Raw genomic sequence first — 72,089 nt, 5'->3', positions numbered from 1 at the left:
GCACACATCGGTGGGATGCTAACTCTGCTTGTGACGGCTGTACTGCTTGTGTTTGATGGATTGCTCTTGGAACATCACCCCAAGGACAGCTGAGAAGCCCCGAGCTTTCTGTAGCCCACGTGGGTCTTCCCCACCTGCTGCCATCTGTGAGGCTGGTTGTTACATTTCAAGTCCTCAACAGGCCCAGGAAAACATTGGAGGAGTTTTAAACTGAGTCTGGAGCAAGCTGTTTCTGCTAACAAGATAAGAGAGAAAAGGAGGCAGAGGAAACTACCAGGAATAAAGATACCATGTTGCTCTTTGGGTTTGTTTATTTTTTTAAGGACTGTAGAAACCTGCCACCAGGACACACACTCAAGGGAAGCACCTCACACAGTGCTAGGTATAAATGCCTGCATCTAGCCACTCTACCCCACTCCACTCTCACCACGTCTTCCTAGTCCCCAAATACTGAGCCTGCTGAGAGCATCTGAATGCTAAACGTGAGCTACTTGAGCTATTTATTTCATTTACTGATATGCCTTAGCTGTTGCAAAGCTGAAGAGGGGAAGCCTTGAGTAAAACTTTTGCTTTTAAAAGGCACGATCACAGCTGCTGCAGACAGATGCTTCCGAAGAGAAGTGAGAGTTACGCTGGCAAAGGCAGTACGGGCACTTCTTTAGGAAGTGGGTGCTGGTACCAGAACTCAGTGATGCAACCAAGATGTCTCTCAACATGATGCATTCAGCTGATGAAATTGCTGACTGATTTTTAAGCAAGCATTTCCTATGATGATTTAAAAAATTTTAAAATACAAATAAAAAAATCAGCACTAGATGACACACTGTCCTTCAAGTCTATTCTGTGGGGTGTTTTTTTTTTTGGTCAAAGAACTGACCAACTCAGTCCCAGATGTTTAGGGTGGTTTCATTTAATCTGAACAACCCAGAAAACGTATTTTCTTGCGGGAGCATTTATTCAAAATGGGGATTTCTAGTGAAGAGTGGAAGCTCAGAGAGAAAATCAACTCTGCATCAATCAGCTATGTAAAGAAAGCCATGCTAATCCAATCAGGCACAAGCAGCACAGCAAGTGCTGTCTTACACATCCAACTGCCAAGTTATTCAGTCACTCTCAGCTGCTTCCACTGCTAAACGGTTAAAACTCCCATGTTACTAGGAAGCAACCAAAGGAGGAAATGCACAGACTGGAGACGAAATGAAATTTCCTGGCTGTTGTTATTTTTACAAGCCACAGCCTTTGCCTCTGCTGTCTCCTGGCCAACCAGCATGGGATAGCTTTACTTTTAAAATTACCTGTGAGCGTGCAATGGGCACTGAAACACTGTGCTCTGCCTTGGTGAATGCAGCACATCAGCAATAGAGAAGGGAGCTGGACTTGCAAGGCACTGACTGATAAAACAGAGAAGGTGAAAAGAAGCAGGAATAAAGCTCATTTGGCCCACAAGCAGCCCCCAGCCCCAGCTCAGGCAGATCTGGCCTGCAGACATCTCCAAAACACAGCCACCAGAGCATTCAAGGGAATGCAGGGTTCAGATAACAGTCCAGATGCAGGAGGCTCAGGACAGAATTTCTTCTGCTCAATGGGAGAGAGCAGCTCCTTGCTCGGCACCTTCCCCTCCCTGGTCTGCAGCAGAGTCTCTGCAGTGACAAGGGGCACAGCCCTATGCCCCAGCCAGCACACAACAAATACTTTGCTCAAATACTTTGCTCAGACTTGCTCTGCTGTCTGGGCTGTGCATGCCTTCCTGCAGAGTGAGGGGCCATCAGGGCAGGGCAGTCTCAGGGGAAGGGGTGACAAGGGTGGATCTCTCGCTCTGCAAGAGCAGAGATACTCAGCCAAGCTCGTTTTAGGGTTTTGGGGAACTCCCAGGAACTAGATAAGTTTGGCACATCCAGAACTGGGTAGCATTTGAATTATGGGTTTTCAGAACTGCCATGGGGGCAACAGTTCTTTCATTGATAGTAACGGTTAAAACCAGAAAAAGAACTGGAGAAAACTATGGGAAGAGTCCCATTGAGATTTGCCATTACTGGAAATAAGCCCTAGAAGGTCTCTGATGTTCTGCCAGCCTCTTAAACAGGTTAAACATCTTCTAAACACATGAGTGCACTGTGAACCTACCCCAGGGAAAAGAGAGGCCGGGAGCTAGAGCCCACCTGTGACATCTGATGTGGTCTTAACCCACTTCACTCTGCAGGAATGCTGCCCATTGGGGTGGGCCAAATGATGCAGCACCCCTGACCTGATGGATGGGTTTAAGCTGGGTTAAAGTTTCTACCCTAATTTTGTCAAAAAAAAAAAAAAAAGAGGTAAGAAGGGAATAAGATTGAAGAGAATGGGTGCAGGTAAGAGGTGGTAAAGGAAGAGCTGTTGTACTTCCACAGCTAGAACTCACCCCAAAAAAGATCAGAGTTATTTTAGTAACCGCAAAATATAAAAGTTAGGCTGAAGCCTGCCTAGAAACCTGCCTAGTAACAGAATGATAAATTAAGTACATCTCCTTATGATATCTGAGTGCTGCAGCTTTACCGGAGTGTTTAGATAAGGAAAGCTGGGCTTGGTCCTGGCACAGGGATCCCCACTCCCCAAACTCACCCCCAGCAGAGGGTCCTTACTGCAGAAGGAGCAAGATGCACACACAAACACACCCACACACCCGCCTGCTTTTTCACAGTATCACATCTGTAGCATGTGCAAAATTTAATCCTAATAGGTGGCCAGCTGCTTGCCCTTCCTAACGTCCTGAACCCTGCTAGAACTCCAGTAGTAGGCTTTTTTTTCCCTTGGAATTACAGTAATTACATATTTCTTTCACATGGTATTTGCATTACAGTGGTTTAATTCATTTGCTGTAGTCCATAATTAATATTTTCAGTAAAGTGCTTTCAAAATCCCTCCTTTGGCAAACGCTGCTTTTATTGTTCCCAGCTCATGCCTGGGTTGCCCGGTGGTTTTACCATCTCAGCCCCACACGTCTGGTGAGGAATGTTTTCTGCCAAGCATATGAAGAGAACTCCTTCGCATGCTCTTGAGTTCAGGATCATTTTTTTTTTCTGTCTTTGACTGATAAAGTCTTAGAGCCATTTGTTGAAGAATAAAAACCAAATTTGCCTACAGTTTTTCTTCCCTAGAGAGTGTCAATACTTGTCAAACGTATGAAAGCACGAGCCTGTGCATGCTGCAGGATAATGCAAAATCAATTTGCGTCTGTCACATCCTAACTGGTTTTGGGAAGTAAAAAACAGGGAAGGCAAATGCCAAGGTCACCAGTCTCTGCACTCACAAAATCGCCTTCCTTCTCTCACTGAAGTCTGGTTTCAAGCTGCCAACAAGACAATTGATAACCCAGTTTACCTTCCTTTTCCTCATTGTGCATCCTCCTAGGTTTTCATTTTTCTGACAAGACTTTGCAATGGTTCAACCACTATAGCCTGCCAGTGGCTGACAGACACAAAGCAAGGCTGGCAGCCCTCAGGAGCTCTTCACTCCTCTTGCACTTGAGGAAACGGAAAGGTAGAGAAGTTTTGTCTCACCGGCCGAGGCGTCAGTGCTGAAGTTTCACACCATCTCGTACAGGTGCCACAAACTCCGTGGCCACTGGGTGTCAGCATCTGTGCTCCGACGCAGAGGATGGAGAAGGCAGGTGCCGCACGCTTCTGCCAGACCTCGGCACGTTGTGCGTGGAAATTAAATAGCGGGGACAATGGCTCTCTCACTGTAACACGGATGAGGGTTGTTCTTTTTGTACCACTAAATGGAGAAGAATCACACCTTTGCTCCATCATTCAGCACAGGGCTGACTGACAGGTAACATCACCCCTTGTGGCGTTGCGACTGAGGCCCAGTGCTGCTGCTCCGACCGGAGTGATGCATCCCATGGCATGAGCCAGCCAAAACCAGGCCCTGCCCCTGCAGTCTCTCCCATGCTTGTATGATTGAGCACCCACAGAAATACCCCAGCTGGCTCAAACTGCAGGCTCGGCTGAGCAGGGACTGTGCCTCACTCTATGTCCCTGCTTCACTCTGGTATCAGCTCTTGCATCCCAGAGCCACCATGGGGCTCAGAACCCACCCCAGAGCCACCATGGGGCTCAGAACCCATCCCTGAGCCATTGCAGCTCTGAGGAGTACCTAGATCTTTGAAGGACATAGATGGCACAGACCTCGCATCAGCTCCCAGAGCTTTTAGTTGAGTCTTTGGAAGTACAGTAACTAATGATGTAATCTAAAATTAATAGCTTCATGGGCCATGGCAGGTATGCAGCTCACTGCCTTGTGTGGCAGCGTACACTTGAGAGCACTGTCAAGCTCTTCATGTCTATGTAGAAGCTGAATTTTCTCAGGAGGGTCTGTGGTTCCCATAGCTTCAAGGCAAACAAGTACAGCTGATGCATGTGCTTAACAAAACAATTTGAGGCAACATATTGTGGCTGAGCTGCCTGAACAGCTGAAACGGCTCTGCAAACCGTCTGCATCGAGATCCTCTTCCCAGAATACAGAGAGATAAAACAACCAGCTGAGAAACGATGGCTACCACAAGATCCCCACCAAAACTGAGTATTTGCCTCCCTGCCATCCTGGGCTGCTTGCCTCCCGTGCCAGATCGCTGCCCAGATGTACCACGGGACTGCTCTGCTCAGGAAACAAAGCTCTATTTTGTTGTGTTATGCCACCAGACACATTTAAAATAAAGAAGAAAAGGAAAAAAAACCCTAATTTAAAAATCCTAACAGTGGCCTTGACATTTCCTTTTCTGATGGTTCTGGCCAGGAAACAATCTCAGTGTGTAAGCAGGTCTCACTCCATGCAGAGTTGAGAGCAGGTGCAACCTTAAGCAGAGGGGCTTGATAGGCACAGTATCAGCCCTGGTGTGGTCCCCAACAATGCATGTATTCATCTCCAACAGCAAGGAGAGTCCGTGCAGCACCTCTGCCTTCCCTGAGGTACCCAATTAGGCTGCATTGCCCTACCTTTGCTGGAAGGTGTGAGAGGTCATCCCACTATCTTGCAGCTGCAGTGGGAGATTTGAACCATGGTCATCAGTGATCACTGACAAATGATGTTTTTTTTTCTCTTTCCTTGGCTTGGAAACTGAATGGAGGTGGTAAAGACATGGCACACCTTTGGTGTGCTTGGATGCCCTACCTCACCAAAGCACCAGGAACGTGTAGGTATCATTTTCATATTATTTTCATAATAACCGACATTTTTTTTACGAAACACCTTCCTTTAATAGAATTCACTTATCTCAATATCTTTATGGTTTAAGAACAAGTAAAGGGTGCAGGATGTTCTTCACTGGAATTCAGGCAGTGGTGGAGAAAACATGCATACCAAGCAGAAACATGATGTTCTTGGGACAGGAAGTTCTATATTTCAAGGCTAAAATCTGCAAACCCATTAGTCCCTCACCACCCAGGCACAGGGTCAGGCTCAGAGCACTGAAGAGCTATTTATCTGCCCACATCTGGAAAGAAAGGTTGCACTGGAATGTATATCAGCTAAATCAAAGATGCCAAACACCCTGAGTGAACGTACGGCATTTTAAGCATTCAACCATCCCCAGCTCTGTGCTGCTTCGGATCTGCTGTCAATCCATCTGTGTGCTGACTGCTGTGCCAGTCTGCAGCAAGCCTTCTCTGCTACTCTGCTTGTGCTAAACCTGGCCTTCACAAGGACTAGCAGCCTCCTGGCTGCCCTTGGACATGTTGACCGTCCCTCCCAAGTGCCCCTCCCTGTGTGTCCGTCACACACAAGTGCAACTTCAGGAACAGCAAACAGACACAAAGAGTGTGTTAAACCATCCTGTTGTTTATGAAGCATACAGCTTTCTCCATGGAATAGCTACAGGAAGTTTGCACAGGCAAAGAAAGCAGAGACAACTGATGCAGGTTGCCATCCTGCCTCCAGGTACTCAAACATCCTTTGCACCCTCACAGGGTCTGACTGCAGAGCTGCGGCTGCCCAGGGAGCTTGGGAGAGCCGCTGTGCCAGCCAGAGGTCCCCTTTTATCTGATGGTGTTCCAGCTCCTAATTGTTGAACTGGAAATACATCCCAGCCTTTGGGACTCTCAAATTGGTTTTGGCTGGTTGCTGCCCAGAAGTTTGTACCCATGCTGTCAATTTATTTAGAAACCCTCACACTGAGAAAACACTAGCCTTGCTGTCTGCCAGGTTCAGCCGAGTCCACTTTTAGCAACAGAGAGCTCAAGAAGCAAACAACCCAATTTCTTTTACTGAAGTAAAAGTATGAAGGTCCTGGCTGCATAGTTGGAAATGCGGTGATGAAAAAAAAGTGTTAAAAAAGTTAGGCAGTGCAAGCACAACGCAGGCTCTCAGCCCTTAGAGCTGCTCACCAACATCTCCTCAACTATCTCAGCTAATGGCAGCCCAACAGGACATTACCTCAATGCTGTGGCTCTCCAGAGCAGACTGAGACTGACTCCAATAATACGCAACGTCCACGAAACTGCTGCTGTGGGTAAATAACTTACGTGACTGTGTGCAGTCAGGCTTGGGCTAGTCAAGCTTGTTCATTCTGAATGTTCCTGAGAATGCAAATTAAATACTGCTTCATATAATTTGGGGCTGGCTCAAAGCTGGGAACACACAGTCTTCACGATCCCTTGACTTCATATAGTCCTACTTGAGATGCGTTGGCTTGGCATGGCCTTGCCTGCCTTTCTCCGAAATTGTGGTATTTTTCAGGGCTTTGCTAGGACTTGGAAGGACTGTAGCACAAAAATAGTGTTCTTGCTTCAAGATGTTTGTTCCTCCCACGCTTTGGGACACATTGCTGGGGGGAGGTCAGAGGTGCTGCCGTGCAGATGGCTGGCTTGGCGCCTGAGCTCTGCCAGCCGGGAGGCTGAGGACATGAGGGCTGAGCTGGGCCCTCCCACTGCACCCCTATAGCATAAATTCCTGTGCGAATGCAAGAGCTCAGTGAGTAAAGATCTGGCTAAGGAAAAACACCAGTTGTTCCCTGTGGTTTGCTGCATCATCTGTTTGTCACCCCGAGCCAGTAACGCATCCTATCAGTGTGCTAGATGCCACCGCAGGACAGCCTGGCAGAGGATGCTGGCAGTTTTCTCTTCAGCAACCCTTAGGAAAGGTGCAGGATACACCAAATGTTCACTTGAGGGTTAGCCTACCTGGGTGCTAGGCTTGAGCTACACTGCAAAAAGAAGGGGGAGTACTTAGCTGTGGGGGCTAAGAACTGCCAGGGCTTCACAGATGAGTCACACTGACTCTCTCTCTGAAGGCATCTTGGGACCTGAACTGCTGGTGTCTGTAGGGGAGAAACCCCCACACAGACAAACTTTCTGCACTTACCTGTTGCTTTCAGTAGCATGATGATCCTTGGGAAGTGTGGGCTCTGCAGGAGGGGCACTGAAAGTCTTCCTCCCCAAAAGTCACAGAAGAGCTGTTCTAGCCTTCAGTCAGGAGAAAGGATCCTGATTAAATGTCTTCAGTGGCTTTGATGAACATCCGTCACTGGCACCCACCTGTTCTTCTGCAGGAGAAGACATCAGCAGCACACATAAATGTGAAACTGGTCTAAATTTTAACAAATGCAACCAGGCAGTGGTCTAACAGGCACCAGCCCACAGATAATTTTGAGTGTATCAGCAGTTTAAATAACTCAAAATGCCACAATTAGATCCTATTAAAAACACACGTTGGATAATTAGGCTGTATTTTAATTAAACATTCATTTATCCAATTTGTTGAACTAATTATGATTCAAGCACAGGAAGGTTCAGAGCAGTAGATTGAACATGGCCCTGTGTGACAATGCATGATTCATTTTTCAAGTCACCTAACAACTAAGCGAGTGTCACTGGAGTGACAAAGCAGCAGCCGTTGTCCCTTGTCCCAGGAAACTGCTGGGGAAATTGTATTTACATGCTAAGAGATCCTTTGGGGTTTTTTTTTGGGGGGGGGGAAGCAGAACATAAGGCAACACTCATGAGAGATGTAATACGTATCAAGGATTGCTTCACAGGCTCGATTTTCCACAGTGATTTTTCGCCCGTTGGCTGTTGTGAGCAGCCTGTATAATCCCCTTGCTTTCACCACTCCAGAGCAATCAGATTTATTGGAGTTGTGTCATCGCTCAACACTCACTGACTCGCTAGGCCCCTCCCCAAATCTCTGGAGTTGTGGCCTAGGAGGCCAAGCTTTTTTAACCTTCTCTGCTCTTCCATTGCTCAGCACTGAGTAAATGCTGCTGGGCCGTGTGCCAGGCCGCAGAGTGCCAGGTCATAAAAGCAGCACCCTCCCGGAGGGAGCGTGCAGGAGGGCTGCCTGGAGTGGTGCAGCTCCAGGAGCCCTGTGGTGCCAGGCTCCCTCCCCGTGTATCAACACACCCTCCTGCTGTCAGCAGAGCCTGTGATTTAGGACAGCTTTAAGCAAAAATTTCCAGCGTGCGGTTCATGCACTTGACTGTTCGTTAAAGATTTTCTGGAGTGGTTCTTTAATCAGCAAGTAGGCCTTGCTGCATTGTCTCTCTCACGTATATCTGAAAGCACTCACCTGAAGACTCTCCATCTCCAGGTTGTTATGGGATTACAGCAGCCCTGCACAGCCAAGAGAATGACACATCACACGGATATCTTGTCGATTCCTGACAACTTCAGAGCACAAGTTTCAGTGTGGGTAAAAGCAAGCGAGCAGAAGACCTGAGACTTAAAGAAAAATGAGAAAAAGGCAGACCTGTCAATAACAATTTCATAGTTAAAAATGAAAAAATAAAAGCATTCTTTTTGGTCCAGGCAACTCTCTGCACTACGTCATCCCTAGAGCAGCCCACATTTCGTGGTGACACCTGCAGCCATGTTTCATCTCACCATCGCAGGTTTCTGCCTCAGCTGTTCAGCTGTTCCCATTTTTTCAAGGGAAAACATGATGGTATCTCCTGTTGCTCTCTGGTGGCTCTGGGATGTGTGTGTTCATGAATACAGATGTGTGCATATGTCTGTCCATCTGTGTTTCTGCTGCACCTGCCCAAGTCTTGGTGCTCTTTGTATGCTTTTTTCCTAGGAAAAACTACTGATGCTTTCTCCTCTCCAGTCTGAAATGGAGCCAAAGTCAAGTGCAGTTCTTGACTTGGCATGCAGCTATCCTAATGATACTTGTGACCCAGGAGGAAACCCATCCAAAAGACATCTGCATCTTTATCACAGGACAGACTCTGCTTTTGGAATGTCAGATTAGCATAATTTGTCTGCAAGAGTATCGGATACACTTTGTGAGCTCGAAGCCAAACAATATTTCTGAAGGCCTGCTTGTAGTTTGCATTTTTTTCTTCATAATTTGTTTTTTGAATCTGGGTGTCCATATCCAGGGTTCTCTTGGCTCTGGCACATGAGATGATTGCAGTCAGCCTGCTGACTTGCAAGGGAGGGGTGCTGCCTGCACTCCACGCCAGTGATGAACCTCTCTATAGGGCTGTCCAGAAGAAAGGCACTAATGGTTGACAGGAGTGTCTCTACATGGAAAAGGCACTAACCACACTGTTCACACTGACTTCTTATCACCTAACATTAGCTTCTTCAAAACATCACTCAGATAAAAACATTGCTGACTCACAAAGCAAGGAGAGCCATGCTAATGTGGGATGCCTTGAGGCTCCTCAGCATTGACCCTAAAACCATATGGCCTCCCAAATGCTGCAGCCTCTGGGTAGCTGTTCTTCTCTTCAGTGAGCACAGAACTAAAGGAGCAGGCCCTCATCCTCAAAATAAATTCCTTTATGTTTGTATATAAAAAGCACCTATCACCATATTGATGAACATTCTTTGGAACTCCTCTGATGGCAGAGGTAAGAGCAAGAGTCAGCCTCTGAGGCCCTCAGAGGTCACCAAAGCCACCCCGGCTGGCTCCATGGATGCTACACCCCAGACTCAGCTGTGTGGGGCAACAGATGTAGAGGAGACAGCTCAGGCCTGGGACCCAGGTTGCTAAGCCACAAGCCGAGGTTGTGCCTCAGCAAAGGTGGCCAGCCCTGCTTCTGGCCTCTGGTAGGGAAGGCTGACAGCCCTCGCAGCTCAGGAAGGTGCTAGTTCAGGGGCTGGCCCCACGGATAGACTTCCCGCTGCAAGTCACTGTTCGCTGGGTTGAAGCCTCTACATACACACTCAGGCTTGCTCGCAGGCAGCCTGGCCGCACACCTCCCAGCTGGTTTGGGAAACAAAGAAACCTTTCAGCCTACAGCACCATTTCCAAGGAACAGTTTTTGCTTCTTCAGCCCAAACTCCAAACAAAACACCACCACCACACACTGGTTGTAAGACAAAACCATACCTGAGCTGAGATTTGAGGACTCACACAAACCTTCAGCGGGAACTCCCAGCCCAGGGCAGGGCTTCTTGAGGCACCACCGTGGTGAATGACTGCACCTCAGGAGAAGCAAAGCTGCTGTGGGGACAGCCTGACTCTGGTTAGTTGCACAGAACTAAATCCATTCTTCAAAGTGAGGTAATTTAAAATAAGTCATTTTTAACAGTTATTCCTAGAAAGAGCAAGGAGAAGAGGGGGAATAATTTATTGTTGTTTTCCTACTTAAAAGGTTTTGGGGTTGGAAATGTTGGGATATCCGCTGAGACTTTGTGTGATTAAGCAGCTGTGGGAGGAGAAATGGAAGTTATCTTTATCCTCATCATTTGTTGCTGTACTGCTTTTTGGTCAGGACATATTTTTCATTCAGGAAGGATTTAAACTGGGGACAGATAAAAGAAAGAGAGGGCACATTCATTTGTTTATTTTATGATAGACCACGAAAAAAAATTAAGAGTGATTAAACCAACAAACCTTCTTTAATAAATTAATAGCAGCATCACAAAACCCTGATGTGAATGACCCAAAGGAAGTTGGGTAAGTGACAGTATTCAACCATTCACAAAAAATGTTATCACCCGCTGGCTGGGAGAGAACTTGGTAAGGCAGTCCCCTGATCTGTTTATCTAAACAAGTGACATACATTGGTATGGGTCCAGCTGAGTCGCAGAGCTTGACATATTTACAGTTCCGGTGCTGAATTTTTTAAAAACATTTATAAAAATTCTGTAAATTCTCTGTTCATTTCCCATTATTTACATCCAAATATAGTAGGTTCCCTTTTTGCCCATACAACAGAACTGGCAAGGGTAAGACATGAAGGCTCTTAAGCAAAGACAATGCCTGTGTGTGGGCTTACACTAAGTTCAAGGATGCTGTGGAAAATGAGCTATTCACACATGACCTATTCACACATGTGCTAGAAGCTACTGTAATTCAACTTATTGCTAAATGCTTTCAAAGTCTGTAGTTGGCTTTTCAATATATATATGTGTATATATATTTATGTACACATTCACACATATGTACATACACACACACATATATATGTTTGGAAAAGATGTGCTACGAATCCACCCAAGGGAAAATAAAAAAAAAAGAACTTGAAAAGCAATGTGACCTTTCTGATTTATCTGTACTGTTTGAGATAGTCAAATCTGACTCAGAGCAAAGGGCAGTCACTGAAGGCACAAGGTTGTGTCTCTGGCCAGTCCTTTTCCTACAGGTTACCAGACCTTTCTGCAGAGGCAAGTGGATTCTGAAGCATTCAGGCCCATGGTGGTACCAGCGAGCCAGCACGTGGTGCATCTCTGCTGCTTTCTGCAAGCAGTGAGCCTCACTCTGCACTGGGGCACATGCCTGCAAGGAAGTATTATGGATTTTTTCCAGGTGGGGATACAAGGGAAGAGATGAGCATCAACTTCGATGCATCGAACTGGGAACAACTCAGCAGCAGATGCAACCTGTATGTTGCATTTCAGAGCTTCACGGAATTGTAGGGGTCAGAAGGGACCTCCAGACATCATCAAGTCCAACCCCCCTGCCAGAACAGTGTCCCTAGGACAGGTTGCACAGATGGGCGTCCAGATGGGTCTTGAATATCTCCAGAAAAGGAGACTCCACAACGCCCCTGGGCAGCCTGTCCCAGGGCTCCATCCAGTCTCGGCAGTGGCCTCAGTGAGGTTGTTGCTGTGCACAGCAATGCAGGAGCACAACGTTATGCTAAAGTACTAGCAGAATTTTCCATTTCTTCTACGAGTAAATTTTTGTGGGATGAATGCAGTAAGCCTGAAGTACAAGCAGTTTATGTCAGCAAAATGCAATTTATCCACGCCTAGTGTGAAGCTTTTGTGTTCTGAGGATTTTCATAGCCAGAGGCCGTCAGTAATACTAAATGCATCCATGTTAGATGGATTTCTGTACTAGTTAATGAAGATGTAAAAACCTTATGGGCGATAACTGGCATTAGACAACACACTACACAAGGAAAATTGTATAAGAAGCATCACCCCATAGGCACAGTGCCAGAAAGACACAATGCCTCAGAGGGTTTGTCTACACACGAACACAGAGGAAAATTAATTCAAATTATACATGGTGTAAATTAAAAGCAGATTACTTAAACTGCATTAAATCCCAATGTGGATGTTTTCGTTAAGATGTAAGTGGCATTAATATGATATACTGTAATTTACTTTGGGAGTGAAACAGAACAAATCAAATTTAAAAGTTAATCCAGATTAATCTTCCATGTAGACTGGCTCCAGGTCTGCTTCCTTCCTGTCCCTGGTCATCATTTGCTTCTGAACAATGCCACCAAAAACTTATTCCAATTACATACTCTGTAGCTCAGCCCACCCCCTCCTGAGACCGGAGAAACCATCAGGAACCCTCATGTATGCCCCTCTCCTGAGCATCCCCCAGGAAGGTGGTAACCTGCACCTCACAGCCTGACTCCCAACCAGCACCACACACACACAGCAGTTTCTGCTCTCCACCCAAAGCGGTGTTTCATCACCAGCACTGCAACTCCTGGGATGCTGAAAACCAAAAGCAAATGCTAAATAAGCTATGGAATAAATAGATGTGAAGACAGAGAAGACAAGAGCCTGTACAAAGTCAGAGCACTACTCTTCTCCAAGTCAACCAAAGCCCCTGATCATCCAAGCAATCTGTGAAGACAGTGCCATCCACACTGAGCACAGATTGCTCCATGCCAGAGCTGATGATTATCTGTAAGACCAAAGGAGAGCTTTTTACATGTCTGAGGCACTCCATTTATAAAATGGTTGAAGCAGATAACTAAGGTTCACTCTCATGCTTCTTCTCCAAGTGTGCAAGTGATCCCAGCCAAGATTGCAAAACCACACCAGAACTGCATTCCCCACCTCCCTTGGGGAAGCTGGAGCCTCCTGGGGAATGGAAAGAAAACAGCAGGATTGGAGAGGGAGTCAAAATTTAACAGAGGTCCTTTGAAGTGCAAGATTGCCCCAGTACAGCAGCAGACCACTACCTGTAACAGGAATCGTCTGGCCAGGCGCCTGCAGAGCCGCTACGCTTTCATGACATCACTCTGCCAGGTTTCTGTACAGTCTTTACACGGCACAAATAGGGGTGAGGATTTAAAGTATATATTTACTGTCAACTTGAAAAAGAAAGTTATACTGACCAAGTCTAATAGCATGTAGTTGATATATAACTATTAACGTGCCATTCTGGACTCCAGCAAATGCCACCTGAGATAAATATTCAGCATTTTTTGTTCATGCACTGAAAAAAGAATTCAAACATTTTTGTCCATGACATATGCAAAGTAACTAATAGTTCTGATCTAGTATTAACAGTAAATATAGAACCTTAAACTTCACTGTAATATATTAATAGATATGATTTTAAGTACTGAACTGGAAAGACAACTTTTTTTTTTTTTTCCTTTAAAAAAACCCCAACAACTTTGTTCAGAATGCAATATTTACATTGTCCTTTGACCAACACTTACATTTTTTTACACAATATATTTTGGCTACAGAGAGACAGTAGCAAAAGGCTGTGTGAGCCACCTTTACACACAGCTCACTCTTTCGCTTACAACATTACAGCTGTTTATGGAGAGCTCTGAAGTCCCTGGCTGCATTGCAAGGCCCTCCTCAGCTTCATCTAGTTCCATGCTATTGAGTTCATTGCCATTTCGATAACTAGTTAAAGTCAGATCTTTCCCGTATAAAGCTGTTGAAGCCACGTTCAGACACTGGTTCTGCCGCAGTGCTGATTTTTTACTGGTCTTGTATTGGCAACGGATGTAATTGGAAAAAGCCCTGCGGTACGTCTTATTGAAGAGTGTGTATACGAGGGGATTAATCCCAGAGCAAACATACCCCACCCAAACAAACACGTCAAGGAGCTCACTCAAGAGGTCTTTATCGCAGGCTTCCTTGCAAAGGACAGACATGACATTAGTGATGAAAAATGGGCACCACATGATGAGGAACAAAAAGAAGACTATGCCTAGGACCTTGGAGGCTCTTCGCTCGTTGTTGATGGACTGCATAGTTCCTTTCCGAAAAAGCACTGCCTCCTTATTTACAGGAGAGTTCAAGTGAGATGCTCCCTCGTGATTGTGAAGCATTGAAATGTTCTCTGTGTTGTTTTCCTTCTTGAGGCAGTTTACGCTGCTCCTTCTCTGCTTGGGCACCTCTCCACACATGAACACCGTTGCCTGTCTCTGCAAAACCTGGACAGTCAGGCAATACGTGATCACCATGATGATGAGAGGGATGAAGAACGCCATGAAGGATCCAATGAGGACAAAGTTCTCATCGTTGAGGACACAGGTCCCATTTACGAACACTCTGGAGTCATCCTGCAAACCAATGACCGGAATGGGCATAGATATTCCTAGAAGAATGAGACCAAAAGAGAGACAGTTACCTCAACCCTCAGGACTCCAAAGAGGCAGCAGAAATGATGCAGGTCCTGCATGCATTCAGCCTGCTGCCTAAAGCTGTTCAAAAGAGAAGTCACTACTCCCAGATGGAAGGGAAAACCTCATGTACCGACACCCTGGGGAGCACAGCTCCTGGGCATACACACCCTGCCCCAGGAGCAAGGGCTGTGCTCCACAGCTGATGCAGTGAATGCAGCATAACTCTCATATCAAGTTCTTTTTCTATCGTCAATTATGATTTGTAGGTGTAGAAAAGGCAGTCATTACCCTGCTCTGTTCCAGCTGGCCACTCCATGCCTGCCAGCTTTGTGGGGGGTGGGTGGTGTGTTGAAATCACTGCCATAGAGTAGATAGTAGCAAACTTTAAAGGGGAAAAAAATACCAAAATGCAAAAGAATTACAGCTATGAAGATTTAGAAGTAAGTTTTAAAAAGAGATTAAAATAACCCTGGTAGAAAAATGGCTGCTGTTGAGATGATATCACAGACACATGGAAGAAAAACTCTGGGTCCTTATTGACTGTCTTGGCGTGAGCTCTCCAAGCTCTGTCTGCTCAGGCATTTCATCTACAAGCAGCATGAAACCGAGAAGCTCCACAGAGACAGTCTTGCTTGAATTCTTAAAGGTGGCAATTACACAGTCAAATGGAAGGGCTGCCTGATTCCTACCCTGCTATCTTGAATACAGGGCTAAAAGCTGGAATGACAGACAACGTGAGAGTAGAAAAGGTGTAGCTAAAATCGTCATCAGATCGACATGACGGTCTGCAACCAGAACCTCAGCTCCAAACCCTCTGGCTGAAAGGAAGAAAACTTTAAATTATACAATTATAATAGTAACTAGAGCACAGCTTCCAGCTACTCCTAAGCATTAAGCAGACTAATAAGCCTCAGGACTGCCAAGGCAGTTTTTCTTGTATCTTGGTGACATAACAGTTTTTACAGTTGTGGACTTAATGGCAGGCAAGTGAGATTTTGGATCCCTTTCCCTCTTCAGCATCAACCAGCACAGCTTTTATTTGTCCAGGGATTTCAGGACATGAGACCTTTCTGAAGCAGGAGTCCTGCATGGAGGGTCTCTGCAGACAGCTGCGTGTCTATGCAGCTTCATGCATGGGCAGAGCCCACAGCATGTCAAGCCCAGAGCATGACTGTCCAAGCCTGCACACAGTAGTCCTCACTCATGGCTACCTGCTGGCTTGTCTCTCACAGAGTGAAGGGATGGAAGGATGAAAGTATTTACAAAAGTTCTAATTCAGATGGATTTACATGTTTTTCAACACTGTTTTCCTCTAAGGAATGAATACACTGCTGCACGCATGCTCTATTCTACCTTGTGAAAGTCATCAGCAATTTACTGTGGGGATCGAAAGAAGAGGTAACAGAGGGCTCATGCCAGAGTACTGGATGTCATGCATACTGCATACTTGTCCTTTGACCTGTGGAGCTCACCAGGACAAACCCAAAGCCTTCCAAAGAAATCTGTCTAGAGGCAGCCCAAACCAAGAAAAGCAACAACGTATTTTGGAATAACACAACCTATGTGTACATGAGCACATGGAAATGACATGGTGGGCCAGACCTAATAAGACCATAACGGGCTTATCTAGCACAGTTTCTTGTCTCTGTCAGGTACCAGAAGTTTAGGACCATGGTACAAAATGGGGCAACTGTCAACATCATAGCTTAGAAAAATCCACAGCAGGAAGTTGCATCCACACCTCATTTTTAAAATAACCTTTGAGAGACCTGTCTTCAGTAAATCCTTGATCTCATTTATAACTCCACAGTACTCACTGGCCATCAGTACCACAACCTACCTGTTTGCCATGTGGACTAAGTATTTCTTGCTCATTTTAAATTTACTGCCAATAATTTCCTTTAACTCTGCTCCGTTCCTCTACTGTGAGAAAGTGAATAATCATTCTTTGGCCACCTTTTCTGTCTTCTCAGTGATTTTATAGACCTTTATCATCCCTGGTCTCTGACATTTCTTGTAGAACTGAAGGAATCTATTCTACTTAACTCTCTCCTCATGCCAAACTCATTTTACACCTTTGATTATATTTCTCTGTTTCTTTTCAAATTCCTCTCTGTCCTTTTAAAGAAAGGAAAAGAACTGCACATCCCAGCAGTTAGAGCAACAAAATGTCTTTTGTTCTGTCCTTCCCATCCTTCTCAGCTGTCCATGAGCACTCACTCTGCAGCCACATCTGTGGCCCTGGCCACATCCTTCCTTAGCTCCTTCACCTGAGAAATAACCAATGCTGAGCACACTGTTGTGTCTGGATTCCTTTTTTAGGGTTTCTGTGAACAGCACAGGTCCCAGAATTATTTCTGTGGGACTCTGAATTTCTTAACAAAAAGAGTAACATGCTAAAGAGATTAACTAGGACATTTTTCCCATTCCAACTAAGTGTTTTCCAGGATTCTAGAGAATACATCTGCCATTTGTCCTTACCATAAACCTATCATTTTCCAGTAATCTACTGAAGGAATTTCTTCTGAAAAGTAATGATTATAAATACCTTCTGTGGTTATAATATGCGTTTCCTTATCCCAAGTGATAGTTCCAAGATTCGGTCTTCTTTCTCTCTACATGCTGATGTTTATCGCCTTACCCTTGCCAAGGCAGTTGCCTCCTTTCTGAAATGTTAACCCCTGTACCTTGCCTGTTCCAAATCACTGTGACTGCAATAACCTTCATCCCATCAACCTCTATCGTCAGAGGTACCTTTCTAATGCCTTGGCTGCATCAAACCATAGACATTCAAGGGGTGGTGGGAGATGGACAGAGCAGTCTATACAAAGAAGAAATCTGAATTAAATCAATGACATTCCACTGGGATTACATCTGCATGGATAATTTTATGCTTTAGAGCCTTCTCTAACACATACTCCAAAATGGATAAAGGTTCATGAAGCAGTCATCATTGAATTTACTGTTACTGCTTTAGCCAAAGGAAATGAGATGAAGTTTAAAGCTACCTTCATGGTCACACACATAAAGTACATTTGGGAAGAATAACCTAGTTCTGGGATATGATGAATTGATTATACAAATCAAGAGCACTGATGGCAGCCTGTGTGAGCAAGAGATACTTCAGTTCTGGTGATGGGGGTAGCTGCTGAAAAATGTCCCTCATATCTCTCATAACAACGTGGGATTTCAAACTGAGAAAGCACAGAAGAGTGAGAGCTCTTTGCTCTCACTTTGCTCTTTCCTCCAATCCAGTAAAAATCCCATCATTAACAACAGTAGGAAGAAATGCCCTCAGAACTGCCAACATATTAGTTCAGCTGCCAGGTAGCCTACAGCACTGCTGAATGGGCAGCATCACCCTCATCTCAAATGTTTTCTTCTGCCTCATGCTTCTCCTTTATAACTCATTCTTTAATATCAGATTTAGTACTGATCCACCCCATAATCCAGTCCTAAAGGGAACTAAATCTGTTACACACCTTGGGCAACAGAGACTAACTCTACATCACCCCAGTAATGAGAAGTGAAATGTGGAAGGTCTCAGACACCCCAGAGAGACTTCCTTCATAGGGGATTACTGCATAACTGGTACTGCCATAATCCTAAAGGCACAAATACCTGCTTGCAGATGCACCTCACACTGGCCCTGATTTCAACAGGCTTACCCTGGTCAGTACGTGCTGTGCATCACACTAAGCATTCCTGTGGCACCTGAATGCCTACCCTACTTGAGTTCAGCTGTTTGAACAAGAGTGGAGAAGGCATTCAACTCCACTTGACTCAAGCAACCCACAGTACTAACACTGTGGTTGTAACTGTTCATAACTCAAGCACTAAGGTCAGTTGGTTAGCAAAAGACAAACTCACTACACCAGCACAAGGCTGGTGACTGCCAAATCAGGCAAGAGGCTCCAAAGCCTTCTGCTGTCCCACCTTACTGCTGTTCAATTCTCTGAGCCTCAGTGCAGAGCGTTTTGTGAGCTTTTGCCTTGCACTTGAGCTGACACTTCATCAGCAAGCGCCAGGCTGATTTAATGAGCTGCGGTCTCCAGCCCTGAAGGCATTTTCCAGTTGTGTCAAATAAGCCCTTCCAAGGCAGCAGTGAATTCCCAAAGAGAGGCAGTGTTGTTCCACAAACTCGCAAGGTAAAGCTTTATAAGCTTATTTCATATCACACTTTGCTCTTCAGAGCAAACTCAGTCCTCTTGCTTGTTGTTTGAACAGTGCCTAGGGAAACTGGTTTTGTCCCAGTAAGAAGAGCCAGCACCAGCCAGCAAGCCATGAACCAGTTTTCTGCTAGACTCAATACTGGGTGCACCCTTCTACCAGGCAACAGCTTGAGCAGGACATCGCTCTTCATGACAGCAGTTCACAAGAGAGATTAACGTGATTTTTTATTCTACTCCTCTCCTTTAGCTTCTCTCTGACAAAGCAGTGGGAAAGCAAGACAGAGAGATCGTCTGGATTACAAATCCAATTACAGTTGTTGTCCTAATTGCTTCTTGTTAGCTTTAAAGATGTTCTTAAGCCAGCAGAACAGTTCACCAAATGGGCTGAGATTGTGCTGTGGACACAGTAACAGATGCTCTTCACAGATTCTCAATTAATAAAACAAAACCCAAATGACTACAAATAAGGCTTTGTAAAACATTTACTAGCTTGCTCCAGAGAAAAAGACAGCTAAAAAGTCCAAATTGACATTCACAGAATTTAGACAAATTAAAAACAATGATGTTTTTGTGTTTAATATCTTGTTTTCTTCTGTGAAACCCATGAGACTGATAGATTACTGGAAAGATGCAGTCTTTGATGGTTATTTCTACTAAGAAAGGAAGTAATTTCCATTCTTTCTCACAACATTCTTGTCCAAGAAGATATTTAATTTCCTCAGGGACAACAACCTCACTAAAAGAAAATAGAGACATGTTTTACTCTTGGTTAACTTTGTCTTTCTATGCATGGGATTCTCAGAGCTGAATGCAGGAGGGGTCACATTTTGCTGCAGGTATGTTGGCTTGAGAATTCCAGGGATCATCTCTCCTGGTGTCAGCACTGGATTCAAAGTCTGCTGTGGTCCATGGCAAGGGCTCTGCTGATGCAGGTGGGCTTTGGACCTCACTACCATCCTGCTGGCACTTACACACAATTTAAAGAAAGAAAAAAAAAAAAAAGCACCAAAAAAAGCAGAGAGAGAGAACTATGTGCCAAACAAGTCTATCACTGCCACAAAAGCAGTCAACACTGCAAAACCAAGAACACTGCTGTCCATGCTGAATGTTTAAATATATATATTTAACCTCATATGTTTTATTATTATTACAAAATAACTGTGGGTTACAACATTAGAAGACATTCACCTGAATGTTGGCAGCTGCTGTAACTATGCATTAGCATTAAAGTCTGTTAGAGGAAATAAGAACTGACTCCCTTAATCCCCTCAGAAAAGGGAAAGGTAAACTAAGATGAATCTGTTTGGTTTCTTAACAGAAGCATCACACCAAGTGCCTGCACATTTCTCTAATAATAACTAACAGACAGCAAGAGGTAAACCCCAACAGACAGTAGCCTCCTGACTTGCATTGTGAAAGAAAAGGCACTGCTTTTGGGAAGCAAAGCTCCTCAGAGGCAAAGTGAAGAATGTGGGCTTTTGAATTGTTCAAAACCACAAAAATTCCATATATTCCCCATATGTCAGCAGACTACTTGCAGCTTGTTTCATGTGCTAAAACAGCAACAATGCACCTTCAGGGCTGGATTAAGTCTAGTTTTTGTCTAATAAAACAGCAGTGCCAGCCTTGTATTCGTTTAAAGTCACAGATAAAAGGGGGCTGAACTCTGAAGGATGTGCCTGTCCCCCAGTGAGCTCAACTGCAAACAGAGGAATGCAATTACTGACTGCACCTGAACAAGTTGCTGACCTTTACTTAAACCTCACGAGTGCCTCGAACAACCTGAGCCCAGATGGAAAACCAGCAAACGTCAGGAAAAGACCAAAGAAATAAATTATTTTCCCACCTGCCCTTTTATTTTTCTAAATTGCTTCTCTTGGTTTGCTCAGCCATGTGTTTCCAACAGTGCATTTGAACAAAGGGGGATGGTGCTCCTGTTCCTGCTCACAGCAGGGCTGAGCTTCCCCAAGAAATAGAACATGGATGCCTCAGTTCAGTAGCAGTAACCTCAAACAGGAGGCACTGGCATCTTCCTTATCCCTGGGACTGGATGTGATGGGAAGGTCAATCCATCTCTGTGCAAAACACTTCACAGACTGCCACCATCTTGCTGTCCCAGGTAAAACTTTTCACCGACATCTGCTGATAAAATCAAACCACTCCAGGCCCCCATGCCAGAAATCCCAAGGTAGCCCACTTCCTAGGAACTCAGCTTCTTATAACCTGATGACTCTTGCTGTTGTGAGATCAATGCCCCTTTGGGTAACCACCATACAAACACTCAGACAAAAGAAGGGCTTTGGAGAATGGGAAGCAGAGGCAGACAAAGCCTTTGTGCAATGCTTTTCTTCATAAAGCAAGTGCTTCTGTCTCACCCACCACCAGAAGACAGGCCTGAAAAGGTTTTAGGAGGCCCAACCTGCTCTACTACTCCACCAGAAGCAAGTAGCTTGGCTTAGAACCCTAACAACACCTCTCACTTGAGGCTAACAAAAACTATCAGGACCATCACCACTGCAGCACCTCTTCTAGCAGAAAGCAACACCCCTCGTGCACACAAGGGGAGACTTTCAGTCAAACATACACTGTCCCATGTCAGAGATAAAAAAAGGATAAATACATTACTACAGTTTTCTCTCAAATCTGGAGAGAAACAAAACGCTTCTAGGCACTGGTAACATGCAACCACTCTTCTCAGCAAAATCATTACTGTCTGTGTACCCAAGCTCATGCTCAGGAATTTGCAAGCACAGGGTGCCTGCCTAACCTCTGCTTGGCAGAGACGATGATCTTACCACTTCTTCCTTGTCTCAGGGTGATTAGCCACAAACAGAATGAGTCTGCTCGGTGGGAAAGGTTTGAGTAAAACCTTGGTAATGCATTTTTGACCCTCCCTTCGATGTCTTCTCTGTTAGCAGTGTGTTTTGGCCACTTTTTTTTCCATGAAATGCGTCTGAGGATTTGTTTGCTAACCAGGGCCTGATGCCCGTAAAGGAACTGACGTCTGTCTATCCCAAAACACAGTCTCTTGGGAGCAAGCATGTCTCATCAGCCAGCGTGGGAACAAATACATGCCTTGCTGAGAAAGTCACTGATGCCAAAGACACACCTATGGGCAGAAACTCAAATCAAAATGGTCTAAATGATCAAAATGATCTAAAACCATGACCCAGGGAGGCTATGTAAATTACTCCACCCGTCCTTTACCTCCATGTGTACAACCTGCTCTTAATCTGTTAGGACACTACAATTCCTCTTAAATACCAGTGGCAGCACTCCAAGCACGTTCCTCAAACTGTGTGTAATTTCCCACTGGGATGATCCCTGCTGAGATAGGGGAAGGTTTAATTGATAGCTGGAGGTTGCTAAGGGCATCTTTAGGGCATGTGGATGCTTAGGGCTACTCAGCCTGTGTGAAAGCAGAACACTCAGGGCGGAAGCAAAAAGATGTTAGACATAAGATCACTTAATCTGAGATGATATTTACTGATCCTTGTGAAACGGATCTTTCATACTTCTTTAAACAGATCTCCGAATAAAACAGTGAAGAAGAACTGAATAAAACAGTAGGAAGAATGCTAAAGGGGGATGTAAAATTCCTTTCTAAAGTTGGTTTATTCTATATAAAAACTCCGGATATCTTCCTGAAATCAAAATTACAATATTATTAGTGAGTCAGAGAGAGAATGAAAAGAAAAAAAAGTCCAATTTTAACACAAGACATATCATGGTATTACCATATTTCAACAGAGCATTTCCTTTTTGGCTATTTTTCTCTGTTTACAAATGAATGAAGAAAAACAAAAGACATTGTGTCTGCTTCTGGCATGGATACAAAGAGCAGAATTTAAAGGATGACTTTATCTCAGTCACTTATTAAGTAAACAGAATTTGCACTGTTACTATGTATATAAAAGCTGGAAAACTGGTAGCAAGGGTAATTTTGTCAGTCTCTGGTAAATGACCAAACTTTGAACTTTCTGGGAAGCAGAGAAAACCCCCTTTTGTGCCAGCAGGCACACAGCTGGCCCATGAGAAGTTTCAGAATTAAAAGGTTTGACTTATTTTCATACCGGAAACAATGTGTGTGCAGCCTTCCACATCACTGAAGTTCTTTCATTCGCTTAGAACCATAAAACACACAGAATCACAAACTACTTAGAATTGGAAGGGATCTTAAAGACCATCTAGTTCCAACCTCCCTGATGTGTCAGGGTTGGGATATTTCCAAAGTGATTTTTTTTTATATTAATAATACCAAGTTAACATTTTCACAGAATCACAAGGTTGGAAAAGACCTTTGAAGATCATCAAGTCCAACCATTCCCATCCTAAGCTAAACCAGATCCCTAAGTACCTCATCTACCCTTTTTTTGAAAACATCCAGGGAAAGTGACTCAACCACCTCCCTGGGCAGCCTGTTCCAGGCCCTGACAACGCTTTCAGTAATTTTTTTTTTTTTTTATATCTAATCTAGATCTAATAGAGATGTAGATCTAATCTAGATCTCCTGTATTAAACAACGTTTGACTTGCTCCTCAACACTACTGCTGAGACCTGCATGGGGATCTCCTCTCTCCATCAGGGTAGCTCAAGACCACCTTCCTCAGGACAGGATCTAAGGGGTCCAGTGAGATGCTTAAGTCCACATTATCAGTGGAAACCTTTGCACTTGCAACTGTGCAAAGTCTGATGTCTTAAAACAACATCAAGATCCTGCCAGCAAGCTCACATCCAGAATTTATTTTCATTTTCAATTGTGTGGATATTTCTGTTGCCCACATTTCCATTTCCAGCCTCAGCGCAGTGCTATCTGTCACAAACCTCATTTTTACAAAACCAGCAGTTCACAGCACCCTTTTTTTTTTGTAACTGAAAACAAGAAGTCTTGCTCAGGTCACATTTGCTAAAACACAGGACAACTGGCTGTGATATACTTTCATCTGGAACAGAAAGGGCTTTGGAAAAGACCCATTCATAAAGCAATTGTCATCAGACAGGAAGATTCTCTTATGTTCCTCTGCTTAAAAACCTAATAATAGTTTTAGGTTTCCACAACCAGCTCAATTAACAGCTCAATGAGCAAAGAACCTCTAGTATGTATTTTGCTGTCAGCATTAACATTTCAGGAAAACGGATTGCTACTAAACTAACACAGATTACAGGCTTTTTACTTCCTATTTAAAATTCAGATTCAGGAACTGAATTCAGGATTCTTTCCATGGATCCATGTAAAAAGTTTCTTCAGCCCAACCAAAGCAGGATTTAGAAAATGCAAACTGACCAGTCTGCACTTAAGTGCTGCTTTGACTTTGATACCTAATCGAGTAAAGATGGCCTTCACAAATGTCAAATAGCTAAGAGCCAGAACACAGCAACTTTGGGTGAGTTTTCTTCACTCCATGTTAAATTTATTCCCACGTCTGTAATATTTCTAAATTCATTTATGAAGTAAAACCAGTTATACTAAAATAAGCTAGACACATACCAAGAGTACTTTTCTTTCTCCATTTCACACAACTTTCTGGAGAAAGCACAAGTAAATGGGTAATCACTACCATATGTACTGGGGAGGGTAGAAATTCAACAGCATTTCAGTGCCCTGAACAGGCTCTCTAAGGAGTATCGATTCTGCCTGTATGTTCAAAACAAAAAAGGGATGCAAGCAAAGACTTCCCTGGGCTAGCTGCCTCTGCATCAAAGAGATCAAGCAGAACATAAAGAAAGCCCAGACATGCCATACACCCTCTCGCTATGATCCCAGCAAAGGAGGGCATGCAGGTACAGCTGTAACACATCTCCCTTCCCAGGCTGGGGAGGGAAGCTTTCTGCAGCAATCCCCCAAAGCACTGCAAACATCCCACTGAGTGACTGGTCACAGCTTCCTCCTAAAGGTGCTTGGATGCTGGGGAACGCATGCGGCACCTATTGGCTTTTGAGGGTTGATGAGCCATGTGCCTGCAAAACAGAACCGCCATTCTAGCTCATTTCCAAGCTATTTCACTTAGTGTTCATTATTTCACCTGTTTCACATCCTATTATAAACACAGACCTGTTAAACATCACCCGAGCAAGCTGGCTTGTGCATTCATTCACCTCTAGCCAAAATTTCTAAGGACGTGTCTGCAGTATGCAAGGCAGCACAGGCAGCTTAGCTCCAGAAATGGAAGAAGAGTCTTATTGCCCAGGTTTTGCGTGTGCCACTTACTGCTGTTGGCAGATATGGACAGCTTTGCTGGGGCTGGGGGAGGTATCCCAGCTGCTCCCTCTGTGTTACAGTGCAACACAAGGCACAGATTCTGTGCCAGCTCTGACCTGTCCGTGCACATCGAGCTCAAGCATTCTGGACATGAAGCTATTTGCATGTGACTGCTTACATACTGAATTCAGCAGCCTTCTTTCCTATGCCAAAGAAGCGACACAGAGACTTTAAAATAATAATAAAAAAATCTTAATTGATTAAACCAAATCCAATTTCACTGTGGATTGTATTACCTAGAGTAACTGTAGGAGGCCTGTGGCACATGAGAAGTGGTTTATAACAGATATTCTTGTTAGAGAGAAGGTATATTTCCCCTGTTTTATTTTCTTTTTTTCCACAGCCTTTTTCCATGGCAAGCTTCTTTGAAAGTGGCCCTTGCAGCACCTAGACATCCAGTATCACAGTACACTTCTAAAGCAGACAAAACCCGAGAGAAGTTCAAGCACCTGAAACATGTTTTTCCTTGCAGTACAGTGCTTTATAGAAGAAAATTTAAGCATTAAATCTTTGTAAGACTGAATTTTATTCAAGGAAAAAAGGCAATACAACAGAGGGAAGTGGTCATACAATTCTTCTGACCCTGCCCCAAATGTCTATCTTATAAAGCACACTGAAAGAATTCCCCCCAAATTATTTTCTTCTCATAATTCCTGACGTTACAGAATCATCTTGCTATCATTTTTCCTTTTCTTTCTTATTTTACTGCTACTTTATATGTCCCTTTTTATCAAAGTGATAGAAAAAGTCTTATTTTATGTCTATCCCCCATTTACTACAACTTCAAGCTTGCCAGTTCAGTACTAGCAGCAAAACCCAACTGTGGCAGAGTACAGTATAGGCTATCAAGCCTGCAGAAGAGCAGTAAATACCTTGCTGTTAGCCTGCCTTCAATTCTGTGCTGCTTCACTTAAACTGCTACCCAAATTTGAGCTAGTTTAACTGCAGCAGCAGCAGTGTAGACACGTCGTTTGTACCGCCTGGGTTTTCCTTCCAGAGTCTTTGCTAATACTATTTTCTGCTGTTTACACAGCAGTTTTATAGTACCATTTGTCTGCATTACTGCTGTTATCGGCGTATTGATATGTACGCAGCAGCAATGCTTCAGCCTTGGAAGTGGTGGTATTCTGAAAAATGACTACTTATTTTGGTCACTGACCAACCCCAATGAAAGATTCCTGTTTCCCAGTAATCATTTATTATATTCAAGCATGCAGGCCAGGTAAATTAATTTGAGTATCCTCTTAAAAGTCCTAGATGAAAATTGGAGTAACGCTATCATTCATTAAGACACGGTTAAGATCGTGAGCCGCATTGCTTACCTATGGATATGGTCCAAACTGCAGCAATTTTCATAATAGCCTTGGTGCGGGAATTGAAGCGGCTGTGCTCAATGGGATTGCGTATTGCTACATACCGATCAAGAGAGATGGCACAGAGATGCATAATAGATGCAGTTGAAAAGAGCACATCTAGGGAAATCCATATAGGGCACAACTGTTTAGGCAAAGGCCAAGCATAATCTGAAACATAGAGAGAAAAGAAATGAAAGGAAAAAAGAAAAGGAAATAATTTGGGAACCTAGGCCATCATTTCTAAGAAACTGTTGGGATAGTGTAACTCTACGGTACCAGGAAGGGGCATGTGCATGAGGAGTGGGCAAAGAACCCTCTGGCAGGACCTCTGCCCAGGCAGTCCCTGGCTACAGACACCCCATAAACCTATGGCCAGTTCCCACTCATCTCTTTCCCATGACCGATAGCTAAAAGCAAAGAAACATTAATTTGGCAGTGCCTCAAAGTGACCATTCTAGCTCTCTTCCTCTCACTTAACCTTTCCCCTCTATCTTTACAAAATCAAATATTACATTCATTTCTAATTGCTTCATTGCATTCTTTTTATGGATTGCACAGCACTGTGTGACATTAACTTCACTCAGATCCTTCCTAAAGCTCTCTTGATGTGTACTTCTTAGTTTCTGTCTGCTGAGGAAAAAGGGTAGCAGGCAGTTTGCCTGCACAGCCTAACAACTAGCTAAATGACACTGCTTCAACTTAAATATTCTTCCCAGGCAATGTGCCTTAATACTTGCCTCCTCACAGAGCAGCTGGGATTGAGTGGTTGAAATGGGAAAACTGTTCTGAAGGAAGGCAGAGCTGAGTATTTTCCTTTACAGAAACAAGTAAGCCAGCAAACTGAACAGACTCGATAGTGATGTCTGACAGCAGCTGGCACACAGCTAATGTGAGTGTCTGCATTTATTAATCAGTTTACTCAGTGCTAAAGTACAGCTCGAGAATAAAAGTGACCCAGAAAGATCCTCAAGGGGCACTGGTATTTAAATTAAAGCTCAGAGAAAATTGATTTGTAAATGATACTCCCATGTTAAAGCCCAGAATGGATTACACAAGATCAATAACATGTCCTGCCAAGCTCTGAGCTTCTAACATACTTATCAAACCAAATCAACAGTATCTATAGCAGCTGAAAACATGAGAGACTTCATAATAGCTGAATAATGAGATATACTTGTATTTTCATTCAGAACATGGATATCTGTATCAATCTTGAAATTCACCCCAAGGATCAGAAACATCACTCTGCCAAATCAATGTTACATCAAGAACGATGCAGCTCTGTCTTACTGATCTCGAACGGAAAGGGAGAAACATTAGTCTCAGAAAGCATATTTGGAAACAAATTACCCAGCTAAGAGAGACCCAGGATACCTTACATGCCAAAACCCGAGATGAACTGAACCAGAGCAAATTCTTACGATTCAAGGAATGGTTCACAATGAGCATGGCAGAACGAGATGGACACATTAGCTCATTTTACTAGTGGGAAACCCACAGAAGAAATGTTAAGTAACTCACAAAACCCACATAACAGGACCTCGGCTCTGGGGCAAGAGAGATAAATCACTTATTTCAGCAAGTTTGCACCACCCTGGCTAGACGGACTGTAAGTGGATTGAAATCCAAAGCAGCAAGCATTTCAGAGGTGCTTTTCAAAGGAAACTAAATAAAACACTTTGTGGCTGGAGCATCTTTACTTTAAAAGGCACCTCTGCTGTACAAATGAATTGAACTTGGTTAAATTATGACTCAGGCCCTTTATGAAGTTATGATCAAAATCTGTGCCTCCTGTTCCCATTCACACTTTGTAATAGCTTAGGACATCGTTGCCATCAACCTGCAATTGAGCTCGGTGCTCCAGCTAAGTACACCTCATTGCTTTAATGACGCTTCAGCAGATGCTCCAGGGAAGAACAAGTCTGATCTCCTTCAAGTGGTACCCTGCTCCCTGTAGAGCCCCAGGCTTTTGCTGTCAGCCCAAGATAAAACACATTCAGCCACTATTTATCCCTCGCTAGTTCCTCCTCTGAGTTACTAGGGCCAGCTTTCTGATATAGGCTTAAACGAGCTGTGAGTACAAGACCTGGAGAAAAGCCCTGGGAAGCGTGTCCTGATGAATGAAGCAGTCCCTGTGAACATGCGTGGGGAGATCGTGACTGTGCAGCAGCCTCAGCGCAGAGGGATGGCTACTCCCTGCACCAGGCAGCCAGACGGCCAGGAAGTCTCTCCCATCTCCAGAAAGGGACTCCAGGCCTCCAGGCTCCCGGCGGGTGGGAGCATCTCCAATCTGATCTATGGCACCACAGCGGGTACAATCTGATTCTTGACATTTGCTAGACCTGGAAGAGGTTTCTACAGCAACCACCTTTTCAGTATTATTGAATGATGAATAGCCTCTCTTCTTCCTTGGAGCTACCCGAATACTCCCCATGACTGATTCCCCCCTGGAAGAACTTCTGCTATTGATGTGAGCCAGGCAGCAGAATTACAGCCTAAAAATTAGCAGAAGCAAAAGTGACAGTAAGGGTCATTACATAAATGACAGAAATACATGACAGAAACGACAGATACACCCATGGTGTGAGGTAAGTTGGGTGCTGCCTGCTGTCAGCCCCAGCTCTGCAGGAACCACAGCCACGAATGTATCAAAGTAATGCTGCCCAGAATTACTGCCCAGGCAAACTGTCAGGATGTCTTTAAAGATAAAGGTGATATGAGAGCCCTCCTAATGGCTAATCCTTTTAGTCTTACTATCCCAAGGCACTCTGTTTTGCTTCTAGCTGAAAAGGCAGTTACACAAGGAGACATTTTACTCTAACAGGAAGTTTCCTAAAATGATCTGCTATGTCACTCTGGAAATGTGTAGAATGGCAGCTTGTCACATGTGACTATACTTTGGTAGGAAGGGCACTGTATATATCTTATCTCTAAATGCGATTACTTTTAAGGAAGCGTGGTGCGAGCATCTGAAAAACACCTACACAGCCAGTAGAGCCAGTAATTTGTACAAAAAGAAAACTGTATTTCATTTCTCTTTTGAATAAATGGAGAAAACATGGGAGATGTGCCCTGTAACTGTGCCAAGATGCAAACAAGGATTAAAAACCCAATTTTGTTAATGATATTATACATCTAAAACAATCTTATCCTCAGAAATACTCTGTCTGCAGAAGGTAATATTTCTCTAATTTGTTCTATTTTTTCCCCCTTTAATACACAAAGAATAGCAACTAGCATATATTTAGAAGTGCAGATGACAATGAAATAAATCCTTGGACCGCAGCATTTCTAAGCTTTAGCAATTGTATTTCCAATGAAAAGCTTGCGTCTCAGTCCAAATTTGGCTCCAGAAAGAATGAAATTAAACACCTGGGTAAGCAAAAAACAAATTCTTTGTAAGAAACTCTGGGTTTTGTACCTTGAATTAATCTGTGCCCTTAAAATCAGTCAGATATTTAATGTACCAGCTGGAAGACCAGATAGGAGAGTGCTGAAGGGAATTAGGTGAATCCAGGAGGTCAGAACAAAAGGCACTATTTCTTTACCCAGAATGAAATCAAATTGTGTATTTTTTTTTGCCTCCAGATATTTTATGGATGCTAAAAGTTTACACTGGACAAATTCATAGAGAAAAGTTTATAGAAGGTTATTGGAATGACATTGGTTTCAGATAGCTAAACTTCTGGCTAACTTCTTTCTGGAAAAAAAAACCCCAGGCTGCCCAGAGAGGTGGTGGATGCCCCATCCCTGGAGGTGTTCAAGGCCAGGTTGGACGGGGCCCTGGGAAGCCTTATCTATATCATGCGTGGAGGTTGGTGGCCCTGCCTGTGGCAGGGAGGTTGGAACTCTGTGACCCTTGGGGTCCCTTCCAACCCAGACTATTCTATGTTTCTGTAGAACACCTGTGTATATCGCTTCAGCCTCTAAGGCTGAATAGCATCACCTGGAACCTGAGATGCTGTCATTCTTCATGGAAAACATGGGTAAAACACTCATATTTATCCAGAACTCATGGTCCATAGGTGGGATTTCATCTGTGCTGGGATGAAAAAGAAAACCACAGTTCTTGTGTGTCATTGAGCAGCTGAGATGGGCACAAACTGTTGGCAGCAAAATACAGAAACTCAAAAGCATTTTGGCAAAGACACAGACCATCTCTCTGTGTAGCTAATTTGCTGTCGGATGAGAGTTCCCTTAAATTTTTTCTGCTTTCCATCAAGAAAGATGGCAACAATGAAACTTAATCACTTTTGTCAGAGGTTTTATGCATATAGGTTAAGGAGTGTTATACAACACTCTTATTATGGTCATTGTGAAGTTCACTGCATAAGAGTCAAAGTTACCAGCCAACACAGCAAACAGAAGCAGAATGAATTCTATTGAATAATAAAACAGAATTACTCCAGATTGTAGGAGAATGGCTGAACTGAAAAAACCCAACCAAACAGAGTATTAGAACCTGTGGCTGAAAAGAAACTCTGAGATTCCAGAATAGATAAAGGCTGGCTGATATGAACCCTTTCCTTCTCCCCAAGGCCTCGAACAAAATCTCATGAGCTTTACCCATTTTTTTTTGTGCTAAACTGGAGCAGACAGAAGTTGTGTGTACATGTAAAAGCAAACACACATCACACTACAATGTACTATATGTCAATCTCTAAAAAATACTATTGCCTATACGTATTGCTTAGGCATATACTACTCCTGTAGCACAGTCTGTCCCAGGATTCCTCCTGGGAACATGCAGTATAACACCCGGGGGACTTTTGGAATAAGAGCGACAAAATACCTGCTTCCACCACAGTAAAGTGAGGAGTTATGTAAAATTCATCCCTGTAGCTTCAGAAATTTTTCATGGCAAACTCACAGTATGCTGCAGCAATCATTTCTTTTCCAGCCACGAACAGGAATTTGGAAAAGGCTTCAGAACACATTTGTTGTGTTTAGCCAGTGCTTTGTATCGAATGGGATGTATTAAAGGAAAAAAACCCCACATCAAAGCCAGGAAAAAAATCAACAGAGCTGAGAGGTGCGGAGTAAGAACTAGAGATGGTTATCTGTTCAATTACAGCCTCCTTTAATGTTGTTCATTGGCTTGGCCAAAAACTAAAACACACGTAACATTTTTCCATTTGGGGTTCAAATAGTTCCTGTATTTACCTTTTGCTTTAATCACTAGCAGGCCTTGGAAAAAAACAAAATGAGCTAGAACTGGTAGGAAATCCTTATGGTTGAGTGAATCTTAATCCCAATACAAAGCAGTGTCCCAGCACAAGCTGGAAACACCTCTCGATCATCCTCTAGATGCCACAGATCTGTTCGAGGGCTTGTACTGATCTACTGGTCTGTGTAGTGCTCTGACTTTTGGAAAGATTAATGACAAAAATCCAGGAGATGCCTCACCTAATTCCATAAGAAACGAAGATATGGCCTTTCAAAAGGAGAAGAAGAGTGCAACACTCAATAACGGCGTTTGCTCAGGGTTCCTTGCTCTAACTCAGAGCAGGATGCAGACAATGGGAAACAGCAACCCAGAAGGCATACTCAAAAGCTGTCAATTGTTGGTAGATTTTGCAATTTTTCAAGATTATTTCACATATTCCAGGGAAATCCACTGTTTGTGCTGTGGAAAAAAGCCTCCCCTTGCCCACTGTAAACAGTCTTTTCACCTCTGTTGCACCATTACCATATTGCAACCTGATACAAACCAGACTTCCCAGCATTCACTTTAAAGTTTCGTAGCTGCCACAGGCTTTACAAAAATAGAAAGCAATTACATACAGTTTTAAACATTACTGCATTGCATTATTTCCAAGGGAAGGAAAGAATTTAAATGGTTTGCTCTCTCTTATCTAGGAAGTAAAGTATTTCTTAGCCTGAAATACCACATCAATAAGCGTAAAGCTACGTATCTCTTTCTTTGCTAATTTATTTCCTTCAGGTTTACACAGACAAATGACTCAGAGACATCCATATCACCCTGAGTCACACCACCAAGAGTGCTGAAGATCTCTGCCATGCCTGAGAAGTACAGAACTTCTCGCCTGACCCCCCCTCCCCGCTCCCCTGCAGTCCTCAGTGATTACTGGCACGTCCACAGAAGCGATCACGTGCGTGCAGCCAAGCTTCCTGGCTAGAGGAACAGCTGGTCTCAAGGGCAGCACTGCCAATGCTTCTGATTTTATCATCAATAGAGTGGAATGTCATGTTTTTCTGACTTATTGAACTCCAGGGTGCTGGGTTACGTGAGAAATTGAGTTAGGTTCTTTTCTAGCCTGTATTTTTCTAGAGGAAAAAAAGGCTATCCTAAAGCTATCTGGAGCCTTTAAATACCACATATTCCAGCACAACTGAGAACAAGGGCATAACCTACACACAAAGAATGAAGATGCCTTTTAGGAGAAGGACTAGATATCTGATCCTTAGAGGTCCCTTCCAACCCAAACCCCTCTGTGATTCTGTGACAGCGTTCTTGAACGCTGCAAATCCAAAAAGGCTTGAAAGTCCCAACAGATGCTCAGCAGAGGATGGGTTCTAATGTGATATGATGGCTAAGAGGGTGGATGAGACCACCAAGAAAAGGAAGGTGACACTGTTTCCAGACATGGTGTTGGTGAGACCACTGCTGACACCCTACAACTGACTTGAACCTCTGCACCTGGAAGATGTTATTTTGCATAGTGCAACACCACACAACTTGAGTCTGTGCCACTGATCACACCCAGAATCAGCCATGGCAACTTTCCTGAGCTTTCGGAGCTATTAATTTTCCTTTTGTGGAGCCATCAGCATGTCACAAGTGGCCCTGGGGCAGGGAACAGCAGGCAATGGGCACAGAACGGTGTGGTCTCTTTCAAAATTCCCCCACCATCAAAGGAAATTCTGGTGGAGCTGGATGTGCCTCCAAAGATTTTTTGGTTCACAAGCCTGTATTTTATGTCAAACTAAACAATTGTACCCATTATGCTATTTTTAAAGAATTAAAAAAAAAAACCCAACTGTGCTAGATTTTGCTTTCTATCCAGCCTGGAAATGACTTCAAGTATTGACCAGACTTACAAGAAAGAAGAAAATTTAAGTCAGAATGGATGTAATTATCTGCTCTGAGAAAGGTTGCTTGAATATCACTGAAGTGCAGGGAGCCAGTTTCATTGCACACTATACTTAAAACAGCCCTGCTAATAAAGTGGGATGCTTGCTAAGAAGAAAATGTAGAGAACAGTGTTGCCATCCCCAAGGCATCTCTTCTCTTAGGGAAATATCAAATTATTCTGGTGTGGTCTGTCATTCCATGAATCCATATGTTACATTCATCTTTTCATTTACTGGCAGAGACTATTACTCTGTTTGAAGTCAGAGGAGAAATTTCTAGGCTCAGTAATGCTCTTTACTCACAGTTTAAGCATCTGCAGATTTTTACATGGAGTGATAAGGACATTCAACAGGGCAACGGTACAATTAATTGAATTGTATCATCAATTTCATATAAGGTGTTCATGTAAAGAGATATGATCTCTTCACATGATTCTGAAATGTCATGTCTTCATAACATTTTATCTAAAGGAAAGCACAGTCTAGTAAAATATATACACCAGTAAACATTTTCTTTATACTGATGTTCTGTATTTCAGGACAATGGTAGAACAGTGGTCTTTCCTTTAATTTCCTTCATTCGGATTCTGGATCAGCCTTTACCTGTTATTCAAACACCTAATACAACAGTTGAACCAACACCACACCGGAAAATAAGCCCATGAGCAAACACAGACCCAAAATGAATACCTTCTAAATGCAAAAATATAAATATTTTCAAAAAACCTGTTTCATAACAAAGCATGCAAACATGTGACAGTAACAGGTGGTTTCCCTATTTTTGATCAAACTGGGAAAGTTCCATTGTCACAAGAAATAGCTGCCAAAACATACAGATCATTTGAGGAAACTAAAATTCAGAACTGAAAATGGTGTGGCATTATTCAGATTACAGCTGGCTGCTGAGCAGTTACCTTAGTTGGAACAAAGAAGCCATCTGCTCAAACCCAGAGATTCTAATATCAAATCAAGTTTAAGCTATTGCTTTACCCTAGGACTGGCTTCAGTTTGATTTCAGCATAACTCAGGGGCAGTTCAGATGCCTGCCCATCCTAACATCTGTCTGGGACCCTACCTGGGATTAATCTTTCCCAGCTCAGGCTCCCTCCTGGCAATGTAGCAGAACAAACGACAGTCCTTCTCCCAGTGAAGGGCTGGGATAATGGTAGATCTGACCCGAAGGTGTTAAAACCAAAGTTGTGATAAGTATTTGTAATGTTATTTAAACTTACCTCGACCCATGAGCCTTTCATTATATTTTTCTCTCCCTTGTCCAGCTGAGGAGGGCAGTGATAGAGCAGCTTTGGTGGGCAGCTGGCCTCCAGCCAGGGTGAAACCACCACACTGTACAGTGCACCTTCCTCAAGAGCAGGAAAGCTGGTAGGGACAGTGTCTGACTGAATTTTCTGACAATCGACTGACTGAACTTCATGCCAGTGTGGGTCACAGTCTACTTGTCTGATGAGGTTAAAAGCTAGTCTAAGCAGTCAGTGAGACTGATAATGGCAAGAAATCACTTCAAGCAAGGGAAACAAGCCATATGTTGGTGACATTCACAGATGCTTATTTCCACTTCTGCTATTTCTCAGAGCAGATGACTTGCAAAATGCTTAGCTTCCTCCAAGCTGATGGGCATCTCTGGTTCTTCATGACCATACAGGTTAAAAATGCCAGCATGGGGGTGCTCCACAGAAGACACTGTAAAAGCAATTATTTGGTGGTTGCCAAGAAGGCTGGAAATTCTGCTCCATATCCTTGAGTGCCATCTACTGTCCACCTGCCACTGAACACCTTAGATGCAAACCTCTGGCTTGCAACTCGCCCCTGCCACCGTGCCCAGGCTGCTTCTGACCAGGAACAGCTACATCTTTCACCACAGAAGTGTCAGGCTGGAGGTTGTCGCATTGGAAACTGCCACCGTGGGAGTCTGAAAGGTGACAGAACAGCACCTTCAATGGCTTTCTCAAAGAAGTAATTTGCTAATGAACACTAATACATAGGCAGTAATGCCATGGAAACCTGAACATGTGAGCAAGTGCTACTGTTTTCTACGAGTTCAATGGTGACCGAGTGCCAACTCAGCATAGTAACCTGTGCACTTGCAACCTGCCCCAAATACAAGGCAATGCAATGAAGAATCACTGTCCTTCCCTGAAACAGGAGTGGAACAGAATCCATACAGTACCTAAACAAGATTCAAATATTTAATTAAATCATTTTAATAGTAATCTAGAAAATGCAGGTATTGCTAACCAGTGCTATGCTTTATAGGAGTAACCTACTGTACCTTGCAAACAACTCCCAGATTGCACCCAGAAATGTAGAGTTATCCACCAGGATTCTTATAGTGGTACAACAAGGCTAATAATAGCTGGGAGAATTTGGCTGATAACTTTCTTTTCACTGAGGAATAAGACGTAAAATTGAGATGAAGCAAACAAGTGTGGCTAAACTAGACCAAGTTACTTAACTGCTTGAACTCTTCACAATACTTGAAAAATAACATTTCAGTAGCCTTTATCTTCCAGTACAATGATTCATAGTCCAGAGTCCCCTTCTCTCCACAGTCAGCATTAATTATCCAGCTGTCTCTCCCCACTTCTTCCCAAAATACTTGGATGTTTCCCCATTTTGCCAGGCCATAGGAACCCTAGAAGCTGCTTTCACAGGGCTAGAAAATAACTTTCCACAGCAGGACTAGGTCTGGAAGCTTCATTGGCAGATAAGCCAGACAGTGTGGTGCATCCTGGCAAGCCCATTTCTCTGTCAGCAACACAGGGGGCCAGCAGCCCTGGGCAGCCCAGACACTGCAGGACACAGACGTGCAAGTAGAGAGCCCCTGGTGTGATCTGCTTCACCTCAAGAAAGTACAAACTTTAAATGTTCATGTTTAACTGAGCCCCTTTGCAGGGAAGTATGGTCAGAATCACAGTAAGCCTTGGAGGGATGAAAGCCTATGGACTTCATCTTGGCACGTTGTGGTATTTCTCCCTCCCTCCTCTGCAGAGGCCTGCAGGCTAATCCTGTCCTCAGCCCCTGAGCAGCCAAGAGACTCAACTCCTGTCCCTCCCATCAGATTTGATGCATCCAGCCTAGCTGGGAAACAGCCTCCCATCTGGGTATAACACTCTGAGAACACTGACTCGTTCCAAGCCTCCTTGACATGAACAGGTCAGGTCACCCTGCCAGCAGCATCCAAAGCAACCCTGGGAAATCTGGAGCCTGGGAAAGCTGCGTGTGGCCAAAGCTGTTCTGTACCCTTTGAGAAACATGGGGCTTCTATAGCCCTGGCCACCCCAACCAGCCTGATGCAGCGTGATTTGAAACCAGCCCTTTACTCCAAGCAACCAATTTGTTATTCAGTGTGACAGCCCAGCTTGTGAAGACACACAACACAATGTTAAGGACTTGCATTATCATAAACATTTTATACGCAGCTTGTCACTAATTAAAACTGCTCACTACTAGCAGAGTCTACTATAAAAGACTTGACGTTAGAATAAGATTTAATCTTAGATTATGGTGCTTCAGTACAGCGGCATTTACAGCCTATAAAATGCGAGCTGGTTGTTGTCAAGATGTTGCACAAGGACCTGTAAAAGTCAACTCACTACAGCTTTCCTTACAGATACATGTCAGGCTGTGCCAACACTGGTACCTTCATCCTCACAACCTAGAATTCAGGTGACAGCTCTCAGCCAAAAATAAAACATACAAGCAGCCAAATCAATCCTGCCTGACTTTGCTCACTAACAGATGATTCAGGCATGCATGTTTGAATCCTGAGAATGTCTGTGCTGAAAACAGTGATGCAGGATGAGGTGATCCCACTTCCCATGACAATGTTTCAGCATGTGGAACATATTCCAGATGCGTAAAATCAGAGGCAAACTTAACATGTGTCCACCATCTGGGTAGAGTTGTAATCCTTTATTTTTGAGTATTGATGAAATTTTAGGCCTGTTGTGAGTTCCATTAACATGAAGTAGAAGTTTAATTTAATATGGATAAATGAAGTGTGGGCGTACTGACACATTAGAAAGAATACTATTACCCAGAAAATTATAGTGGTCTCACGAGGTGGAAAAGGAAACTAAAGAAATGATATTTAGTTAAGTTATACCACTGGGTTTTTGGGTAGACTTGCTTTTGCTTTGAAATCAAGTGCAACAGTATTTTATTATCATGGTTATACCATTATTACAATGTAGTTTTGCACTTGATTACAAATCAAAACCAGGGATAACTATGATAAAATAATGTGTTAACATAATAATCTAAAAAAATGTAATAAAATAAATGTTGCCATAGATTTAGCAAATGTAAATGAGTAATATGGGTGCTGCAGTAGAACTAGTTACTCCCAAGATACAAGAAGCTCTTACTCCAGTAAGTAGTAGAACAATCTTTGAAAAATCATTATGGAAAGTAGATGAAGTAAGATGTAAAGGGAATGTTTAAAGGACTTAACCTTGGAAGCTGTTTTTCCTGACTTCATGCTTGTCAGTCACAGAATCACAGAATCGTAGGGGTTGGAAGGGACCTCCAGAGATCATCAAGTCCAACCCCCCTGCCAAAGCAGGCTCCCTAGGACAGGTCTCACAGTGAGGTGTCCAGATGGGTCTTGAATCTCTCCAGAGAAGGAGACTCCACACTCCCCTGGGCAGCCTGTCCCAGGGCTCTGTCATCCTCACTGGGAAGAAGTTCTTCCACATATTGGTGTGGAACTTCCTGTGCTCCAGCTTGAGGCCATCGCCCCTTGTCCTGTCCCCACAGACCACTGAGAAGAGGTTGGCCATTTCCCTCTGTCTATCTTCTGTTCTCAAAATCAACTCACCATGTGTATAAGGTTATCAAACAAATAACCTTATTTTTGCTGTTGTGCATCTTGGATGGAGATAGACAGATTTTAGTAGTAAAGTAGACTCACAACTTTTGGCTTCTGCTGTGTTAAAATGCAACCTCTCTTGCTGTTCATTGCAGACCAGCTGATCAGAAAGAATCAACAAAAGCTAAACTCAAGATGTCACCCAACAAATTCAAAGTTTAAATAGTGGTGTGAGAAGTAGTTACCATTCAGAACAAATACTCAGATATAAAGACAGAGCTCTGCTGCCTCCTAAAACCAGCCATCGATATTCATGGGTGTCAGACACGCATTTACAGTCTTCTGCATCCCAGTGAGTGCCAAATAGGTATGGTAAAAGCCTGTCATAGAATTTCCATATCTCCACAACACTAAGACCTCTTTCTACAGCTGCTGCTTCTGATAGGGGATGGAAATAGACTTTCATAAAAACAAATGAAACATCCAAAAGTTACCTAAAATAAACACATTGAAAAAAAAATATACATGAGAAGGTAAAAATGGATTGGTCAGGGTAACAACTGGTCTGTCCTGATAACTCCAGCACAGCTGTATAAGGCATCCTGCTGCCAACATGTCAACAGGAAGGGAAATCAAAGAATCCGAAAAACAACGGAGAAACATCAGAACCTTACTGACCATCCTGCCTTGTCCATAAAATCTTGTATCTTAGAGTTGATAGAGGAAGTAGGTATTTCATGTTTGTGTGTTACTTGTTGAACTTTGTAGACTTGAAACTTTTTCCATCTAAGAACCAAGGCAGCATCTCAGAGGAGAGATTCACTTACTAAACCAACTGCTGTCACTGTGCTTATCAGAGTTCCTGCAGGAAGAGTAAAGTTTTCCAAAAAGGAGACTTATTACAACCAGAAAACAAGGAAGAAGATGGAAAAATTAAATTATAAAATAATGCAGGAAACAAACAAAAAAAAAATAATATAGCACATATTGGTAATCACAGCCTAGGCTCCATGACAGGTTCAAGCACAAACTCTCATCTCATTAGCATCTTTAATGACAATTTTGGCAGAAAAGCTAGGGAGGATCCACTCCGTTTCTCTTGTGAGGTGTCCATTCAGAAAAGGGTTGTATTTCATCAATGAGGCAGCGTGCAAATTAGTGCAAGGCAGAGCAATTAGCATGTGGCCCATCTTCCATCAATGTAATTTACATTTAATTACCACACAAGCAGATGAATCACATCAGAGCCTCTTTCCCAGCATGTGCTGATGAAACACAAAGTGGAAACTTAATGCTACTCTTACCAATAGGTTTCGGAAAAGCAAAGTAACCTACAAGGGTGTTTGCAGATAATGAATATTAGATGACTGTAGAACAAGAATTTCAAGAGATATGATATGTGAATTGGAGACATTTAAATCATAATTTGCTGAGTAGAATCTAATGCTATCAGTTCAACAGACAGATGTGAAAGGAAGTAGAAGAAAAATTTGAGATAATTCTCAGTTAATTGACCCTATCCTGGAAGCATTCATAATTCAAACTAATGTATTGCACTGGTATATTTATCTTACAACATATCTAAGTACTTTTCAGAAATTTCACCTTACTTCTCTCTATTTCTTTCCATCTTGTGCAAAGCAGTTGTCTGTATATGTATTGGCCTGCGTAACGGCAATGATTTTTCCATATATTTAAGCTCAAAGACTGAGTTTGCCTACTGCATGCACCTCCTCTAAAAATGCAGTAGTCTGTTCCTTGGGGTCTGGGCATGTCACCATCATTCAGGGTGAACCCCTAGGCAAGAAAGTACAATATGATTGTATTAAGGAACATGAAGGTTATCATATTCCCAAAAGAAATCGTACTTATTTTCACAAAGTGCTGCCCATAATACAATAAAAGCAACAAATATGATAGGATATACACAAATATGCAAAATGCTGACATAAGGCATCTGCCTGCATGCAACAACAGACATCCCAAGTGAAAATACAGCATAACTTTCCAACAGAACAAGGATGAAAGAGTATTTTAATTAGTCGTTATGTCAAGACGGAGAACAGAAATACAGCTGACCATCCTTGGAGTCCTTCTGCATTTCCCCTTACATTCTCCAGTATCTGCAGCTGCAGCCAGCACAGGAAAATGAGCCATATGTTAATCTCTACAACAGACTGCAAGTAGGACCGTTCCTGGAAATTATAACTGCTCATTGGCAAGTGCTGAGAAACACATGCTACTAACTAGTTCCTCATCCCAGTTTCACTCTGCTGGGGTGAGTGAGAAGAGATAGCAAGTTCTCAGCATGAGATAATACGTCCTAGATATTTGGTGTGTGAAAGAGCTGCTAGATTTAGCTGCAGGCACCTTCTAGGAGGGGAAACAAGGGCTTTTATGGTCAAGAGAAGTAAAAGTAATAATTGGTATAGGGTGTTCAAGATGGACAGAATGGATGAAACCATTGAGATGCTCTCCTTTGTTACAGCCCAGGCCAGGCTGCTGTGGTCACATCTGCTTTAAACTCCAGGTCACACATATGATCTAAGTGGAGGGTATTTTATTTCCCACTTTCCTAGGTTAAAGTAACATTTGGGTAAAGATTAAAAGGAGTTGCTATCCTTTCTGCTCTGCTATTCAGTGGAATCTACTATTCTTCTCTCTCTTCCTCTCTCCCCCCCCCCCCCCCCCCTTTTTTTTTCCATTAAAAAAGTCACACTATTCGCAAAAATCAATAGGAGCAGATTGATTCACAGGCAGCTCCCTTGCTCACTGAGCAGATGCTGCTTGAGCACCAGGTTCTGTGGTGTGGCTGGAGAGGTGGTGCACATTTTACCTGGATCTTTTTCCAGCTGACCAAAAGACTGTGGGTATGAGGGAGGCTTGAGATACAGCTGAAGCCAAACCCAGGTGAGTTTTCAAAAGTAGCACCTAGGCTGGGACTAGGATCCCTAGCTAAAATAAAGTCCCTGCAAGAAGCTATCACAGATAAATACGTATATGCAATGATGGAGACTAAAATTAACTCAAACTTGGTAAAATGTCTACAAATCTGGTTAAATACTTTCTTTTTAAAATTTAAGAATAGGGATGAAACACACCTAAGGAAGATTCTGGGTGGCCGTGTCTCACACAGCCCCAGCACCTAGACACGGTGCTGTTCTTCCTTTCAGATGAGGCTGAATCCATCTGTAGGTAACACGTGAGCTGCCTTCATTTTACTTATCTCAGTAGGCCTCCTGGCACCCTTATAAAGCAGCAAATATATCTCTGGAATAAGTTATCATCATAGGGTCTTTCTTTTTATATATAACTACTCCGCTTTTCTCAGTGTCTTGTCTCGATTCCCGGTTTGCATCAAAGTGTGTAAGTTTCTATTTCTCTTCAACTAAACTCATAAAAGTTAATTACAATGAAGTGATGCACTTACAAAGCTACTATAGGTTCTAACAGGCTACTGTCATAAAAAGTAAACCAAGATTCATGCATTTTAAAGCACGTTTATCTTCACTGATCTAGAAGCGAATTGGGCATGAGAAGATTGCACTGACAGCATTAAAACTGCTGCTGTATTTAAACTGGCACCAGTACTTCTCTAAAACAGAAATGTAACTATATACACTACAGATTTTAGGGGCTTTTATACTCCTGTGAATTTTAAAACCCATTGCATCTTCCAAAAGTTTCTAGCAAAAGGCTGAAATAAAAAAAATCAAATTGGATCTAAATCTTTATTTGCGTTAAATAACAGCATTTGAATGTGTGTCATTCAAAATCATTCTAATGAGTCATACTTGAACATAAATGATTTATTTTGGATGGGCAATTCTCAATTACACTGGGCACACAAGACATGCCTATCCAAATTAGAGTCTAAAATATGAAAAATAGCTCCAGGATTGGATGCATTGTACATGCTGTGGATAAATTAGAAAACTACAAGGCCATATGTTCAACTACTGTAAGTAGGAGTTAATCCACTGAAATCATCTAGGCTATTTTAACGTTTCCCTTTACCTTACAGGAACAAAGGTAGACTCTGCTGGTCTTTTCTGCCACATTTGTAGAGGCTGCACCCAAGGTAACATGCTCACTGGGATGCCTCGGTGGTATTTTACGTGATTAAAGCGTCCACAGTGAGTTTTAGGGTGAGACCATATCTCAGGTTGAGCTGTGGATCTGGAAGCAGTGCACATAAACCTGCCTTCACTTAGCAAGAGCCCACAGGTCCCTGCTCTGCCAGTTGGCTTCTGGCTTTTTTTCAGACCACAGCCTAAAACGGTTTAGAGATGATGTGCCTAATTGACCTAGTGACAATGACTTGTGCCCTGGTTGAGCTGTGACAGAGGTTCTGATAAGAGGTTCCCCTGGATAAAACTGCAAAGGGGAAGCAGACCAGTTAACTGACTTTGGAAGAAAAGTTGCAAAGCACATTTATTTCTTACAAAGTACAAAGGTACACGGAGGCTCTGCTTTCCTCACACTGCAGTGGTAGGATTTTCTATTTAAAAACTTCTTCTTGCAAGAAAGTTGAGGTTGGCAAAGAGATGAAATTCTGGTTTTGTAATAAGGTGCTCAGAGATTTGTCATGGCTCTCTGTTGCTACACAGTGACACATACAGAACCTGGCATCCCAGCAGCAGGCAGACCTGAAAGGAAACAGGCTTTGGAAGATGTAAGATATGACTGCAGTAGCTCCGTGTCTTACTAATACTTGGTAATAAACAACAGGACGTGGTGAGTCAGAAAGTCCTTCTCACTCCTGTATTCCTGGGGATCAGGAAAGTCTCTTTGGAATCTCTTTGGGATATCATTTTTCTATTTGGATCGTGTTGCTCAGCAAAATACAATTTCTTTCTCTAAGGTGAATTTGCTTCCCCTGCCTTTTTAAATTTTTAACTAAAACCAACAAAAACAACAACAAAACCCCCTCAACAATCTTGGTCAACCCAGAAGAGAGGAGTTCATACCTGTTCCAGCAGGAAACCAGAAGCAAAAGAGAAAAGCCTCAGGGAGAACCAGCTTCACAAAGTCAAATCAAAGGGAAATCACAAGAAGCTTTTCATCCCAAAGTAGGGTAAGCAAGTGAATGCCCACTGAAATCCACTTTAGGATCAGACCCTGCACAGTCTGGGAGCACATTTCAGCCCTGAATGTTTCACAATGTGCAGCACTAGGTCATCTTACTCAGACAAATGCCAACTTATTTCTCCTACCTATATGCACAATAAAGCTTTAACAGAAGAATGGCTTGTGCTTCGAGTGATGGTGCTGAAACCTAACAAACAGCAATGCCATGAAGGGAGCTGCATTGCAGTTGCAGAAGTGACTTCTTTAGACTTGGAGAAGAGCAGCAATACAACTGGAACCTTTCTAGATGAAAGCATAGTCATGCCAAGAGCTACAGCATGACCAGGTGGGAGAAGTGTAAAGAGGGTTGGAGGATGCAGAGGAGTGTCCCAGCAAAAGCCCTAGTCTTTATGAACTTGCTGCCAATGTTGTCCCTGACTTTAGCATGGTCAGGATGTCCCCTAGTGCATTTGTGCAAAGCCATTCCCTAGGTCCACCTGTAAGCACAATCTTACCTACCTCAAAGCAAAGGAGGCAGTGACACATTTAGAAAGTAAAATCTAGGGTGTTCCTTAGCATTCTTGTTTCAGGGAAAATAAAAATATGACATCTTTTCTACTTGATGGGTCTTTAATCTCAGAATTACAGATTCATGCATCCATGCAGCATTTTCCAGATTAACAGGACTGATTTTATTCAGGCCACTCTGCAAAAGTGTCTGGGTCTGTCAGACCCAGGGGGCAAACGATGAGCGTCTGCAGCATCCCTCACAATCTGTTAAAATCAGGGCCACAAGCACCTTTTCCTGAAAGAGGCCAAGAGTAGCTCCTAGCCTGACAGTGCTGTAATGTACCAAGACTGCTCACACCTGACCTGTCACTGCTAGGCTGAGATGCTCACACAGCCCACTGCCACACACCCTGCTCTTGACTCCATACCCAGGGGCTCTATGTTTCCCTCAACATCTCTGGAAGGCTGCTGTTTAAATAAATCTATCACAAGCTGATTCAAAGGGTGTGCAATCGATAAATGCTCTAGGAGCCAACAGAAAGCAGCCATGCAACCTTTTCCATCATCAGACCTCATCATGAAAGCTACCAGAAATAGAAGACAGTGGAAGTTTCTGAGCCGTGTTCATTGGTGCTGGACTGAGCAGCCTGAGCTCCATCTGCAGCAATATCATCTCCGACAGATCACAGACTAAAGGCTCCATTAACCCACAGTAGGCAAAGTAGCTGGTTGCTTAACAGCAAGAGGTTAGGAGAAGCAAAAAGCCATGTTTACAAATATGAAACATTTATTGTTCTCTTGTGTTTTCTCCTAAAGCTGACATCTGGACAAGATTCTCTTGTCAATGGGAATGAACACAGCAAGGGTAATAAAGAATACCTCTGCCTGCATCAAGAAGCATGCTGAAGCCAGAGCTGGATGATATACATGTGGCACAGGGTGAAGAAATAACAAGAGGCAGGTGGTAAAAAATTAAATAGTAACAGTTCTGCCTCCGTATCTGACAGCAGAAATTAGTCTTCAGAGTCTCATAAACTGATGCTCCACAATATGGATTACAGCTGAGCTGAAATTAGGGATAAAGACCTGACACAAAACTGCCATGCCCTACCCACAATGGGTAAGAAAGGTGCCATTCAAACTCTCTCGTAAGGCTGGTGTCAATTTACTCTCTGGAAAACACTCTTTGTAACAGCAAATTCTTTGATACATCATCCAGAGCTCAACAGTGCAGCAAGCAAGATCAGAGACCTGAGGCAAGGGCTTCTCTGCCCTTCCCCTGAAAAAAGACGTCTTGCCACATGCAGTGCCCAAGTGACAAAGGCAGCTGCAGGGAACAGGTAATGAGTGAGCTGGTGCACCCTGAGAGCTCAGACGTGGCTGTCTTCATGCTGTTGAGATGGATGCCATGAGCTCCCCTCTTGGAGGAAGGCACTTGCTGATCACAGAAACTGGCTCCTGTTACCCACCAGCTCCAGAGAGTCCCCTGTTCACAGCCCATGCCTGCAAATTGGAACCCACAGCTTCATAGCACTGGAGTGGCTTTTGCTGTTCAAGCACACCAAAGGATGGCATTTGAGTTTCTCAGCAGGGGTACATGCTTGGAAAGGTGCTTTCATCCAGTGTTAGAATAAACATGAGAACTTTTGAAGATTTTTTTGCAAGAATAGGGTTATGTTAAAAATACACATTTTTTCAATACAGAAGTTCTACGTTACAGCTTGAAATACAGCCTGATACACCCCAGTGATCGTGTTATTGGCTAAATTTTTAATTTTTGCACAACAGATCATCATGAAGCTGGCAGAATGGGGACTTGGACTCCCACGTGCTGCAAAAATACTTCACCAGCAACAAGAATAATTCCATTCCTCTCCCAGCTTCCTAGGAAAAGTGCTATAGACTTGGAGTCATCTACAGAGCTTTCAGTTTTGGCAGTGCACCATATTTTAATTAAAAAAAAAAATAAATCAGAAAGCAGCACTCTGAGCTGTTTTATGTGCCATGAGGCACACACTCATGATGCTGCAGGTCTCCAGAGCAGTGGCAGGAGGGATGTCCTTGCTCTCTATGTTTCTGCAAGGACAGGCATCAGGTGGTGCACAGCACCAGGCACTCTGGGCTCTCATGAGCTCCAGCAGAGCAGGTACAGGAGGGAGGGAGCTGCACTGAGTAAAGCATTCATTTCCTGAGTGCCTAATGAAGAGTTACAGCTCTCATTTTCAGAGGTGCAGAGCAGTACACCTTGTGGAATGTGACCTTCATGTGCAAACTGGAGTTAATGAAGCCTTGCGGAGAGCCCAGGAGGGACACTCGTGCAGCCATTAGAGCCAGTTGCTAACACCCAGGTGAGTTGCCCTGCCTTGGGTAACAGATGGCAGTGCAGGCACACCAAACTGTCGTGGAGACTGAGGGATAGGTACTGTTGGTCACCCCATAATACTTGCTCTGACTTTGGGCCCTACACATTGCACACAGCAGACACCGTGGCCTGGGCTGGGGTTTGGTGTGGCTGTGTGGTCTCACACACATCGGAGGAGAGACCCAAAAGGTCCTGCCAGACAGATGCAACAGGAATCACTGATGCAAGGAGCTGCCTGTGATCCTTTCTGATGAGGCACAAGATCTCCAAAGACACACTTCAGATGATACTTGGGGTGCACTACCAGCAAGCCCTGCCTGCTCCCCTCCCTCCCAATAGCCTGAAATATATTCCTGGCTGTCACATCCTGCTTACCGTGATAATGCTGCTCATTTACCAGCTGCTGTTGCTGCACAGAGGCCTGCTAAGGAAGGGACAGATTTGCCCTGAGAGAGAGAAAAGCGCTTCCATACAGAAAATACGCCCCAAAGAATTTTTTAGGAGGAATTTACAATGCAAGCCAAGGTTTTACTAACATCTGAATTTTTACGGGACTGATTGCTATTGTATTAAAAGTGACAAGCTTTCTAAATCTGCCCATACCAGTGCAGCACATGCAGAAAAAAACAGCTCAGTTACTGATAAAGGACATTACCATCTTCACAAAGAAGTGATGGCAGGTCAAACGCTGAAGTCTGTTATAATTTAATTTCCTAGAAGACAGATAGATCCTGCAGATATTAGAAGTGATGCAAAGCTACTTTCCAGAGAGCTAAGTGTAATCTTTAGCCTTTCTTGTTCTATCCAACTTCAGGCTGTGACACTTCAGAAGTCAAATCCAGCTCAAAAGTAATGCTTTAACATAATTAAACTAAACCTCCTAACTGACAACAGTCTTTCTGCAGGCATCAGAGAAAAGAATAAGAAAAGGCTCAAATAAGCTAACATTCCTGTGACAATTCTAAAAAACAATCCTGCCTCAATAAGAGTAGCAAGAAAATAACTCTGAAATACTGCAGAGCACTCTGGTCTTTATTTCAAAATGCTTTGCACTGCTCAGATGATGTCACTTTCCCCACTAGTCTGGCCTCTAGTCTTTACTGTGAAAAGTCCAACATAAAAAACGTAACCAAAGCCAAAATAAACAAGATAAAAAGCCCAAACCAAAGTATGGATAATCTCAGATGAGAATTGATGTGTATGGAGCAAAGCCATATAACAATTAAAAGCTAATGGATCCAACTCAAATTGTTTTGGAAGACATTGATGCTAATACAAGTGATGATGTGTAATCACTTGGACATGTAGCATCACTCCCCCCTCTTGCCAGGTATCATCACCCTCACCAGCCCTGACCGCCTGTGCTGACTTCAGGTTTTCGACTCTCACTTGATCAGAAGCCATCAGTTTCCCACCAGTGCAAGCCAAAGCTACGTAGGGTCCTAATGCCATGTCCAAACACAATCAAACAGAGTGTCATCACAGGGTACAATATTTTCAGGGGCTCTGGAAAATCCCACAAGTTAACATTTAACTGCCTACATACAGGGCTCCATATTCAACAGAATATGGAGAGTATCAAAGAGGCTATATTCCAACCCCTCCCCTCACCCCAAGCACAATTTAGACCTTGGGCAGCAGAAAAGAAGCTTTTACACAGATTTAGAGCACACCATACAGAGCCTTGTTTCTCAACAGCAACATGGATATGTCACAACTTAATCCCTTTGTCACATTATGTCAGCAGGCAGTTATTCATGTGGAGGAAATTCTGTAGCAGATACTCAATCTCTGAATTAAAGATTTTTTTAAATGTATTTAATAAACTGGAAAGAGAGTGAACAATGAGCTAGTGTGCTTTTAGATTTCTCAGAATTATTTAGGTTGGCTGAGGTTACAAGAAAGCTGTGGGGAACTTCAAAAGAACTCCAGAGTCATTCTACAAGATTTTCAATTCATTAAGACATTAATCTATATTTTAGCCAACAGCAACCATTTATATCTTTCTATTTTCTTTCTTATTTTCAATGCATCTGGTGGTAGCCTTAGGGTCCCTGTAACTATGTAGTTTGGGTTTTTTAAGAGATTTTAAATAATTCCCACTGTTGTCCGAAGGGAAGCACATCTCAGCAGCACGTCCTCCCGTGCCTACAGCCATCCCGACGACTCCTGGACCAGCTCAGAGTCCACCTGCCCACAGCAGAGCAGATCCCACTCTGAGCATCACCCTGTCATGAGACATCAGGGTGGGCATTCAGAACAGCAGCATTTGCCTCTGGGTGTCAGTCTATGGACCATTCGAACACCTAAAAATTATGTCCTTATAAATGCTGCTGAAATACACTTCTCTCAGGGCAGCAGTGGATCTTTAGAAAGCTCTGGGAGGCTCAGCTGGCACTGGCTCACACCATGCCTGGGCTAGCAGCCTTCAGCTTTTACTCTCACCCCCAGGGTTTTGCTGCAGGCGTTTGCCTTGTCTTCACTGCTTTTATGCCAGCCTCTGACTTTGCTTTCTATTCTCTTTCAGCTGCTCTCCAAGGATCCTGGTTGTAAGCCATAAGAAACTTGTTTTCCCTCTGCTCCTTCCCACAATCCCAGCTCACTGATTAGAGGTAACAAGCACATATGGGAGGAGCAGATACTGCTCCATACCGGCTCCTTTAAAGTGAAGGTGCTGTACCTCTCACATCATTTGTAAGAGCATTATCTTAACAAGGTGAGATTTCTCCTTTCTCCTGACAGTAATCATGTTAATACTTACTATCAATCATATAAATATTTAAAGCCTCACTACAGTATTGAGAGTAGCATTTAGAAACTATCTGTGTAGCCCTAGGAGGGCCCAAATGCTAATGTTGATAAATATTCATGTTAGAAGAACTCCAGGAGCTTCCACTGTGCTGAGAGAAGCTACTGGTGCTCTCTGGGGATGAAGCCTTGGTGATACTGCACTTGTTTTTGCTCCTTGTCTCAGCATGGTGTTTCTGCTCTCCCCTGCCATGACACCAGCACAGGCTCCAGGTACCACTGTACCCACTGGCCAGGCTTGGAGGGCTCCAGAACCCTAAAAAAATTCAGCTGACCTCATTGCTAGCAGAGCTGTGCACGAGCAGCAGTTTCTACTGGAAGCAGCAAAGACAGTTAAACTAGCTGGAGAAGAAAGGGAACCCCTCAGACCACCCCAAGGTGTGTAAATGCACATCCAGCAGACCAGAACCAGAGGAACAATGCTGCCCCAGTACAGAGAGGACAACAGCAAAGCAGTTCAATGAGTGGTCATGGACAACATGTCCACAGGTCATGGGTTTGGGGTTTACCATTGTTGGAGATTACTGATGGGTTTTAATAACAACGTGTTACTTTAAAATAATGCAGGGTGATCTCACCAGTTCACTATGTCAGCCATAAGCCAGTGACCAGATTAGATAATAACTAGCTAAAAACTCAGCCAGAATTATGTCAGAAGGGGAAGACTGTTAATTAATCCAGGTGGACTGATACAGTCCCTTACACATAAATGACTGCAGTGATGTGTAACTCACAACCACGGATACACTGAAAGAGTTAAAGAAACTCCAGTATATGAAACATCACTTTTTGAGAATACAGAACCAAAAAAACCTGTATTCAACTCCTTGTATCCTTTCCACACAGCATTTGGGTTCAGGTGCTTGTGGCTGCTTAGCAGCAGTCAATACTATCCCATGCCCTGAGAGTCACTACTAGAAATCACCAGGGAAAAAAAAAATAAATTAAAAAATAGTAATAAAAATTGACAGAGCAGATGGCCCCAGCTGTTAAAGGAGCATGTTGATCCTTGCTGCAGCTTCAGAAAATACCTGGTGTGCAGCATGCCCTGGCACTGCTGAGGAGATCTGCAGTACAAACACCCCAGGCACCCTCCCATCTGTACTTTTGGGTATCAACTGTGCCCATAAACCTATTCAGCAACACCTTGTTCTTGTCTTGCCTGATCAGGTCTCTCTGCAAGATGTTCCCTGCTGATGGCAAGTGCCACCCTAGAACAGCAAAGCAGGGTTGGGTGAAATGAGACTGTGGAACAGGCTGTTTGACAGCTCTTTCTGCTCCCCTCCCCATTTCCCTCTGTGTGGGGAATAAACAGCAAAGTCTGCTGAAAGTGCTCAGCACATCTCTGTCACCACATAATAATGATGATAATTATCAATAATAACAATAATCTGGATGTAAAGCTGCTCCAGCAGTTGAGGCTAATGGATGCTGAATCTAATACCAGCCTTCCTGGAAGCTGTGCAGGCCACCAGCATTACAGGGTTTTTTGAAACTCAAAGGGAATTCTGGGCACCTGGAGCTGCAGATGAGTGTGCTGGCCCCTTGGTGGGCCACAGCTGTGAACCTGTATCATGATAATAAAGAACTTCTAATATCTTGTACAATTTCCACTCAGATCATCTGATGATATTCTCTTGTGTTCCTTCACTAGTCCCAGTAGAGAGTAGTCTAGTAGTATAGAGCAGCCCTCTCTTTCTTGCCCATAAACACTAAACCCACTTGCCCCTAAACTGCTCTGAGCTGAGGACTCAATCTCCCTGTGTTGTCAGAAGCTCCATGACATGCAGAATACCTGACTCCCTATCACACCAGTATTTTTAACTAATCAGAAGTTTCTCCACTGAGATTGAACATGGTGTTAATTTCTCATTTACTCTCCCATAAACACGTTTATTAATTAGCATACCAATTTGTTCAGTTCTTTAGGAACTGCATGCTATGGAAAACATTCTAAGCTGTGAAATGCAAGTCATTGATTAGTGCAAGACATTTAAGAAAGACTAATTGATAAATGTATCAGAGCACTGACTAATTGGTGAAAAATCTAGCATGATACATCCTGTCATCCCTTCCTTTGTAATAAGATTCTTGAGTTTACTGACAACTTGATTTTTCCTTCTTTTAATTAAGAACAGAAAACCACTGAAAACCAGAAGTCTTTGTGGAAGGTGTCTATTCAATTTTCTGATTATGCTTGGACTGAAATTTACTTCATCTACCTCATTAGTCAAGAAGTAGGGAAATGAACCTACTCTGCAAACTAGAATTCATCACGGAAGCTGAGAACTGATGTGGAAATTAAAAGCAATTTCACCACACATTTAATATATATATATATATATTTTTTAAGGTCCCTGTCCAATCAATTAAAAGTGGCTGACACATCTGGAGAGGATATATTGTATACATTTCTCTGTACAACGTATGGCAGCTTTTAAAGCAGCCCAGTGTCATAACACTATGTAGAACACACCGGGTAAAATATACAGAAGAAAAAGGACTGAACATTCACACTTATGTCTCCAAGCAGTAATGCTCTCCCTGATAGCCTGTGGCCATAAACCCCACTTACTCTCAGAGGAATTTTGCTGATAGGAGAGTATTTGTCCCCTTAATCACTAATACCAGTTCGTGTGCTGCCATGTCAAACAGAATATAAAACCTACTAAAGCATTTGTGTATGTTTGAATTTCCTGGCCTCTAGCTCTTAGAAGTCCACTGTCCTACCAGGCCCTGTGGCACCCAGAGAGCTTGCAGGCTGCTGTAAGAAGAACCATTTTTCCAAAAGCTACAGCTCAAAGGAAATTAAGCCAAGAAACCCCCTATTACAGAATAGACCAGATTTTGTCCTCAGAATCGGTTTGTGCAATGGTGCAGAGATGCTGCCTATGACACCAGATAAAACAGACCCAGTAATAAGTGATGGATCTCGAGGCTGCCAGTTATAATAAGGGCATTTGTTAAGGCTGTAACTCTGCTAAGAGCCTTTCCCAGCTGCTTCTACATGTTACCGTAAGAGCTGGTCCCCCAAGCTGAGTATAATATACAGGTACCTGCCTTCCCTCCCTGCCAAAACTTGAAATAGGAGTAGGACTCTGAAGAGCTTGGTGACTCCAGCACATATGAAGCTGAGAAGACACAGCTGTGTTTGGTTCATGTTGCATGTAGTGATGAGTGACAGGTTTAGCCTGCTTTTCAATGGTGCTCTTGCATGCACATTCATTTACGTGAACCATCAAATGCTGAGATTGTTGACATGCCCTGTTTGTCTTCTATATTAAGTGACTTTTCTAGATGCCCAGAAAAGATGTAAAGAGCAGCAATACCCTTGACACAACCTCAGTCTTTTTTCTTTCATCGTTTCTCAGACATATCCAGTTAGTCCATGCCCTTTAGCTTCTGGGTAGCAAAACAAGTGTTTATGTCATAGAATCACAGAATGGTTTGGGTTGGAAAGGACCTCAAAGATCACCTAGTTTCAACCCCTCTGCCATGGACAGATCACTTCACTAGATCAGGTTGTCCAAAGCATCATCCAACTTGGTCTTAAACCCTACCAGGGATGGGGCTTCCACAACCTCTCTGTGCAATCTGTGCCAGGGCCTCACCACCCTCATAGTAAAAAATTTCTTCCTAACATCTAATCTAAACCTCTCAGCTTGAAGCTATTGCCTCTTGTCCTATCACTGCACTCCCTGATGAACAGTCCCTTTCCCACTTTCCCATAGGGCCCCTTTTGCGAGAGGGGACAGACTTTCCCCACTCTCTCTGGCAACCCTCTCTCCCTGCTGCTGCAGTGCCACAGGCCTAGCTCCTTATTTCTATGATTAACAGCCTAAGTAACATAGAGAAGTGATTTCACAGGGATCCTATTCAAATCAGTCCACAAGTACCTCTGAGGCTTCTTTTTCCCCAAAGTGGAGCTTTTCCTCTTCCCCTCACAAAGCCTGAAGGCAACATGTCTGCTTTGGTCCAGCCCAGCAAGGGAGCAGTGCCAGCACAGCTCCAGCAGCCTCCTGGCTTCCTTGAAATAACAGCAGATATTCGCATTTCTCACAGGATTTCCACAATTTTTCCATTCTGTTCTGAAATAGTATTTTTTTTGGGAAAAATAAATTCTAAAAATCTATTTAGTGTCATTTGCCTGCAGAGAAGTGTTTAGGCCATCAACAGATAGTAGCTGTGCTCTTGTAGAAAAGAGGAATAATTACAGTTCCTCTTCAGATCAATGATACTTACTTGTCTCTAAATATGCAGCATAGTTTACACCTTTAAATGACCTTAAGTAATCATTTTCTAGGCAGAACAGAAAATCCATTTCCATTAGTTTCCAAAGACTCAGAAAGTATGTATGTAGCAGATCACTTCTATAAATTCACCTTTTTAGAGTCACTGGGTAACCCAGAATTTATGCAAGTCCAGGTCAATCAAATAATTTAGTATTTATAGTCTCCCTTTCAAGCTCCAGGGAACCTGAGTAAAATGCTAAAAATAAAATACACATGTTGTAATACGAAGAAGATTTAGATGTGGAACTATTCTGACAGCCCAAAATAAAAAGCTTTATGCATAAGATCTCAACGGCTAGGTCTGTACCTAAATCACATATTGATTTAGCTCACTGTAGACAAGTTATATAAGCTTTGAAATTATGTATGCTTGATCAATGTGTTTTAGAAATGAATCTGTCTGACTTAATCATTTAGTCCAGGGAAGAAGTCACATAAATATCCCTACATTTTACTTTACAGGACAGTAAACCAATTACTAATCAAATCTGTAAGCAAACGACATTATTTTTTTCCCAAAAAATATCAATATTAAAATATTTTTCAAAGAAAATCCCAAAACAGACTTCAAGAATGATTAAGTGTTATCTATTAAACACACACACACAATTATATTGATATGTGAGTATGCAAACTTGATGGTCAGAGGTAGGAGGCAAATTCAATGCTCCTTTGTAATATCCAGGGGTAAATAGTCCCAGCACCACACTGAAAAAAATCAGATTTGTAGTCTGAGGCTCCAATTCTGGCTCGATTGAGAAAGTTGGATGTGTGTGATAGTTTTACTCCTTTGCAGAGCAAACAGTGATTCTACACCTGAGTGCAGGAGCAATGCTCGGCTTCAGCACAACCAGACCAACCCTAAAATGGTTGGGGAGCAACACCTGCTTACACCTGTATGCAGAACTGTTTGCAAACAGGAAATCTTCTCTGGTTAGAGCAGGGAAGTGAGGAGCAGAAAGGCAAAATCACCCCCTGGAAAGCGTAAGGCAAGTTCAGGTATAAACGCCAAGAGCAAAAGCTTTTATTTGAGTGCCAAATCTACTAGTCCAAACCTCCTTCCTTAACCACACTATTGCTCAGATCCCACTGACATCAGCGGGAGCTCGAGGGCTGATTCTGACCTGGCTTAAAGTTCAACCAGTCGCAAACACATTCCTTGGCTTTTCCCTAAGGCCTTGTTTCCTAGCTAACTTTGGGGCAGTCTACCCAAAGGTTAAAAGCTGACTCACTCTTGTGGCTTTTCTGGGTGGCTTTGGCAATAAAAACCAAAACAAAATATGTCAGCACCTTTCATGGGTCACCCCCAGCAGTGTGGAAACTCTGCTCCCAGCAGAGCATTGCCCTCACCCAGCAGGGTGTGAACCTTAGCACAGATCCACACCCAGGTCCACAATGACACTCCCCAAGCTACCGATGGGTGAAAATTTGGGCAGATTGCTGTAGCATTGAGGGATTCCCTGCAAAAGCATATAGTCAAACAGGGAGGCAAGCCACTTACCATACAGGACTGCAATGAGTGACACGGGCATGACCAGGATACCCACCAACATGTCTGCCACCGCCAAGGACATCAGGAAGAAGTTTGTGGCATTCTGCAACTTCTTCTCCAAGGACACAGCCATAATTACCAATATGTTCCCCCCAATGGTCAGCAGGATGACAACCAGGATCAGGAGAGCCGGCCAGTTCTTCTCCCTCACAGACATCCGAGAGACTTCACCCTTCTCAGAGGCATTAAGAGGATCAGATGTAGGCAAACTCTGATTCAGAGTCAAATTGCTGCTTAAGGACCAAGCCATCAGACCACCATGCAAACTAAAATCCAGCGTAACAGACACGGTCGTTAAGCTGAGTAATATTCCAGTGCTACTTAAAGTGCTCATCGCTGGAACTAGCTTCTCTGTCTCTTACCCGTGCCTCAGAGATGATTTCTTTTCCAAACTGCGAGTCCAAGGCAGATGCCGAACTTCACAAAACCTGAGCCAGAAAATTATTTGATCTTCCATAGTGAAATAGACTTTACAGAAGCTAACGTGGAGCTCTTCTAGTTTCCTTGGGTGTGATGGAAGATGACTGCTGACCAGCAACCTCAAGGGAAAGGAGACTTTGCAATCTCCAGCTGGTTTCCAGGTTCACCATTCTGAAAAGGAAAGGAAAAGTGCATTCTTCACTGAAATCACAGTGTATGCAACATCATCTTCATCCCCATGCAAATGACATTCTTATTCTCTCCCTTCCTGCTGGCTAGGATGTTCTCCAGACTGCAAGTAATTTATCTTATGGGTACAGACTATGCCTACAATTATGGGGGAGAGAATCGCATCAGTGTGCTCTGGCTGGTTAAAAGCTGATTATCACTAATTAAATGTTTTGTGAAACCTGCAAAAGCAAGTCTGAAGAGCAAAATATGTTTCAATTGATAGCCACTTCACAGATACTCTGTCGCTGTGTAAAATAGTAATTGCACAAAATTCCAACCAATCCAGACAGCGCAGCCAAAGCACAGCGTAAACCATCACCTTAAATGGAAGTCTTTGGATATATTTTGCATATTTTGAGATAAAGTGCAGGTGTTATAAAAAACCCTCAGATGTTAATGATTAACTCTCCTATAAACAAACTACAGTCATCATTATTATTGGGAAATAAATGTTGGATAAGATGCAATATATATATTAGGTAACATTATACGCTGCCAAACCCTTCAAACAAAGAGACAGCAAACAGTTAAAAGAAGAGAAAGGACAAACTTCCATTAGAGCTGAGCAGTTATTTCTGCTCTTCATGCATTTTTGTGTCGCTGTGCTTTCATACTGACCACCAGTACATAGCTGGGCCAGCAAGCCCAGTTCCACCAACCTGCTGCCCAGGACACAAATATCAGCATGCTCGTCCCACAGTCAGTAGGATACATTTCCTCAGACTCTCTTGCATGATTTGCGCTGCTTTACAAATTAGTTGACAGTGAGGGTAAGTCAGATTATGTCCCCTGACTGCTCATCTAATACAGGTCAGAAAGCATCACGCTGCTGCCTCTGAAGGAGTCCATTAGCCTCCATTGACCCAATTCAGCAAATTAAACACACTCTTAACTTCAGGCACATGCCAACACCCACTGAGGCTAATGGTATGTATTCCCAAAACTGGCTAAAACCCATCCTCAGGAACCCAACCATTTTGTCTGCCAATCCTACACAACTGATGGAAACAGCGGCTTTGCATTTCCATTGCATGGGAGTCAGGACCCTAACCACCATGTACAGCAGGGGACTAAAAGCACGGAAGGAAAACTGTTCATGGAACATCAAAACCCCTCAAACACATTGCATGGAAACAGATCAGCAAGTAGAATAAAATAAAAAGTGTGCAACTTATGTTGAGCATATTGAGAGAGGCAATTGTCCCCTTCTACTCTGCTCTGGTGAGACCCAACCAGAGTACTGTGTCCAGCTCTGGAGCCCTCAATACAAGAAAGACACAGACCTCTTGGAGCAGGCCCAGAGGAAGTCCATGGGAATGATTGAAGGGCTGGAGCAGAGACAGGATGACAGAGTTGGGGCTCTTCAGCCTCAGGGGGACCTTAATAGGCCTTCCAGTACCTGAAGGGGACCTACAGTAAAGCTGGGGAGGGATGGTTTGCAAGGGCATGTAGTGACAGGACGAGAGGCAATGTAGACTAGAGCAGGGTAGATTTAGATTAGACATGAGGAAGAAATTCTTTACTGTGAGGGTGGTGAGACCCTGGCACAAGTTGCCCAGGTAGATGATAGAAGCCCCATCCCTGGAAATTCAAGGTCAGGCTCGATGAAGCTCTGAGCAATCTCACCTAGTTAAAGGTGTCTCTGCTTACTGCAAGGGGGTTGGACTAGATGACCTTTAAAGGTCCCTTCCAACCTAAAATATTCTGTGATTCCGCCCTAAATTTTTTTTGTAGCCCCCAGGAAGAGAGCTGTTCTATCACTATTAAATGAATAACTAAATAAAAAACAGATTTTAGCTCTTGAATACACTGGCATACATATGACACAGCAATTTCCTATCCAGGGATCAAAAGCTAAGAGTAATTCATGGGATTATATTAGATTTTATGTAAAATAAGAAGCACTCATAGTCCTATAATAAAATGTTTAACATTCATGGAGGTTTTGGAAACTTACTAATAGGCTTTATGCACAATAACATTTCTTAAACGAGCAGTGCGTACAACGAACCCAGATTTGCTTCTGCATTATAGTTAATTACTCCCAAAGGGTCTCTAAACCTCATATTTAGGAAGAAGTTTTGCACAATGTGCAGAGAAAATAATTTTGCAGCTGCACATGCAGATGAATTAGAGAGTAGTCACTGGACCATTTATTTTACTAACTTAGCTGGTCTAAAAAAAAATTCTTTAGAAAGTTTCAAAATACTTCTGAGTATATTATTTCAAAACAAAGCTTCTAAAGTAAAGTTGTGAACAAAATTAACCATTTACCTAAATCAGCTTTCCACAGTGAAGGAGACACTAGACTTCGTGTCTCCTGAGCTTTGCTGTACAGGACACCCCCATTAAAGCCAGTGGAAATTTCTGGGTCTCCAGAAACTCTCTCCATGATTCTTGGACACTCCTGATCATGCCACAGTATTACTTTGTCAGCATGAGCAGAAAGTTCACGTCCTCATGTTTGGGCATGGTCGGACAGCAGGATGCCCATTCTTGGTCCCATTTTTACCCAGGTCTGAGCTCTTGGAGGCTTTGGAGAAGGATGCTACCACCACTCGTGCCATAGATGTGAATGAATTTGATGTTACTGGCATGTGCTAGTTTGGGTTGCCAAGGGAACATGGGCAGGGAGATGCCTCAACTCTAGATAATTAACAACAAAACCAAACCATCAACCACACAGACACACACAACCGCACTGAAAAACCCCATACCAACCTAACTTGAAGATAAGATTTCTGAATTAATAATATCTAGTTTTACAACAGCTCATGATTGAATTATGAAATGGTCGGTAGGGTTGTTCTCTTGTGCATTTCTCAAACTTCTTTTGGAATAACATTTTCTTCCATGAATGATGTTGCATCAGACAACAGAGATAAAAGAAAATATCAATAGGCAGAATTATCACTAGCTTATTCACTTTTACTTTCAATAATAAAATGTAAGTTATTTGGCTACTAAAGTACTGCAAAGCATGGGCTTTCAAAATTATACTAGTCACTAAATACAAATTGCTTTGAGTTAAATTATCCTCAGGAGAAAAATAGGTTTTGTCAGGTCTAAGAAAGTGAGACTTCAAAATTCATTTGCTTGCTCTAAATGAGCAGTTTTCAAACACAGAAAGACTTTGAGTAAAATGCTTTCGACATAAAGTAAGTTCTGCAAATCTGATACACACTAACTTCTCAGCAAGAAAATTATACTTTTCTAAAGTCTTTCAGATTTCTGAATAATCCCCACCCCCCATCAGCAGTTAAAAATTTACACGTTTTACATGCAAGAGTAAAATTATGCTAGGATATTGAGAAACTAGGTTTTTTTAAATGAGGATTATGATGGTAAAAATGAACCTCAGACTTCAGATTCCATCTTTGTTATTAGAAGGAATTATGATTGCTTTTAAAACTTGGCCCATTCACCTGTCTATTATTTGGAGTGACTAATGAAGAAAACAATAGAATCATTGTTATTCTTCCCAGAATAGCATCAGGTTCTTTAGTGGCAGGAAAACCTTGGAGAGGACATCAGGGTAATGAGGGTTTTCAAAGTGGTATAGATTTTATCCAAGAATATAATGGTGACACCACCACCCCCATACCACCCAAACAACAACCCATCTTAACTGCCTTAAAATCAATAGAGGAAGCATTTTCCATATTCATTTTCAAAAATGATATGTGGGACTTTGACTACAGGAATGCTCAAGATGAGGCCCCACCTTCAGCATTTTCCAGAGGGTTAAGTTGAAGAGAAAGAAAAGCTGTGGTGTTTCATAAGTCTATTGGTGGGGCACTGGGAGGTCCACACACCTCTGGGTGTGTTTAGCACCATTACCCTTGCTAAAAAGAAAAGAAAACAAATAAACCTTTATTGGAATAAACACAATTATTTTTTCCCTTGAATTAAATACATTTGTCTTTAGTTGTTTTACCCTTCAAAGCTCAGAACACTTTCTCCTGAAGAAAACCAGGTGCCTGCTGAGAACTTGAGACTTTCCCCGACCCCCAGCCAGGCTCCTGCCTCTGGACAGACTGCAGAGCTCCTGTGCTCTCGTAAATCATTTAATAACTCTCTGGGACTCGTAGCCTGAATGTTAACAGTATGCATTTGAAATTGGGTAAGAAATCAAGACCTGTCAATTTACCCCAAAAAGAGAGCCCGAGTCTCAGGCAGACTCAGAGAGGGGAATACTCTATTAGTAGGTGGTAAGTCTTGATTTTAAAAAGCAAAAGTACTTCATGTTCAAAAGCGATGACTTCCAGCAATATCCTCCCTGCAAGAAAAACAAGCAGTGCCCAATGGCTTGCCAAAGGCACAGAGGCCATCTGTGAGCAAAGTATTATTATTTTTTTTCCCCCTCCTAAACTATCAGCAGTATTCAATTCCCTGAGTTACAGTCACTTTCCACTGATAAGCAGATGAAAGCCAACAAGTTGCTAAAGATCAGAAATATTTTTTAAATCAAAAGCTTTACCTTCAGCTTTGGCTTCGATGGTAGACCTCCATAAGGGCAAAAATACACCTGAAGTGAACTGAACAGCAAGTATTGCATTCTTTGACAGGAAAAAAAGCTGCAGAAAGTTCACAGCTATCTGAGCCAGACAGCTGACAAATTGTTATAGCCCTATGAAACCCTTCAGAAAATGGCAAATAATTATAAAATTATACAATAGGATACACAGCTGAAGCTCAAGAAGGCAGATTTGAGGCTACATGCTTGACTCCAAACTCTGTATTTCCTGCTATTTGCTTATTTACTAATTTTTTTAATGTATCACCAAATTAATTTTCATTATTCTTTGAACAGAAGGTTGCTTTAAAATATGCCTTTTCATTACACTCTTGCAAGGCCCACTTCAGTTCTAGTGACTGAATAAAACTGTATCTTTATATTCACAGAATTTTGCATCTTCAGCACTTGCAATTCACCTTTCTCCCTTTTGTAGCAGCACTAAGAGAGGCTGAGAGAAGTGGGGCTGTTCAGCCTGGAGAAGAGGAGGCTCAGGGAAAACCTTATTGCCCTCTACAACTACCTGAGAGGAGGTTGTGGTGAGCTGGGGATCAGCCTCTCCTTGCAGATAGGTAGCAATAGGGCAAGAGGGAATGGCTGCAAGTTGCACCAGGAGAGGTTCAGGTTGGAAATGAGGAGAAATTTCTTGTCAGGAAGAGTGGTTAAGCACTGGAACGGACTCCCCAGGGAGGTGGTGGACTCACCATCTCTCGGAGCGTTCAAGGAAAGATTGGATGAGGTACTCAGGGACATGGTTTAATTAGTAATACAGGTGGTAGGGGGGTGGTTGGACTAGATGATCTTGGAGGTCTTTTCCAACCTTAGTGATTCTGTTATTCTGTGTAAGATGCATCCTGATTTCTGTGCATATGTATTTTTAAATGACATGTAAGAAAACAGCAAGTCTGATGGAGACCACTAAGGTGACTGGGGCTGAAGCACATTAAATATTGAGTTTAGTTTAACACTGGGTTTGGTTCAGCCCAGAGAAAAAGAATTCAACAGGGATGTACTTGCCATCTACAGCTACCTGCTGTGAGTTTCAGAGAAGACAGTGAGACTCTCCCAAGAACTGCACAGGAAAATGACAAGAAGCAACTTTTAATGTGATAGATCTAAGGAAATCACATATAGAACAGGGACAACCAAAAACACCATAAATCACAGTAATGGTAATCAGATAAAGGAAGTGGGTCACAGAGAGACTCTAGGACCTCCATCCTTGGAGATGCTCAAAACACAGCTGGGGATTACCCTCAAACACCTTCGTTAGTCCTGCCCTTGAACATGGGGCTGGACTAGGGAACTCCAAGAGATCCATTCCAGCTAAATTATTCTACAGTTGGTTCAGGAATGTTCTGACAAAGCTGTGCAAGCTGAGGGTGGTTTTGAGCTCCTATCCCTGGATACACATATCCTTGTCCCTATTACTCAAGCTCAGGATAAGACCAGCACATCCTGTCCCCTTTTTCTTCCTCAAGGCCAGAAATAAAACTGTCTGCCAAGGTGGGAAAGAACAATGATGAGGACCCCAGTCTGCACAATGTGGGGAGCAGGACCATATATATAGCTGCACCAACACATGTCCCTGTCACACCACAGAGATGCACGTGGTGATGCCAAGTCCTCACGTCTAGTCACCTGTTGAGGTTGCAGACATCTGAGGACCCTGTAGTTCAAGTATGTTCTGCAAAGTGGCACTTGAGGAAATCCCCAGCTCATTTCAGTCACTGGTAGCACTAAGAAACCTTCCTGTCTCTTCAAAGCAGTCGATGCACTGTAAACACAGAGACATGTTTTCACAATCATTTCAGTGGGAAAAGAAAAATCAAAACCTAATGATTATTCTGCAGATACACACTTCAAAATTAACTGAAGATGCAGTCCAGAGAAGAGCTTATGCCTTATTTTAAGTATTCAAATACTTTCCAGACCCTCTCTTGAACAGGGAACCACATTACTAGGACTTTGATCAGTGATTTTCTTTCCAAGGAAGTATTTGCTACTTCCATATTTCTATTTCACAAGAAACTCAGGAAATTTTCTCAGCAGGTACTAAAGATAAATCAGTGTAAAAAAGCAACAAACAAATCAAAACCAACCACAACTTAATAAAACCTTCGGGAAACCTCCCCAAACACAGTTTTTTACCACTGCTTTTTAATTCCAACACAGAAAATAACTATTTAATTACTTGCAAACTAGAAAAGAATATTTCATTTTTTCCCACAGCAAGAGGAAAATGGATTTTCTCAGACAAGTGCTCGAGTAATGATATTTTGTGGGGTCATAATAATGAATCACTACCATTCTGTCCAAAACCAAATAGCGTTAATTTCCCTGCTCTGTATCTTCCCTCACACAGAATCAAAAAGGCATTAATTTCTTTTCCAGACGTTTCAAGGCAATACAAAACACACAGAGAGATCTTAATCTACCTTCTGGCAGCAAGACTCACAACCTTATTTTTTATTTTACCCTTGGTGGAAGAGCACCTGGGAACACCTCACAGGAAGATGTAGATACTCTGCCAGTCCCTGCAATGATAAACTTGCTCTCTTGGCTCAGACACACAAAAATACTACAACAGAATAAATCTGAGTCTCATCTCATAGTGTCCTGACTTCTTGGAATGATTACACCGCAGTTACTCATATATTCTATGTGTGGGTATTGTTACAAACTGCCTTGGGTTTTTGGTTTGTTTTTTTTTTTAAAAAAGAGCACGTCCCCAGGAGCTGAAATTCACCTCTGTAAAAAGAACAGCTGAGCATCCCTCAGCCTTCTTGGCAGGTATACTTTGGGATCTTTATTATTGTCAGGGATGTTTACCTGCCACTGTGCATGGAGTTACTTGTGAATTAAAATTTGGATTTTTGCTTCAGTCTTATTGATAATATAATGCTGGTATTGACTGCTTGCAGTTAAGAACTCAGTGCTTGCTATAGGCACTGTGTGTATTTGCTCCCTGGCATGCAGATGCTTGAGGGTCTGCAAAACCCAAGTGGCTCCCATGGCTATAAAGACATCCCTCTGTCACACTGGAGCAACACTCCCTCAGTCCTTTTTTAATCAAATGTATGATGTGCTAAACATCAAATGTAAGATTTTTCTACTAAAGTTGTGGCATAAGTTTATCACCCTCATCTTTCCAGGGTTGTTGTAGTACAGTACTATTAAACTCTTTCCAACACTCAAGAAAACCAGTTTTCCTCTCCCCTCAAATGCTCTGCATGACAACTCTTTGTTTACAGCATTTAGGTCTGGAAATGAACACTTGCAATGTTTGCTCCCAAAATAAAACAACAAAAACCACTTGCCCAGCTTTCTGTTGCTAACCTTTTGCAAGTTTTAAGGCCATACCTACGTAAAAAAAAAGAAGAATCTACAATTTTCAGCACAATCCTCTATCCCATGCTTGGCTGAATATCTTGATAATTCTAAGTTACCATATAAATGGTATTTGTTACCAATATGTATGCACTTGTAGGAAAGCACACTTCAATACATACACACATCTAAATAAAAAATAATCCCAAACTGAATCCATTTCAAATTCTGGTTTTGTGGGAGGAAAAAAAAATAAAATCAATAAAAGCCAACTGGACACTGAAGTTTCTGTGCATCTTTGCCACAGAGAGAGAGAGCAGCAGTCTTTCCTCTAGAAAGGAAGAATGAATATTCACCAGGCTAGATCATGAGTCATGGCATGAATGTACACACACACACCGTTACATAAGACACATGTACCCACTTTAGGGGAATGATGGTGACTCATCTATTTCTTAATAAGGCAAATGTCTTAAGCAAGAAATCGTTTGATGTTGCATTTGTAGCTTTCTCTTCACTCCAGCTGTGTCTTCCAAAATCGCACCAGTTTGGTGACATCACTCGTTTTGAAATGAAGAATCTGAGGTTTATTATGCAGAGACACTGGGGTACACCCTGCACCACACGTGATTCAGGGAGAATCTCACCTTCAGTTTGCACATGAAGCCTGGGCTTGGGCAGCTCAGCCCATCACGCCTGTGTGTCACCAGGATATGGCTGCACACCATGGGGCTTACACAGATTAAATCGCTTCTCTCAAACTGATTTTCACAGTAAGCACCAGAACCTGCAGAACCCTCTAATTCAAAGCTTAGAGTGCTATTTATTTTAAATTGTAAGATGTTTAATAGAGGCCTCCTACTGAATTTGGTGGTATATCATTAGTATACGCCACTGAGTGCCCCTCCTGGTGTCAGGGCTCTCTGAGCATTTATTTAAAAAATAAAATAAAATAAAACCACAGCATCAGATAAACCAGGGGAAAGCAAAGAAATGGGCAAAGCGTAATAAATTGTCCCTAATGAACTAACAAACCACCCAGGGCTTTTACTACAATAGTATAATTAAATATTTGTTTTCACATGCCTGTACAGTGTCAGAGAAGGGATTATTGAAGTATTAATGAGTTATCTGTATCTCATACATAACAGCACTTGACATGAGAACAATTAGATAGAAACATAGCTATTCGTAATGAGAATAGCCAAAGGTTGCTACTGTATGGATGATGCTCACATAGTAATCCCAGCTCTCAGCAATGGGCAGCCTCTCCCACACCGAAACACTGGTCCTACCACTGCGCCTCCTCTTTAAGATCTATGGAGATGTTGCTTTCCCAAAAGAGAAAGGGACTGTGACCTGGCAGCTGTATTTTTCCTCTTTCAGTTTTACAGTGAATCCTAGAAATGTTAGGGAACAGAGACTGATAAAAGGTAATTTAAGTAATTCCTTAAAGAGATTAAAAAGATGAAACCCAAATTAAAAAAAACCCAGAACACCACAAAACAAAATCCCAACAAACACACCTTCAATGAATATTGAGAACATGCAAGGGATTTTTCCCCTTTTGGTTAGTCTTTGGGAGTTATTTTTCCACTTTTTTTCAGTTTGGGGTAGGGTGTTTTTGGTCTGTCTTCTACCTTGGAAAACTCATCTACATGCAATTCAAAGGGGGTGACTGACAGAATAATTTCAGAAAGCCAACACCTCTCTGATCTAAATATACATCACCACTGAATATTTTGGTAAATCATTACTCAGGGGGAAATCTGAGAGAGAAAAGTATTTAGACAACAAAACTCTTAACAACAGGTATTTAGAAATGGGGAAGGCGAAGACATCAGATTGAAACACTTAGAAGAACTGGTCTGCGTGATGCTTGCTTTTAAAGACAGAAAATGATCCACACAATTATAACACTCTTCATTTGACCTTAACTAGGCAAAATTTCAGGCCAGATTTAAAAGGAAAATTAGAGACATGAAGATACATGGAGAGTGATATAAAACACAACATGAGTTTCCCAGATGTACATTCTAACAGTTTTGATTTGATATTTTGGGATTTTGTTTGTTCTCTAACACCCCATTCTCTAAGCAAAAAAATGCAGTGGTTCTAATTTCCAAGGACTTTGTTAAGCCATTTGATATGATGTCACCAGGGAAATTATTGGGTAAGCTCCAGAGAAAAAGACATACAGAGCAATTGTGAAACTGCCACGGAATTGCCTCCAGAGGAGATGAAAATGGATTAGTCTGAAAAACCAAACCCTGGTCTGAAAATATGTTGTTTGTTGAGGGTTGCTGAAGTTTGATCTTGATAGTTATTTCATTCTGACTTTAACGATGTCAAAACAAAACATTTATTTTTGGAATTAAACATACCGATGATTCACACCCACATGAGGAAAGACTGGACACTGCACAGGAGAAGCTGAATGGATTTAAGGACTGAACTAATCACATAACTAATAATGATATGTGATAATACAAACTATAAATAACAGAATTTGGCTGTAAACTAAGAGTTTATCAGTTGGAAACAAAGATAATTACTTCAGTGCCTGAGCTGTACATCAGCACAAGTCACACATGAAAGAGAAATATAATCTAAGCTATAAATATATACTAAGCAAAGGATTTCTTATAAAGATAAGGGGAACTTAATTAATGTCACCAGCACAAGACACTTAAGTCCTAATACTTGTATTTTTATTCGCTAATCTTCTATTTTCAAGAAAGACAGTTCAAATAGAAACAAGCCTGTACAGTCATGGGCAGGAGCATCCTGCTTGTGAGCCAGCTCCAGGCAGCAGGCCATGGATATATTGCACCTAAGATGTGGTAGTACACTGAGAAGTTGAGTAAGCATTGGATATTGCTGTGCCATATGGACATGGCTGTGCAGACCAGCACTGGCACCTACCCAGCCAGCTCAGAGGCTGGGCAAAGCAAGTGTAGCTGGGCTGTGCTCATCCATGGGGACAGCAGAACAGAAGAGTCACCTGAGAAAGAAATAATGAAAGGCTTGGTTCTTGGACACCTGCACAGTGGAGCTGACCATCACCACCATCCCTGTGTCCCCACTGCATTTCTTTCTGTAAGCTCCACTGAGGCAAGGTCATAGTCATGACTCGTACTTTGAGAAAAAGAGGCTACTTGCACAAACATGTTTGTAAGATCTTGGCAAAGTATCTCATAACACATTTCTGAGTTCCAAGTATTCCTCTGCCTGCCGTGGTAAGTTCTGTATTTGTAAGAAGGAACATTATCTTCTTCAGCTGCATCAATTGTGTAACTGATATTTGATACCCAAATGATTACATGGTTCTCTGTGTACCAACTTGCTGTCACCCCTTCTTCCTCACTCCCACACCATTAGGCCCTTGGCACTCTCCAGCATTTTTCACACTGCTTCTTCCCCACCTACAGCACTACAGGGTGGTAACATGAGCGATTCCCTAGGGAGGTCACGCACAGCCCTGTTGACCTTATCCTCCCATCTACACACACCCAGACTAGCTCCAAGGAGGCTGACCCACATTTTCAGCCCAAGAGACCATCAGCATTCCTCCCTTGGCAGGCTTTCCTCCAGAAATCCAAGATTCCAAGTATCACCCATTTTCTTTCTCTGATCAGATACCTACTTGTACGTGTGTACAGGCACTTTACAAGCCTGCTTTCCCTGTTTAACACTGAATAGGGACAGTTTAACACTGCCTTTTCATTCATTCTAACAACATAGCTTTTTCATTAAAATTTATTAACTAGAGTTTTAAGAAAATGGCAGAAGCTTAACTTTAAAAAAGCAGTGTTTTGTTTCATTTCTATAATGCTGGTGTCTTTCCTTTGCTAGGTCTTACAGCTGAGAGAAAGAAATAAGGGGCCAGAAATCAAAATGTTTGATCAGTTTTGGGTTTGGTAATAAAGGTGGGGGCACCCAGGAAGCTGGGAGGGGACACAGCCAGGGCAGGTGACCCAAACTAACCAAAGGGGTTAGTCCATTCCATGACATTATGTTTGGTGTAAAGGGGGGCTACTGGGGGAGGAGTGCACAGCTCCTTAGACTGATGTGGCAACTCTGTAGGATTTTTCCCCCTTCATTCCCTTTCGCCCTTTTGGGAAATGTAATAATTAACATAAAATGTTTTTCTGTACATTCCACTGTTCTAAAAGCAAACAAAAAGCCCTTCTCCCCCACCCACCCTCGTTGACTGCTTCATGCCATGGGACAACACTTTAATCCCTTATCCCAGGTAAATTCTGTGCTGCTCCTCCCAGCCTAAAGCCAGGGGCAGATTCTGAGCTCTTACACTATAGTAAATCAGAAATATCTTCAATGACACAAGGCCTAATCACCTCTCTGCTCAGAAAGGCCTCGGTAGAGTCACTCTTGATTTGCACTAGAAAATAGGCCAATTGTGTTGAAACATCTTCAATGAGATTAGAAGGAGGCTCCTTATTTAGAGAAATAATTTAATTTTCAAAGCATTCGACAATTTTAATAGAAATCATCTATGAATAAGTCAGGCTGTGTAATACGCCTGAAGCAAGAAGAAAAAGGCTCATTAACTTTGAGAGATTAGACAGATGGGCACATTGGGGTAAAGCTCTGACAGCTCCCGAATTATGTAATAACTGAAGAGCTCGGAGTCGGATGCTATGCACGCACGTGCAGGAATCATTTCCATGGAAGCAAATTGCAATGACACAAACTGTCATCTATGACATCAGTAAATGAGTCAGGAAAAATGAAATGGAGGAGACAAAACATAATGGAAAATACTTCAGTTTCCAGCATGACGTGAAAGGTAAAGGAGGTCTATAAACAGTGATGCGGTTTGGATTAACACTGTTCCCTCTACGAGCCAACACACAAAATAAGGATTTTTGGATTCTATCAGAAATAGAGTGCATAAGGCATGCTGAAACTGCAGTGAGGGAAGCAGTCCTGAGATGGCTGGTGCTGGAAAGAGCAGGCAGACGCTTGGCGCATTGAACAGTGGTTAGGACCACAGCAAAGAAAATGAAAATAGGAGTGAAGCTGTTGACAAACCCATGGAACATAATGATGGAGAAAATATGAAGGTTAAAGACTAACAAAGAAGCTGACTCTGCAATGTAAAGACGACCCCTGGCCTCAATGACAGTCTACAAAGGAAATCTAGCCTTTCAAAGGAGAGGAAAGCTAGTATTTAGAAGTGGTGTCACTCAAACAGGATATCAAGTAGCTATTTCCCTTTTTTTAAGGAATATTTTTCTCTGCATTTATCTAAAATTTAGGTGAAAGTTATCAGCTGCATGAGCAGTGTTTTCCAGCCAAGCTGTGGATGATCACTGTGCCACAGCCAGACCCACAGAGTGCCATCCCCACATAAGCAACGTAGATCCCCACATAAGCAATCTTGACCTTAAGTAGAACTCACTAGTATGGGTGTATCAGAGGGAGGTGCTCAAATGCACTTTTAATAAACTCTACTAAGGAAAAATAATGAAACTATTAAAACAATTTATGTACGAATCAGGTAGTGTCTACATTTTAATGGCTGGAACAAAGGCAGCTGAACTCTAATGGAGTTGATTTTCTCTTGCGAGCAATCACTAAATTGCTTCTATTGTAATTCTATGCTAACAGCTCAGATTTAAAGAAGTAACAAACCATCAGCTGTCAAGTAGGGAAAAAACATATTTCCTTCCCCTCACCCTCCCCACCAATAAAGCACATTTTAAAGTGAAACGGTTCTGTTCCTCTGGTGACAAGCAGCCCTTCACAGGAGGGAAATACTCCATCAACAAGAACAGGGCCGGTCCATTACTCCTGGCTTCTGATCTCTAACTACTTCAGCATCACCACAAACAAAAATAATTTGGGTGCCAGGACTGTTGATTGTAAGTGAATAAGAGTTTTGCTGCTGACTCCAGTTAAGCTGGAATTTAATTATTCTATGTTAAATCTCACAAGGAGCAAAAGAATGTTTGAAGGCAATGAGTGTGATAGCTTTTCTGACATGTGAAGTCTTTGAGTAGAGTTGGTCTCCTGCAGAGAAGTTGTTCAAACAAACAGTTTGAGGCAGAAACAACTTGACTTTGTAAGTACAACTACAGCACACAGAAAGCACTGCATGGAGAGACACGAACGAAGGTTGGGGAATCAGCAGCAGAGACACCTCTTTGGACACGTGGCCTATTAATTACTTTGCTGAGCAATGTAGGGATGAGAGCAACACAACTGCAGCCAGGCTGTTTTGGGGAATCAGCTCTGTCTTAGCAGAGCATGTGCCACACAGGCACTCCTTCCTGCTCCATCAACAGTAGCTTGGGATTCCCAATATTTGCACGCACTGTGCCAAATTGCTACAGCTTCTGTGCAGGCTGGATTAACTAATTATCCTGGCCTCTTGGCCTACTAACAAACAGGAAAGCCAAGAAGCAGAAGCCCAATGTCCTGATTCCTGTATCATTCTCATATATTTGGCTGTGTTTCTTGCATGTCTGAGCTGAAGGGAGGTTTTCTCCCCTGTATCAGCAGACCAACACTTGGTACAGTTGCAGAAATGGAGTTTGTGTATATTTTCATAACAACACAAATTAAACACCTCTCATGTTGTGTGACAGAGAAAGTACATCTTACATTTTCATTTTCTAAACCCAACACTAACCAATTCAAATAAATGATCGTGGGAATATTTAAGAACAAGCACTATCAGGCCAGGCAACCTAATATTTTAAGTGACTTTACACCAGGCAGTAAAACCATTACAAACACATGTTTTGATAAAAGGCAGTGCTCTAAAAATGAAGTAGTTATGTTACTTCCATTAATTAACAGGCAATAACAGCTTTCCCTGTGCAGATGAGCTAACAAATGTCATCATATAATTTTTAAATTACACTGGCATCATTTTTTTCTCACATGCATCTGACCCTCAAGGAAGATTTGCATATAAAGGTCAGAGAAGTAACAAACACATTTCTCAGTTCCTAGTTTTATTACACCAAGGCAACACAAATAGCAATTAAAAACACTAACTACTCAGTGAGGTTGAAATTATCTTCATCCACATGGATTAACAGGAGCACGTCCCACCCTGTTGATGCTGCCAAAAGCCACAGTGCCTTGCTGGTGGGAATCAGCTTGGGGGGCTGGAATAGTGAGCCTCGGACTGGAGGACATGGCACGAACCTCTGCTGCCATCACTACTCACCATCTCCTTAATGGTTTGAGGAAAAAGGCACTGGGCCAGTCACTCTGCCTGATCTGGGAGGTGTACAGTTTTAACTCATGATTTAGCTTGTGGGCCCTTTAATGAGCTCTGTCAGTACCCCACAAAGTAAAAATTAATTAATACCTGTTGATATGTGATTGTCACATGAAGATGAGAAAGGCAGGATGCAGAAGCCCATAACACAGGGCTACATGAACATCTGAACCTTACTAGAAATTCCTGTGTGGAATGTGACCCAAGCATTGTTTCCAGGTCCAACATAAAAGTTTCCATGAGATTTCCCTAGGAAGAACTGTTCTGCTCCAAAATTTACTGTCCTCTCAGTATCATCAAAAATAATATCTTACTCAAGCGCTCTGTTCTGAAAAAAACTCAAGGAGTTTGGTAAAGATCCTAACACAGGACAGTTCAATGTTCATGGATGGGAAAAAGAACATCAATTGGTGCTAGATAACAAAAACTGTGCTGGTGGTGATGTGCCACTGCACACCACTTTGCAAGAGCTTCAAAGCAAGAAAAGAGATCTGGCCAAACAGGCACCTGAGCATTACTCCTGGCCAAGTGTACCAAAACACACACCTGGAAACACCCACCAGCAATATCACACCTGAAAGGAGGACTGGAGGAAAGCAGACACATGCGCCAAAGCCAGGAGCACCATACAAGTTAGAAACCTCAGGAATGGAAGAGGCAACCAGCAGCTGTTAAAAACATAATGGGAAGAGATATCAGTTTACAGCTCCTAAGCAAAACTGAGGTTTTTGAACCTAGCTGCAGTCTCAGTGCTTGTGTACAGCTGTGAGAGCTGTTGAGACACAAAAGATTAGAAACCAAACACCTCCGAAACAGTGGAGAAAGTCACCTCAGCACAGCTGATGCAACCCAAGAAATCTTCTTGGAGTAGGTGGGCTTTTTCTTTATTTTGGTTGATACAGAAAGTCTATCACAAAGAGCCATTTGAGCCAACAGCAAACGCAAAGTAACACGTGTTATCCTGACATTCTTCCATTACCAGCCAAGTTGTATGACTTCACACTCTCTGGGGACCAAAGGATGTTGTATTACTACTATGGCATATACTAACATAAGGCACAGAAACGTCTCCAAACGTGGGAACCTGAGCCTCACAAAACCAGCAGGCAACTCTGCCCTGGGCAGAGAAGATCTATGAAAGTAAAGAAATGTGAACTTAATCCCACTTTTACTTCCCCAGCAAAGCCAGTGGGAGGATAAACATTGTTCAAGCTCAGAACTGAGGAGGAAAGCAGACAAAAACCAACTGAAAACTAGAGACTGTAAC

The 72,089-nt window shown here is 42.7% G+C and overlaps 2 protein-coding genes across 2 annotated transcripts in view; one reads left to right on the top strand and one right to left on the bottom strand.

Annotated features, from left to right (window-relative positions):
- IL13RA2 (interleukin 13 receptor subunit alpha 2) overlaps nucleotides 1-813 on the top strand; it is a 13,478-nt gene extending 12,665 nt beyond the window's left edge. Inside the window, exon 9 of the mRNA XM_084269205.1 lies at nucleotides 1-813. This exon is cut by the window's left edge and continues 21 nt beyond it. Coding sequence (XP_084125331.1) covers nucleotides 1-22 — 22 coding nt within the window. The 3' untranslated portion in view covers nucleotides 23-813.
- A 13,090-nt stretch (nucleotides 814-13,903) lies between these two features.
- On the bottom strand, nucleotides 13,904-55,401 carry HTR2C (5-hydroxytryptamine receptor 2C; the record flags this gene model as incomplete). The annotated part of the gene is made up of 3 exons (XM_084269163.1): nucleotides 13,904-14,736; nucleotides 26,518-26,718; nucleotides 55,017-55,401. The coding sequence occupies 3 exons, from the start codon at nucleotides 55,399-55,401 to the stop codon at nucleotides 13,904-13,906; spliced, it is 1,419 nt and encodes a 472-aa protein (XP_084125289.1).
- Nucleotides 55,402-72,089: the final 16,688 nt, after the last annotated feature.

The sequence above is a fragment of the Gallinula chloropus genome, assembly GCF_964237585.1.
Source record: "Gallinula chloropus genome assembly, chromosome: 11".
In the NCBI taxonomy this organism is placed as follows: Eukaryota; Metazoa; Chordata; class Aves; order Gruiformes; family Rallidae; genus Gallinula; species Gallinula chloropus.
The sequence above is the reverse complement of the archived record's forward strand: the minus strand, read 5'-3'. Positions and strand labels throughout refer to the sequence as shown.